This window comes from Thermobia domestica, chromosome 17, assembly GCF_964235325.1.
Source record: "Thermobia domestica chromosome 17, izTheDome1.hap1.1, whole genome shotgun sequence".
In the NCBI taxonomy this organism is placed as follows: domain Eukaryota; kingdom Metazoa; phylum Arthropoda; class Insecta; order Zygentoma; family Lepismatidae; genus Thermobia; species Thermobia domestica.
This window is the reverse complement of record NC_137470.1, coordinates 125,060,457-125,132,545: the sequence shown is the minus strand read 5'-3', so window position 1 is coordinate 125,132,545 and position 72,089 is coordinate 125,060,457. Positions and strand designations below refer to the sequence as shown.

Here is a 72,089-nt window from a genome sequence, read left to right as displayed (position 1 = left end):
AAACTATGTAATCTCATTTCTAAAAACAAATTGATATATGCACAGGAATTAAATTCTAAAACATAATGTGAGAGCACGACATCTCTAGGGTAGATAGAAAATGAAGTGATATGCAAAAATACTCGAAAATGACCAATATTAGTGTGGAATACATAGATTTCAAGGTTGTTGAGATGAATACTGATACTTGATGCCATCTAAGTCCAACATCAGCCCCAATCTGCGAGGGGTAGAGAGTGAGATGGGGTGAAAAATATAAAGAACATTTTGATTATTTTGTTTCATTCTTTGTACAGAGTATGTAATTTTACTATTAATAAGCATACTTCCAATAGTAAAATTCTCTTAACAATAGAAGACAAAAGACAAAACAACTGATCTGATTCTTATTTAGTGATTAATTCAACTTGTTTTTGGACAAAATTTGAATTCGTTTTTGGACAAAGCTTGGCCCCTGAATTTCAGAATCATCTCAAAAGAGAGTGAAGATATTGGAAACCTATATACTCACTTAATTCTGCACAGAACTGCGTTGAATATCCAAAGGAAGTAAAATTCTTTGAGTTGAGCAATCAAGCATGACTATTTCTAAGTGATACTAAATTTCCATGTGATAAATTGAATACCGTACTTTCAATCACCGTGAATGAGAGTCTACTTACAAGGGAAGTTCGGGAGAAAGCACTCACCTGCAGAAAAACTAAGCATGCCATTTGATGGACCAATTCATACTGATTAAAACAAGCTAATAAAATGCCTGTACGGTTGAGAACTGTTCTCGATATTCACCTTGGATATTTATATGAAACAATGAGTATCTTCGCATTCAAACGCGTTAAATACAACATTATTAGCAACGAATTTTGGCATACGAACTGAAATCTATAGGAGGTAACAGAAAGAACTGTTTTGCAATAACTAACGGGTTTATTAGTTAAAATTAGTCATTATACTGTTCACAATAATGATAGGTTAGAGACAGAAAAAGACAACTTTTGTTCTTCTGTTCTATGAAGAAATGACACAGGCAAGACTTCCTTGCACCATGAACATTGAATAACGGTAGGTCGCTAGGAGGTGCAATCGTTCATTTAATGTTAACTCTCTAGAAAAGTTCTGAACCATGCAGATATTTTATTACCTTGTTGTAATCAGCATGAATTGGTCTTTCAAAGAGTATGCTTGGTTTCTCTGTAGGGTAATGTTCTCTTCCGAACTTCCCTTGTTTAAGGTAATTTTTCCATACCTGAACACTTTCAATGAGGGTCTTGAAGATAATGATTTAAATAGTTTTGACGTTGGAGGCAAGCAGCAGTTATAAAAAAAAATCGACTATGAGCAAGCCGAAGGGTAGGTAAGACTCTCAACTTTCCAAAGATTCAATTCCTTTCTTGAGTCCCCAGATGTAAAATTGCCACAGTTTCAATTTGTTATCGTTAACTCGTTGAGTGCTCAAATGATACTCCTCCACTAATACATTCTGAAAATTTAACCCTCTACCGGCCACTGTGTATTTGAAGTCACAAACTACGTCATAACACTTGACGTGATGTTTTGGTGGATTTGCTGCGTTTCTTCGTGAATTCTTGAACGTACCAACTTCCTTTCAAGAGTCAGCATTTCTGCATTCATTTTTTTCCAAAATGATTATCTTTTTAGCTTCTAGAGACAAAATTATATCGTATAAACTCAAAAAGGAATTTTTTGGAAGCTGTTAAATAATTCGGCCAGTAAAGGGTTAAAGAAATGTAACCATTTGAGGGCATTGCAGTACAATTCGAAACCTTATCTAAGTAGAAAAATATGAACTTTTTGATATTACTTGTGGTTTTGTGCGAATGTATTTTTAGTGTGAGAAAATAGACGAAAAGTATAAACACACATAATGTAATTAATTTTAAAATAAAGATGACGTTTCTCGACTTATGATAATTATTGTCACTTAGTTTGGATAAATATTTAAATGAAGAATATGTTTTATTAACTTTAACGCTTGATTCGTGACTTCTAATAGACAAACGGAGTATATACAGGAACTGACAAGTATCAGTTGAGTGGCAGAACTAATTATGTGACGTAGAATGATATATCAATTTTACGTAGTTTTGTATATTGACAGATGTGAACTATTATGAACAGTTTTAGTTTTCTTTATTCTTTTTGATAAATTGTTCATTGAGAACAGATCAATTTGGCTTGTAAATAAAAAATGCTTGATATTGATCATTTGTGAAGTCAAAAGGGAATAGAGTAGGCCTAATAGGAAGTATGGAGTTTAAAGAGCATGATTCCTTCGAAAAAAATTGCATTAATGTTACTATCAATTAATTTGGATAATTCTTTACAATAGAAAGTGCTTTTCTTAACTTGTCCACCTGATTAATTCATCTTAGTAGAGAAGAGGCGTATATATACCAAGTGAGGAGCATAAGTTGAGTGGCAAAACTAATTATGTGACATTAACTTTCATCTTCATTTTGGCATTTGTGGACAGTTAAGAATGATTTATTTTTTTATGACTTTTATAAATTGCCTTTCCGAGAACAAATCAACCTTCGTTGTGTAAGTAAAATAATGCCTGATATTCACAATTTGTGAAACCAAGAAGAAATTGAACGATATGAAACACGAAATTGGAGTTTCATATGAGTATCATTTCCTTCAGATCACAATAACATTAATTCACATGCCAATTAATTTGGATAATGAAAAAAAAAATGTTTTTGATAACTTTTCCGCTCAAATTATTCTCACCAACATTAAAGGAGTGTATATATGAACTGAGGAGCATAAGTTCAATGGGAGAGGTAACCAGGTGGCATTAGCTGTTGTCTTCAGTTCAGGTAGGCCTAGTTCGTTTTTGACAGGTGTGAACTCTTATGAATGGTCTCAGTATTCTTTCTTCTTCTTCTTCTTCTTCTTCTTTTTTGTAACATTTATCGATATTTCACGTGTGTGTAAACGCGGTGGATCAGTGGTAGAGCGTTCACTTCTTGTGCATGGGGTCCCGGGTTCAAACCCTGCTCCCGCCAAGTGAACTTTGTGGTGGACAAACACTGTGTGCGTGGGTTTTCTCGGGGTTCTCCCGTTTCCTCCCACTTTCTTCATTCCACCATTTCCTTCATTTCTCATCATCACCGTCTCCTTTAGCCTAACCGGCATAATCGTGGAACGTAAAACTCACAGATTTCATTTCATTTTACTTTTCGTAAAAGAAAAGGAGTGTGAATTTAAGTAATTTCAGTCAGTGGATATCATATTGAAATATATTTTGAATGGTAAGGAACGTATTCTAAGTGTAACTATTTACTGAAGCGGAAGGTGGAAGAGTACAAGGGCGCGAAAAAGGTGGAAATAAACGGCTGGAATATTCTGTTCGTGTTAGCAATGGACGTTTGCGATGCATGTAATGCAATATACGATTCTATTACAAAGAATTGTGCGATAAAGAGCGTAATGTTATCGTGGTTTATGCATTAGCTCCTCATTTAGTGCATGCTGTGCAAGAAGAAACCGGAAAATGCAATAGATGTGTGACAATTTGGTAGAGCCGTCTGCTCGAGTAATGCCGTAAAAACTTGTCAGGATGGCCGGCCGATGTTCAATTAAAAACATTAAGTACGTTGAAAGTAAAAAGAAAGTGACCATCGGCAGGAAGAAGGTGACGGTTTTACTATAATAGTAATAAGTCAAGGGCTGTCAACCAGAGTTGGGCAAAATCAATTGAAATCAATTGCAATTGATCAATCAATTGAAAGTAATTGCTCTGAAAATTAATTGCAATTGATTTCAATTTGTAATTGACAATTAATTTCAATTGCAATTGAATTCAATCATAAAATTTGCAATTAAATTTTCGTCAATTGTTAATTGTTAATTGGTCACCAGGCAATTGAAACTTTTAATTGTTAATTGTCAATTGCAAAGGGTGCAATTGAAACATTTAATTGTTAATTGCAATTGACAATTGAAACTTGTAATTGTTAATTGTAATTGTTAATTGCAATTGAAATCAGCAATTAAAACTGAAGATAGCAAGATGTATGTATATTGTGTTGTCCACTTGTTACTGTTTTACATATTTCAAATAAGGTACTCATAAGAAATGCTCGATAACTACCATCTCTTCGCCCCCTGGGAAGAAACCCGTGAAACTAAGTATTTTTTAAATATATTATGTTTATGGTTCTATCCCCCTCGAAAGAACTCTATATGCCCGTCATGCATGCAATAGGGATGGGCACGAGCGAGTTCGAGCGAGTTTTCTTTAAAACTCGACTCGACTCGAAGCAGAAATCTTTGAGCTCGACTCGAGAACTCGGCTCGAAAAATTTCCCCCAACTCGACTCGTATTCGGATCGAGTTTCCAGTCGAGTCGAGCCAAAATGAGCCAATTCGAGCTAAATCCTTTGTGTAGTTCCAAGTACTACTCTCTTCAAGTATCCAACATACACAATATAATTATCAATGACACTACTACTACTACTATAACTAATTATTATTACAATACCGTGTATAAACATGAAATATAGGCGGTTTGTATCTGAATACTAAAAATTAGTTGACTGTCGATCTCGGTCGTCAAGAAATCTTCACGAGGCAAGGACATCAATCACGAGGTTCTAGGTTTGAGTTCAGAAGGATCAAGTATTCGGGCTCGAGCCAAAAATTGTTAAAAGTTATAGGACTCCAGCCAAACATGTTCAAAACTTCTCGACCCGGGTTTAGGGTTGTCAACGACTCAAGCGGTTCGCTAACAGCTCATTCACTTATCGAGCCGAACCGAACCGAGCTGATTGATTACTCCAACCGAGCCGGTTCGAGCCATCGGCTCAGTTGACTGGAACCCAGCCTATGGACTCGTTTCAACGCAGCTGGTTCGAGTCATTTGCTCCAATCGAGCCGAGTCGATGACTCATCCCTACCAAGCCGGCTCAAGCCATCGGCTCATTTGAGCCCAGTCGATGGGTCATCCGAACCAAGCCAGCTCAAGCTTTCGCTCAGTCAGAGTCGAGCCAATTGACATCACTATCACGGTTGGGCTTCTTATTTGGCTAAAAAATTGGACCGTGCAGTTCTCAGCCTTGATAGTAAGAACTACAATATATACTTATATTGGTGCTCACGGCGTCATTAACTTGTTCCGCCACCAACGAATTTCGAGGTACTTTGTTTCGCATCTTTTGTGCGTGTTTGTGTCGCTTTGTGCGCCTATTTCGAAGTTTTGTGCGTCACTGGAAGACGGTCAAAATGGGCCTCGAAGGTGGGACGAAAATGATCAACTGCTCCGCCACTACCGAATTTTGAGGTCGTTCCTTTCGCATCAACTAGTGAATGTTTCGTGCCGTTTCGTGCCCCTATTTCCACGGTTTGTGCTTCACCAGAAGTGTGTGAAAATGGGCCTCCAAAGTGTGACGAAAATGACCCACTGTTTCGCCACTATAGAATTTCTAGGTCGTTTCCTTCGCATGGTTTAGTACCCAATTTTTAAAAAGTTTTCTGTACCTACTTCCTCGTCTTGTGCGTCACCCGAGGTGAGTTAAACGGGCCTTTAAAGTGGGAGTTAAATGGCTCACTGTTCCGCCACTATCGAATTTCGTTGTCGTTTTTCTCGCATCGTTTAGTGCCTGTTTTGTACGTTTTGTGGGCCACCGGAAGTGGGTCAAAATGGACCTACGAATATAACGAAAGAAGTTAATGCTGTTCCGCCACCAACGAATTTGAAGGACGTTTCCTTCACATCGTTTAGTGTGTATTTTGTACCTTTCTGTTCGCTTACTTCCACGTTTTGAGCATCACCAGAAATGGGTCAAAATGGTCCATGAAGGTGTGAGGAAAAAGAGCATTGTTCCGCCACTATTGAATTTCGAGGTCGTTTCTTTCGCATCGTATAGTGCCTGGTTTGTACTGTTTTGTGCTCCTATTTCCACTTTAGCACGACAGCGACAATGGGCCAAAATGGCCTACAAGTATAGCGGAATAAGTTGTTCCGTCACCATCGAATGTCGAAGTCGTTTCCTTCACATTTTTATGCATGATTTGTGTCGCTTTGTGCATCAGTGGAAGTTGGTCAAAATGGGCCTTGAAAGTGGGATGAATGTCTGTTTCTGCCATATTTGTAGATCCTCTTTGACCCACTTTCGGTGGCGCACAAAACGTGAAAATATACGCAGAAACTGTACAAAATATGAACTAAACAATGTGAAAAAAGCGATCTCGAAATTCGATACTTGTGGGAGAGTGGGTCATTTTTCTTCCCAGATTGAATGCTCATTTTAACCCACTACCATTGATTCACAAAACGTGGAAATAGGCTTACAAAACGGTAGAGAACACGCACAAGACGATGTGAAGGAAACGACCTCGAAATCGTTCCTGACGGAACAGCATTAACTTGTTCCGGCATATTTGTGGGATAACATTGGCCCATTTCCGGTGACGCACAAAACGTGGAAATAGGCGCACAAAATGACACAGAAATGGAAATTTAGCTTAATTACATGTAAATCTTAAGTCTGTACGATACGCTTAATTATATGGAAAATTTTATACAGTTTTCCTTTACGTTGGTCTACTTTACGTTGATTTGGGACTTTCAAATTTTATTCTTTTTTCCACTGAAAAGTATCTATAATTCTACAAGGAAATAATTATCGATGATAATTATAATAATTACCTATATAATTGAATTCATTGTAATTTGGTCCATGACAAACACTTTACCATTTCCTACTAGATGTTATGCCCGTTCTTCGCACGGATCAGATAAAATATCAATGTAAACAAACTGAACAACGGGAGAACAATTAAGAAACATTTCTAAAATTGGATCCAACAATGTGTTTTCTTTGGGAAGGCCGATGGGGTATGAATTTGAACGTAAACACTATCGGGGGTGTCACTATACATCTGAGCAACCCTGATAAATATGGATTCGACACAAATATTGGTCATTTTCTACTACTACTACATGCCCCGGTGAACGCCCCCTCAGACCCCCTTGGTTCGAATTGTGAAAAAAAATCTCTAGCCCCCAGCCGATACCGCGAAAACTATGAATGTTACACTAATATCTGCCATTTTCTACTACTTTTTACATATCCCGGTAAAAGCCCCTATGATCCTCTGGTTCCAATTTTGGAAAAACACCATCTGTGGCCCGCAGCCGATGGGGGTTGTATATGGAAATCAACGCCTGTGGAAGTATCACCATTCATCTCAGCGATAGCGAAAACTATGCATTTGACACTAATATCGGTAATTTTCAATTATTTTTACATGTCTCGCAATTCCCCACCCCTGGTGACTCCCAGCCCCCATACAATGGTGGCTAAATTTGAAAATCATCGCTAATGAAAGTATCACCATTGATCTCAGCGACCGCGAAAACTACGGATTTGACTCTAATAGCGGTCATTTTGGATTATTTTTACGTCTCGTGATCCCCTTTGTAATGCCCCCGTTCCTTAGCCGATGGGAGCTAAATGTGAAAGTAAACGCGGTCTTGAGTTTTACCATTGAGCTCAGCGACCCCAAAAACTATGGATTTGACACTAATATCGGTCATTTTCGATTATTCTTACATGTCTTGGAATTCCCCCTTTGGGGTCCCAAGGCCCGCATACAACGGTGGATGAATTTGGAAGTCATCGCTAATGGTAGTGTCACCATTGATCTCAGCGACCACGAAAACTATGGATTTGACTTTTATATCGGTCATTTTTGATTACTTTTACGTTTCGGTGTTATCTCCCCCCCTCCGTTGATCCCCGACCCACAGCCGAATAGGGTGAATTTGAAAGTTAATGCAATCGGAGTTTCAGCATTGATCTCAGCGACCGCGAAAAATATGAAATCGACATTAATATCGGTAATTTGCTACCACTTTTACATGTCTCGGTAAACGCCCCCTGAAACTCCCTGGTTCGAATTTTGTCAAAAACGCATCGCATTGGTCTCGGACCTGGACCAAGGCACCCGTGACCAAAATTTGGTTACTCTCGGTCAACTTGTCTGGTCCCCAGGCCGGTCTCGGTAAACGTCCTACTGAGAGCCCCCTAGTTCGAAATTTAAAAAAAAAAATCTCTTCGTCTTGATCTGGGGCCTAGACCAAGCTACCGTGACCAAATTTTAAAACTTTCTGTCCACTCGTCTGGTCTTCAGGCCACACACAGATAGACAGACTGACACAAACAAACTCTTTATTTTATTTGTATTAGAAAGGTCAGATCCGCCGTTATAGTAATAGAGTGGTGCTTGAGCGATTGATCGTAGAAATTCAAACTCCGATGAGTGATAATTCCATAGGCTTGTTTTATTACAAGTTTAAACTCTTTAGTCAGTAGAGAAGAGGGCGTGAATCATTGGTCAGAGTTGACGACAATGGGTTTTGGGGGGTCTATGTGTCACAGTGGATGAGTGGTTCTGGTGGGTCAGAGTGGGTCACGGTGGGTCATGGGTCACGATGGGTGGTGAGTCAATTGGTCGTGGCTAAAGTTTTCATTGCCCCACGCCCTCTCTGAACTACAGTGTTGAAAATTAATCAGTGAAAATCAATTGCAATTGATCAATCAATTGAAAGTAATTGCTGTGGAAATCAATTGCAATTGAATCAATTGCCAATAAATTTCAATTGCAATTGAATGACTGAATTCAATTGCAATTATTTTCCACTGCAATTACTTTCAATCAATTGATCAATAGCAATTGATTCTCCATTATTAATGGCCAGTTACAATTAACAATTAATCATTACTTACTTCAATTGTTAATTGCAATTAACAATTAAATTTACAGATTAATTGTTAATTGTTAATTCAATTGAAATTTGCCCAACACTGCTGTCAACCGTACTATAATTATGGTACGCATACCAGTGGCGGCTGGTACTATATGTTGCATGGTTGTGCAACCGGATATTTTTTTAAATACTTGGCTCAGTGGTAGAGCGTTCACCTCTGGTGCTTGAGGTCCCGGGTTCGATCCCAGCCTCCGCCAAGTGAACTTTGTGGTGGACAAACACCGTGTGCGTGGGTTTTCTCGGGGTTCTCCCGTTTCCTCCCACTTTCTTCATTCCACCATTTCATTCATTACTCATCATCACCGTCTCCTTTAGCCTAATCGGCATAACCGTGGGACGTAAAACTCAAAGATTTCATTTCATTTTCATTTTTTAAATACTAAAAATATTTTTAAGTGTTAAAGTAGTGTATCAGTAAAAAATAAACCTTTGCTCTTGAGCGCAAAACAGTATTGGTGCATTTCTGAAAAAAGTCAATTAAAAAACGGAGAGAAAGAGAGAGATTTACCTTTCCAGTGGCAGCGAACGTTGCCACTGGAAGCAGTAACATTGAGCATATGGCAGCGAGCTCCTATCTCTTAACATGGGGAAGTGGATTTATTCTTGCAACGCTCCTATCTTCCCGTATTGGTCCCTTACGGTTGCATTTTTTCCGCAACTGGTCAGCTTCTGTAATAGTTACGAATTCCTCCGCTTAGCAGCGCTTGACTCAGTTGATAGGGTGAGGAAGGTACAGACGCGTGGAAGAAAGAAGTTATTCACAAAACATAAACTCGCAAAGAACAAATATAAGTCTGGTGGTAGCAGGGACGGATCCAGGCTGAAAGTTTGGGGGGCGGTCGTTCGAAGTCAATAAATTTTATTTAACATTCATAATACAAAGGTGAAAATTCTTGGGATAAGATTTATTTTTTAAAAAAAAAATCCTATTCTGGGGGGGAAGGGGGGTCAATCGAGTCTCCAAGAAGAAAATGTCTTACTACGGGTCTAATTCCTAGTTCTGTGTCCTTCGTGCACATGATTCCGTATTCGATTTCCGGCGGAGAGCATAAATTAAAATCAAATCATTCACTTCCAATACTCATCTGTCTTCTTTAGCCTAATTTGCTGGAATGCTAAACTTTTTTTTTTTTAATTTTCAAAGGAAAACATCTTAGATTTCATGCTTCTTTACAGACAAAAAAATATGTGGTTCCTGAAAATGGACTTTTTGTTCCGTATATTTATACAAAGAAATGCTAACAAAATGCGTATTGTCGGAGGAGAGAGGTGTTTCTGGACCCCAAAGAAAATAAAGCGGAAAATATTTGCGGTGGCGATGCTTTCTATTCAGAGAAACTTGGCGAGCAGCATTTCAGATTTCAATAAAGTCATAGAAAAATTTGAAGCCCGAAAGATCGAAGAAAGACCTTGCATTCTAAAATAATGCATAGTTTATATAATTAAATAATTTTGTTTAACTGCGTGCATGCAATTTTCTTGCTTTTTTTTCTTCTTTTCGGATTAACGCCATCATTCATGGCTTACAGCACATACTATATATTCGATTTATCTCGTGTCCAATAACATGAGTGTAGAGGTTTTGTATATAAATAGTGTATAAACGTACAATGATAGTGGTTGTTTGAAAAAAAGGAAATAGCTTATATATTAAGTTAATATTCGAGAAATAATTTAATCAATAATATGCAAATAGAGCTTAAAAGACTTTCCTCTTCATATTTCCTGAATATTTCTTGGATAGGACTCAAGAATGCTGGGGGAGGGGAACACTTGGCGTACCCACATACCTCATTACGCGAAAGTACCATAATCCACGAGATGCGACTGTCTTTTTGCTTGACTTCAATATTGGAAAATCGGACGAATATGGAATTTTTGTACTTTTTTCCACATAGAATATAAAGTTATAAATATGATCCTGGTTTCACTTCCTTTGTGTTCTCTGTCTCTACCATCTGAAGTACGGTACCATAAACATATACTATCCCTGAATGTTTTATTGCCCGTTTACCAAAAGGACAACTTTCTTCCACTTTAGAACGAAGTGACTGGAGTGGTTTTCGTTTCGGAAAACAGCTATTGGCAGAGAGGATTCTGTCTGTACTTTAATATTTGCCTCTGCGCCGCATCAGAAACTGAGAAGGGAAGAAAAATGCAATTGTAAGAGGACCACTGTATTGTGTTGGATTTTTAAAAAATAACTTTTCTCATGTATTAGAGACCTCTGTAGTGACACGGAGGAGTTTTCAGGAAACTTCTTTAGAATGTAATTTTTGTAGTGCAGGTTTATCTATGTAAATACAGATTTATTTATACATACAAGTTCTGATCATTACTGGCATCTAAGGCCTTAAGCCCATCGTGTATTAGAGATAACTAATCACGGCGATCACACTCTTCGGGTATGGGGAAGGAAGGAAGGGACCTGAGACATATATGTTACGTGCCATCCCGTCATTCGTGAGTTTGAATTAGGAGAAACCAGGAAAAGCCTCACTCAGGACAATTGTTACGCATTTTTTCGACCGAGTGTCCCAACCAGAAATCGAACGCAGACTGCTCGCACGAAAGGCGAAGACTTTAGCAATTATGGTACACGGGGCCATGTAGTGAATAGAGCCATTCCATTTTGGGCGTGTTAATGTTACCCAATCTTTTTTTTTTAAGTATAGTACGTGCTTGTTTCATTGGAGTTTCATTCCTTACAGCACAGAGAGATGTAATGTTGAATCTGAGCAAGGTTTGGGGCTATCCTGTCTCTAAAAGGTGTAGTGAAAGAGCTGTCTCGTCTAGAAAAAAAAAAGAATGCTGTTTATACTGGAAGAGTTCTGTTCATCTCGTAATTCATCACGAAGTTTCTGTCTTCCCTTGTCTCGTGGGAAATACTAGGTGCATAAATTTAATCGGGCCCGAACCACACGAAACCCATCGGAAATCGACCGAGGTTTCAAGCATCTAAGGTAGTAACAGAAATCCTCTGCATATATAGCCTATCACCGAACGAACGTAGGTAAATGATAAGCGTGGGCTTTGCAATCGGGAGATCCTGGGTTCAAATTGCGGGGCCGACTATTCTGACTGAGGTTTCCCATGGCTTCCTCACTCTCACCATGTGAATGCTAGAATGGTATCTTTAAATAGGACTATATAGGCCCTGGCCGACTTGCTTCCAAATTTTCCTTCCCTAGGAATTGATAGTATTTGAGTGTAAAATATCCCTTCAGTTGCTGCCTCTGAAACCTTGTTAATAAATAAATATTAAATGAAAGAACAATCCTAAATGAGAGAGGTTAGTTTGCCCAAAACGACTATGTTACTCTGTGCATGTAAAAAGAATTTGACGTGCTGAAATGCATTACAAATAAAATTGTACAACTTTTAAATTTAATGAGAAGTTAATGTTTCTGTGAAGCCACAAGACTTCTGTGTGCATTTTAGCGTTTTCGTTTTAGGTTGTTCATAATGTAGCATGATAAAACTGATAGTCTTGTATGTAATGAATATAGTGCTTCTTCCGTACAAGACGGTGTAACACTACATATGAAACATTAGCTACTAATTTTCTTCCTCGCATTTGAACCTTGAATAAAGTGATTTGAACTATATCTCGAGTTCTGGCAGTGAGTATTATAGTTATTCTAATTTTACTGCACAATGTAGTTTAGTGCATCATAAGCTTGAAACAATTTATTTCGTTCAGACGTTATTGTACCAATACGCAAGAGAAACGACGTTCATGCTATTGTCGATTAATAATAATAATAATAATAATAATAATAATAATAATAATAATAATAATAATAATAGAGCTTGAAATAAGTAGCTTTCCAGTTGACAAATTAACAAATGGGGGGTGCAATAATAATTACTGTATATCACGCTTGATTTTTGGAACGTTACCAGCTACTTAGTTGGCAGCCCTGCGGAAAATGCAATAGATGTGTGACAATTTGGTAGAGCCGTCTGCTCGAGTAATGCCGTAAACACTTGTCAGGATGACCGGCCGATGTTGAATTAAAAACATTAAGTACGTTGAAAGTAAAAAGAAAGTGACCATCGGCAGGAAGAAGGTGACGGTTTTACTAAAATAGTAATAAATCAAGCACTGAATCTTTGAACAATGGCTGGACGATGTACGTATAGGTATGTAGGCCTACAGTACATCATCAGATATAATATATGTACATATAGATAGGTAGTTATGTATTGTGCAATTTTGTGTGCACAGTCTTCCAGTTTGTGTGTAAAATTGTGTATTTTGGACGGAGGGTGTGTGTAATTTTGCTTGCCACATCTGGTAGCACTGGGTGATTGCAACGTCAGCTCTTTTTCCGTCGCTCAACTATTTGTTGTGAAAATAGTTGATGTTGTTAACATTGATGTAAATAACTTCACGTTAATAATGAAACCTTAATTTTTGTATGTTTAGTACAAATTTTATAGTAGAAACGTCGCTCGCATTGCTTTCAGCTTATCGATAATGTATTAATATATGAGTTGTTTCTTGAATATATTTTACAATGCGATGATCGTACCTTGAATGGTTTTTGTTAGCACTGGCAATTCCTTTCTGCTGATGTTAATGTCTCGATAACTTTGGCTCGGTTTGGCCTATTATAAGACGTCGCGGATTTGTAGGCTAACAAAATCTTCACGTGTCTGTCATTTACAGGTTAGTAATTCAGGTTTAGGAAATGACTTTTCGTTGAACTTTACAATTCCCGATCCCGTTGGTAGCCGTACACAGATACGAAAAATTGCATTCGATTAATATTAACATAATGAGTCAAAACATTTTTAACCCTAAGCTAACCCAACGTTAATTATTGATATCCTAGCCTACTCGATTTTTTTTAAGCTGTCAACTTATCGATGCGCAGTTCGACCCTGTATTCTAAAGTTTACTATAAACTTGCTAAACATTAGTTACCGATACAGAAGATATAAATATAGTTAGGTTACTCTATAAATACGTATAGGGCCTACTCAGTCCATGTTCTCCTCTCATAGAGTTCATTGCGATTACGCACAATTGTTAATGGTCTTTAAACGTTAGTAATTCACTCACATGCTCTGCGTCTATAAAAATTTGTTTTCTTAAATATTACGTTTGCTTTATATTCTCTCAATTTTAGAATATATAATTAACCTACCACTACACTCATGATCTCAATTTGTACCCGCAAGCGAGCAGATTGACATTATTGGTTATGCAGGAATACCATGTACGGAAGTTTAACTGCTTCTTTCGTTGCGTTTTATTGTATGTAATATTTATGTTTGCAATATTCGTATAGTTTTCTGTCTTTAGATATCTAATTTATTGTTTGCCTCGCACTGAGTGTTAATTACGGGACGTGAAAAGTTGCGTGAGGAAAGAGGTACGTTGTTTAGCTTCTCTTCGATTTCTCAAATCGAGGGTTGCTAGTGCTAAAAAGTTAGCATGAGTTATTACTTACTGGTAGGCATCACCATTACTATTCAGTAGAGATACAAAAGAGCCGGCTTTTTTGAATCGATGTTTTTTTTACATAAAAAGCCGGCTTTTTTTAAAACGAGAATTTTGGAAATTTTTGCTTTTTTCATTTTCATGATTTTTCTATCTAAATAGCTTTCTTATAGAATATTCTATAGTTAGATAAGAATTCCATGACCTAAATGCAATATTTCGCTCTAAAATTCACCATTAAGCTGGATGGAGCACATGTTTTAGGAATTAAAGCTAACAGGAAGAATGTAGTATTTGAGGGCAATTTTAGAGGCTATTTAACTTTTGATTTATCGGCATTTTTTTCTTCTCGGGATCATTTCAGTTTGTCATCCGCGTTTCATTTCTAAGGCCTTAGTACCCTAGCTTCTAGTGCAAAAGTTAAACTTAGGTTTTTCTATGTATCCGTCAAAGCGTACGTTTCTCAATATATCTGTCAAACCATACTTCCACATTTCTGCTATACTGTAGCTCTGCAACGATTTAGTACTTTGGGAGGGGTTTCTCTGATTGTTTCGTTTTCTAAAATGTCCTAAATTTATTTGGGAGGAGTTTGAAGTTTATGAGTACAGGCATAACTAATATTTCGTTTCGTTTATATATTTCGCGATAATCTTCAGGATACAACCTTGAAGATCATTTTATACTGAGAATAAGTGGAGGATTTAGAAAAGTATTTTGGGAGTTTTTTTTTTTCCTAATGTTTAGTTTTTCTAAACATTCGTAATTTTTATTTGACGGGAGCTTAAAGTTTATGAGTAAAGGCATGACTAATAAATATTTCGTTTGTTTTAGACATTCCGTAATTTTGGGGAACAGGCTTCAGTCCGAAAGACCGCCCCCCTAACCTTTGCAAAACCGTCATTGTTGGTAATTAGTAATAATAACGATTTATAAACAATAAGAAAGGAAGTCGGCCAATTCATAGTACACGCACTATTTCTAGTTCACAGATGGAATGAAGGAAAGCTTTGTCAGAATGCTCGAATGCTGAGTTGAATCCGGACTTCCCGGTAGAAGCGCAAAAGCTCCACTCAGTCATGTTTGTTGTGCAGTTGTATTTATATTAACTTAAATATATTCCGTAGTTTTTTTTTTTTTTTTTTTTTTTTTTTTTTTTTTTGGTGGTGAGAGTTCCATAATGATATGAAGGGTGTGAGCCAAGAACATGGTAACTAACAAATTTTCAATTGCTGAGTTATGCAGCACCAGATAGACAGCAACGCATGCCGCTTCGTTTAATCCTTCATGTATAGTCTTATGTGAAAAATCTGCTTTCCGACTTCCAAAAAGGATTGTGCAGCAGAAAATCTCTAATTTCTTAAAATAGTAAAATTGTGGGTTAGCATGTTCTTGCCTCACACTTTTCATATGTTGAATCCCTCCTGTTAAAAATTCAGAAAACTTGAGGACTGAGTAAACCGTGATGGTGCTTATATAAAACTGTAGAACTTCAAGAATATAGAAAACCAAAAGCTCTAGATATTCAGCCTTTAAGTGTATCATATAAATCTAAGTATTTTTCTTATGTTTTATTTTAATTTTATGTTGTTCCAAAATGAGGGGATGACTATTTTGAAAATTACTACATATAATTTTGCTAGTTATTTGTGGATTTTTTAAAGAAATACTTACTTTTAGGGTTGGCTGGTTTACACTAGCTGTTTTTTCTTTCTTTTTTTAAATAAACAACTAGTTTAAACCAAAAAAATAAAAAGAACGAAAAATGCGAATCGTGTGAACTTCATGCTAACGTTTCCCCACATCAACCTATCTGCATTAGTTTTATTTCCTTTTCACCTTTTAATCAAGGTGTCCCATGTTCAATTCTCGGTCGAACCACAACCCTTTTTTCATGCGTAAACAAAGTAGCGGTTCGGATATAACTTTAAGTGAAAGTCTTCTTCTTGATAACCTCGCTATTACGTAGGGATATTGAAGCTGAACATACGAAACGAAACCAAATTGTATATTTCTGCATGCCTGAATGCCCGTTGTTTTATAAAGAAGCAAGGTTGCTTAAATATATTGATAGAAATTGGCAAAATTTATCGATTGCCTACGTTGCTTCCAATATTAGCTTGGATTAGACTTTTAATTTAATTGAATGATATCTACATACTAAATTTGTAATTTAATACCTAAGGTTTAGCGTGCTGATTATGAAACGTTGACCTTTAAATTTTACATGCAAAGCAATAACAGGATTTTTCAGTTATTGTTTTACATTTAGAGTAATGACGGGATTTTCCCGATGGCTAGGGAGGGAGTTTCCCAATTTAAGAGATTTACTGACCGGACTTCTTTAAGCTTATGTGACCTCTTCCAGCATAACCCAGTTGTTGCATAATAACACCAAGGCGAAACAAACTTATTTCTGTCAATATGTAATATAAATACATAAAGCAATATATCTAAACCAAAAAAGAACTGGTTTAAACCAAAAAACCTGGTTTAAACAAAACAAAACAGAAAAAAGCTAGTTTAAACTCCCCCGCCCAAAAAAGACGGGTTTTTGGCAGTTTCAAAAACAACTATGGTTCTTGCCAAACCTGCTTACTTTTGTATGTAGGAGGTTAAAAAAATCTTATTATATACATTGGTGAATCCTTTGGAATTCATAATGTAAATATGTTGAGAAGTAAAACTTTGAAATATCTTTTCGGAATTCATGTTTTTTTTTCGAGGTTTTATATTATTATCGGCATCAACCACTAATTAAATGCCTTTTTGTATTGTAGAGAAGCGAAACAAAATCTGGTTTATCAATTAAAGCAGAATTTTGAAAAAAGCCCAAAATTTTCCAAGCAAAAAAGCGAAGCAGAGAAAACCGAGTTTTTTTTTTCGAGCCCTTGCATCTCTACTATTCAGATTATATTTTTCAAGTTTATTCCCGTTATTAGTATTTTTGTATGAGCTTTTATTACTATTCTTTAAGGTAAATTCATGGAATCTTACCTTAGACCTATGTCTTCATCGATTATATGTCCTTTCACATTGTTATTTTGCATGTTTACGTATTTTTATTTTCATAAGCAAGTTGCTCATAAAGCTCATCAAACACCACACAATCTCTCGTGAAACTCATTAAAATTGGCTTTTAACGATAAACTGTGAAAAGAAGGCAATTAAAATAGTACTTAATGTTAATTAGTGTTTCAAACTATGTGCCTCTTCCGTTCGATGAATATTGTAGGGATGGCCAATATATCCGTATAAGAAATTATCTGGTATCCGTATCTGAATAAATGGATAATAGAAATAACGGATAATATTCTGATGACGGATAATGGATAATATGGATAATAACCGGATAGTAGATAATATCCAGATAACGGATTACATCTTGATAAGGAATTATATCTAGATTACGAAAGCACATAATAGTCGAATAAGTTTCGAGAGGAGAATTAGATTTTAAAATTCGTGACGAGATGTGAACGTGATAATTCTTGTTTCGTTTTCGAGACGAGACGAGCAATTACTCGAGTCTTCTGGAATATGTTAGTTCATCTAAGTTTGAAATCCGAACACTGTTTCAGTGTTACATAACTCATAGTGTAAAAATATAAATTCATATTGTACGAAAAGTATGAGCATTTATCAAGGTTTAAAGATATGCAAGTTCTATGCAATCAATATACACGAAAAATAAATATGATTTAGTGGTTTTTACACTACCCTCTTCGAGAACCTTGCACAATACAGAAGAAATATTTTTACTTCTAGATGAGATGAATGAAATTTGGCATAAATTTACGAAACTAGTCGACAGGTGTGGAGACCGGAGGAGAAAAACTTTGTGAATCGAGACAAGACAAAAAATAGTTCTTCGAGATATGAGACATGACAAGGTCTAGAAAAAATCGGGACGAAACGAGAAAACTTATTTTTTCGTCTAGTCTTGTGTCTTGAACAACATTAGTTTTCATACATTTATTAATTCTTAATTATGTAATGGTAAAAACTATGTTATTCAAGGTGTTTGAGTATGTGTGAAAGAAGTGCCCTTGAAGTTTTAAGAGCTACAGCTCTTCTGTTTTTGACTTCAGCACTCACGAGGATTATGCTGTCAGCACTACTACCTCATGCCCTTGTAACTTCCGAGGATGTCATAGGCAAAGATGACCGAAGTCATAAGGTATACCTCACGTTCAACCAACCTCAATAATTGAGCGACACGTTTAGTGAGTGTGATGTCGAGATAATGTGAGTGTGAATCCGATTCACGTGAACCTATTCCTCGAAACACTTCAGAGATCAATTTCCAAAAATGATCCCATCAATGGAAGCAATCGAAAAATAAATTCTTTATTACTTTTGCAGACCACCTAATAAGCAATCGTAATGTAACTTCGACCAGCAAACTAAGATATATGAAAACAACAGATTACGATTGCTAACCAAACGATCTACAACACTCAACAAGAATTTACTCTTCAATTGCTATGAATAATGGAAGTATCCTTGAGAACTGACACTAAGCTATGCCGAGAAATGAATTCAGGTGAAACTGTGACTTACCAATTTTGAAATCTAAATGAGGCTACTGCCTCCAACCCCCCGCTCAAGAACAAGTAAAAACAACATCCAAGACAATAATATAAACACTACTATAAACCTAACATAAGAAGGAAAAAATACAAAAAAAAGAAAAGAAAAACACCTACCACTAATTATAAATCAATATTGCATGACGAAGAAAAATAAAATGCATTTCACCAATGGAACAACCAACTACAAACCCTCTCTTCCATAAATAATATAAGCAAAATGAAGCATTAAATTATCGGACCGATAAGTTAAATTTCTCTTTAAATGAAACCACACATTCTCGATAGACCCCGTATGTGCACCACTCTCGGGATCAACAAAGTTATGCGAATGATTCACAGTTACATGAATCCACTGTCCCCTATCCAAAACCACGTATCCTTCCAACAATCAGTGATAATAAAGGAGTCAGGACGTAAATGCTTATAAATAATTTCTAAAAAGGAATCAGCACTGCGAGAGTTCTCGCTACACTCACTCAAAAATATTTCATTAGTTTCACGGCAAATACCACCGACTATCCACTTCTGAGTACGGCGCATTCGGCCGACATTAAATTTGCGTCTGCCAAACAAACTGTCGTCCACCTTAACTGTTACTACAATTCTCAATATTAATCGGTCCACACAACATCGCGAAGCGATAGGAATTCACTTCAGTATCACAAAGATATTTGAAGCAAAAATATAAATTAATATCCGAACACCAAAACTAACTTGACAATATCAGAAGAACGGAACGACATCTAAACTGACTTAACTGCACACTTGATCAATGCAACACACATGTTCAACGTACACCATTTGAACACACAGCATGATCAATCAGGAATACATAACAACTAATCGGCAACTTCAACACAACCGACCGACCACAGAACAGGAGACAACATCAGTGCCACCAACCGCTAAAACTCTAAAACAACATTCTCAACAGGAGGAACAAAAACACCGATTCCGTACCTGTTACAAATAACAGTGATTCTATTCCTCCAATGCCACAACCAGTAACAAAATCGCTTGTTCGCCATAAAGTGCACTCTAGCCTTATTTTGTAATCGTGAGGTTGGTTGACCCCCTGTATGCACAAATTACTCTGATATTGGATTGATATTCCATTCGAAATGTTAAGTTACTGAAAAATCGAATTAATAATCAGTTATGAGGTTGACTAAACACAATGTCAGAATAGTAAGACAAGCATGAGGCTAGTAGTGTTGAAACGAGATAAGAAATAATGTTTTCTCTTCTCGCCTTATAAAAGTGTCGTCTGTAGAATTGTTGTCTCTTCTTGATTCTTAAAGAATTCTTTCTCCTGTTGTCTCGATTCTCGAAATCCTTTTATTGTCTTGTCTCGTTCTGTAAATTTATGTAAACTTTATTCCAAGAAGGATGACTATTGTTTATGACCGTTTTAAGCAGGAAACTTTCTAAGTCTGAATTGTAGTATCTTTGGAACCTTAAACCAAAGAGCACCCAACCCAATGTTCGCAATCGGGAAAAAATTTGCAGATGCGTTTTTCTTGTTTTAAGTGGAATGAGTCATGGTAAAATGTTATTAAGTTTTAAAAGAAACAAGGTAAAATTCATAGACATACGTAATGATACATTATTTCGAAACTGTATACATCTGAGCATATATCAGGCTTGTTAGAGTTCTGTACATAAAAAATCATTTCCAACGAAAATAAAGAAAGCGAATGTACTTCTAGTATTCATAGTATTATGAAAGAGACAAAGGCGAAAATGAAATAAGAGCGTTTGCAATGATCTGATTGTAATTTTCTTGGAAATTCAGGTGTATTTCTTTTGAAGTATTTTAGCAGAGCTGTTCATCTTATCTCAATTGTAAAGCGCTAATAGTAAGATCGTTGAATTCTCTTCCCATTTGGGATAAACTTTTGTTATGTAATGATATATTCCTCAGTACATAAATAATTATTTATAACTATTTTGTCATGTCTTGTTTCCATATTGTAAACTAAATACAACAACACGCTGAACAAAGGTATGCGATAATACATATAGAACATACAATCACGTAACAGTTGTTGTATTAAAACTGTTACATGATTGCGTGTTTTGTATATATATATATATATTATCACATAGCCTTCCTCCATGTGTGGATATGTTGAGTTTGCTAATTATTTGAAATAATTACATTAACCAGTTGCCTATATTTGCACCCAATCATTTCAAGATATACGTAATTTTTATGTGGGAAATATAAAATTTGAGAAGTGATGGATTTTGACAGAATGCCGGTATATTACATGTGAATGTTAAATATAAGTTAAGAAAATGTGTAATCTCAATATATATATATATATATATATATATATATATATATATATATATATATATATATATATTATATATATATGTTGTGCATTTGTCGGCAGCTGTTTGTCATATGTGAGTGACTTTTCAATATTCTCATTACCCCACTGAGTTTACGTTCTTAAAGATAATATTATAACCGCTAAATATAAGGCATTTTCATCATGCGTTTATTTAGTTCACTGCTAATATTGGGTTTTGTTTTATATACACTTTATTCGTTTAATATATGATCATAATTATGTGAAGTAAAATCCACTATTTATTGTATAATTTGAGTAAAGCGGTTTGTTTTACTGTTTTGAAATCTGAATTTATTACTCCTCTGTACACTTTAGGTGGCAGACTGAAACATACGTAATTACATTTTGTTAACAGCTGCCAACATGAGGGTTTGTGACGTATCTTGTGTAAGAAACCATCGTTCCGAAGATCTGTAGAAATATTTCCTTTTCATCAGGGCTGTTCCCTCAAACATTAGAGTTAGCACGAATTAAGCCAATTCATTAAAAAGATGATAGGTATAAGGGAGAAAACTATAGATCCATTGCCTTACTTTCGCTTTTCTCGAAAATCATCGAATCAACTATGCAAAAACGTATCGTAAGCTTCTTGGAAAAATATAATATAATAGACATTGCTCAAAATAGTTTCCAACGCAAAAATGTCAAGTGAGACGGCAATATTTAATTGTCTCGATTATATGCTGGATGCAATAGACGACAGGAAAAAATGTACTGGCATCTTTCTAGACTTAGCTAAGGCATTCAACCTTGTTTCGTATCAAATGCACTTCAAAAAAATCGAACAATATCAGTGTAAGAGGAGTTGTAAATAAATGGTTCCAAAGCTATTTAGAAGATAGAAATCAAGCCGTAGTAATTGACTACACGGATCAGCGGGGTACAAGTTCCAAATATACCTCTGACATGAAGTCAATTAAATGCGGGGTGCCACAAGGCTCGATTTTAGGTCCTACTCTCTTTATATTTTTTATCAATGATCTTCCAGCTTATATAAATACAGCCAAACAAACCATATTTGCTGACGATACAAGTCTAGCCATTACTGAATACACTGACAGTAAAATGAAAGTTAGTATCAAACAAACAATAGAATAATCAAACTCATGGCTTGAAAGTAATAAATTAAATTTAATTACCGATAAAACTACAGTAATAAACTTTCATCACTCTCGAAATACGAATGTAAATAATCCTATCATATCTATTAAAAATAAATTTATAGATAACGTTAAAGCAACGAAATTTCTAGAACTCTACGTAAGTGATAGACTAACGTGGGATAGGCACGCATCTGTACTCCAAAAGAAACTTTGTAAAGTGCACTATGCCTTAAAAAGTGTGAAAACATCATTCAATATATAAGCAATAGAAGTAATTTATCAGTCAGTTTGAGAGTCTACTTACGTATGAAATAGTACATTGGGGAAACGCAGCAGAAAATAGGACTATTTTTAAGATTAAAAAAAGTGTACTGAGAACAATGAAAGGTACAAAATCAAGAGTATCATGCAAAAGAATATTCCGTGAGCTTAAAATTCTCCCACTGCCTTGCCTTTATATGTTACGAACGGCAATCATTATAAGAAAATACCTGAAACCGTCTCTTAAATGCAACAGTGACATTTGTACATACAATACCAGAAACAAAAGCGATCTTGCAATTCCCATTCATAATACAGCACTGTACCAAAGAGGTCCAAAATATGCAGGAATACAAATTTATAACAGCTTATCCATCAACATAAGAAACTCAAAATCTGATCACCTTTTTAAACAAAAACTAACAAAGTACCTACAAGAGCACTGCTTTTATACTGTCACGGAATTTTACAAACATGCTCAAGCTAGAAACTTGCAGTTGTGTGGATCAATAGGAGGGTATTTATTTTAATATTACATGAGTAGTCATACAATTATATATTATTATAATCAAATATCTTCAACACGTGTTTCCTAAATACTAAATGAAGATAACATAGTGTAAAGAAAAAAAACTACTGATTCTCGCACTATGAATAAAACCAGGTAGATGAATAGATAATGTGTGTATGTATATATATGTATTATGTTGTAAGACTAATGTGATGTATAAGGAACTATAGTAGTTTACTGTATAGACAATAATAGGATGTGAAATGTTCTATACCGCATGTACAAATGTACAATACTGTGGTCTCTTGAACGCAAAATAAATAAATAAAATAAATATAAGAAAAAAAACTGGATTCACGGTTACCAAATGGCTCCGGTCAAAAAGGACCACCACCTGGGAGTGTGAAATGTCACTGCGCGTACTAAATAACCAGAAAGGTTTCCTATATAGTATTGTCAACTGTGATTAAAAATGGATCAGGTAGTACAAAATTTAAATCGATTGAAAGTCCGATTTTACATCTCATAATAAAACATCCTCTGTAATGTAACTAGTGGTCACACTTATTATGTCGCAAAATTTGTACATGTTTAGAAAATGGGATAAGATGCCAGTCAGAAAGCTGACACTATATTATTGGATAGCTATTGCGCAAGTTTTGTTCTTGCTGCACACCATAAATTGTCCATGACTGAACACGTTTTCACCTTACTTCTCTCCCACTGATTGCCCCATATTTCAGCATTTCGACCACTTCGTGTCATGAAGATGTTCGCTGATGACGTGATGGTGCAACGTACGCTTTACTGGTTCGCATCGCACACTCCAGAATTGTTGGTTGAAATATGACTAGAATGCGTAGTCCTAGCTGAAACTCCTATCTTAATATTGTAGTTCAGTTTCTCGCCTTAGAAAATGACACATGTCAGCTGCCCATTTTAGTCTCGCCTTGAATATTTTGATTATGTATCTTGGTACCACTGATTTTTGTTTGTTTGACTAATTTGGTTTTCACACTGTCTTTTCTTACACTTATGAAATATCTAAACCTCAGCACTAAATCAGGAATGATCCATTTCTAACCATAAATCGAACTAGGATCCAGCTGCTTTAGAGACGTGGCCACAAGAAGCTGCACGGAATTTTTCGTTTCGATTTGATTATTAGTAGTGTAAATACGCGTAAACTTAAATGATATATTTTATTAAAACTACACAGCGACACATTAGTTGATAATCAATAACCAAAGAAATATAATGAAATATTGTTAATGTGTTTGTCACCCTAGAAAAGAAAGGGTGACTGCTGCTTTTCGTTCTTGTCTTTTAATCTCAGTATTTTACTCTTTTATCTGTTTTAGAATTGTATGGATTCATACGTACAATATATATATATATATATTTCAAAATAATCGTATTTCACGTATTTCAACTTAAAGAATTTATTTTTTTAAAGTTCTCTGTAGCCAAACTTGTGGGCGTGATCGGATTCCTAGCTTAGTATCCTATCACAAAGAAAACATGTTTTTAACATGTTGAATAGTTCAATAGCTCTGCTACAATAATTTGCTATAAGCTTTTTTAATAACAACAACGTTTCCTATTTCATTCCTGGTAGTAGACTGGAACATGTATGTACCGTTTGATTTCTATCTGCCTGCTGTACAACGAAGGGAAAGAAAGAGGAGCAAGTATGTAACTGCTATTACCGTTAGCACTCTACTATTCAGTTGATATGAAGATTAAAGGAAAACTTTTAATAAGTTACTTTCTAGTTACGGTGTTTCAGTTTCTATGATCGTGAAAATTTTAGAGGTATTTTTCTATTTCAAAATAAATGCAAAAAAAAAAAAAAAAAATGATCCGGTATCAAAACGCTTGGCGAGTTTGTAGTATGTCACTGCACGCACTCCTCCACGAGGATTACATTGAATGAACTTTCTAGTTTATACCATACTTTGCTTGATTGAACATTTCTAGCCGTCTCTTCCAGCCTGAAGAAAAGGAGTTTTTTTTTCTTTCTATATTTGCTTACGAAATCTTGGTTACAGAATATGGCAAACACTCTAGAGACTAGGATTAAACACATAGTTTCAACATTTTACTCTCCTTACCCAGCTGATTGTTCCTCGTAAGCATAATGAACATTTCCGGTGATTCTTTTATTGCTCTCAAAAGCTTAAGAGCTAGCTGATTACGGAGAATACTTCCTTTTGCTTATGCGATAATTCTAGCTAGTCGAAATCTGCGATTGAATTCCGGTTTGCTACTCGTGCGCTTAAAACAATGATCACCATGTTTGTACGTCATGGGAAACTGTCTGCGCTGCTCACAAGTAAACCTTACGTTTGGGTGAATCGAGTTGCTGACTGAGACACATATGAGAAAGTAGTACTAAATGTGGTCAGTATTTCAGTGAAGTTTTAGGTGCGAAGCTTCAGGGGTTTAGGAGATACAGCTACCAGAACATCACATGGAAGTACAGAATAGTCTTCATACAGTTGGAGGTAAAAGCTCTGTAAGACCTCTTGTAACGACAAAAGGTGAATAACAAATATATGGGTACATATTAGGACTAGGGAGAAGTCATATAGTAAGGATATACCTGACGGCGGCCATCTTGAAATCCGCCATTTTGAATTAAGGTTAAGTTTTTAAAATAGGAATAGGGTCATGTGATACATGATTTAAGGCGCAAATTCAATCAGAAGAACAATGGTGACGTTAATTTTGATTTACGCACAATTGGTAAAAAGTTACAGGGAAATTAAATATTATTGCAGCATATGTATTAGTCCTTTACCCCACCTTGTAAATTTTGTGTTAATGATAATAATTAAATAAAAAGCAGGTGAATAAATATTAGGTGTATGGTAAGAGTTGCCTTGATGGCGACCATATTCAAATCCGCCATTTTGAATCAGACAACAGTTTTAAACAACCGCATAACAGTGACACCTTATTAATAGCAAATTTTTACCATAACTCCAACGGTATAACCATTTTTGCTTTATCATTAACCAGCACAAAATTAAATGGATCTCTCCTTACGACTACTGCTTTGACGAAATTGTTAACGACAAATGTGTCAAGTGTAACTCGATTGCCTTTGTCAGGTGTGCTTACTGTGAGCAGAGCATTTGTGCAAGTCATGCACTCTTTTCTGAACTACATACTGATTGTACTAATTGAGGACTTTCTGGAAGAAAGACCCAAGTTCAATTATGACTCAATTCCACTTTGGTCATTTTCCCTTAAATTAGCAACTTGTTTATGCGATAACAAATGCTGGTTAATGATAAAGCAAAAATGGTTATACCGTTGGAGTTATGGTAAAATTTGCTATTAATAAGGTGTCACTGTTATGCGTTTTGTTTAAAACTTTTGTCTGATTCAAAATGGCGGATTTGAATATGGCCGCCATCAAGGCAACTTTTACCATAGACCTAATATTTATCCACCTGCTTTTTATTTAATTATTATCATTAACACAAAATTTACAAGGTGGGGTAAAGGATTAATACATATACTGCAATAATATTTAATTTCCCTGTAACTTTTTACCAATTGCGCGTAAATCAAAATTAACGTCACCATTGTTCTTCTGAATGAATTTGCGCCTTAAATCATGTATCACATGACCCTATTTTTATTTTAAAAACTTAACCTTAATTCAAAATGGCGGATTTCAAGATGGCCGCCGTCAGGTATACCCTTACTATATGACTTCCCCCAAATCCCAATATGTACCCATATATTTGTTATTCACCTTTTGTCGTTACAAGAGGTCTTACAGTGCTTTTACCTCCAACTGTATGAAGACTATTCTGTACTTCCATGTGATGTTCTGGTAGCTGTATCTCCTAAACCCCTGGAGCTTCGCACCTAAAACTTCACTGAAATACTGACCACATTTAGTACTACTTTCCCATATGTGTCTCAGTCAGCAACTCGATTCACCCAAACGTAAGGTTTACTTGTCAGTAGGGAAACTGCTTAGCGAAAATTACGAACAAAGGTTTTTTTAATGTGTACGACGTTACTAATAACAAAATGAATAAGAAAAGTAACAAAATTTAAGGCTTCTCTAAAAAGAAAGGTATTTGTCTATTTAGTATTAGTTATTTGAATATAGTTGAATCCCTCAGCACAAAGTTGTAGTGTACTAATTTGCAATATTGCTTACATTGTTTATAGTCTAAGGTAATAAACTAATTAATGTTCTCATGTTTGGGATCACCGACCGACCTTACGAAGCGAATTTTATTCATTCTTAAGAAAAAATCAACAATTTGAAAGCACAGTGAATTGATTCTAGAGTGTTAATTTCTTTTCTACAAGTTCGTCGTGGATTCGTAGTTATGCGTTCAGAAGACGTCTGAGGAAATTAACACATAAAAGAACATTTCCCAAGTACAAATAACATAATTCTTTACTAACAAGGAAAGGACATGAACCTGTCAACGAGACTTCCTAATCAAATCTAGTCCGTTTGATAAACATAACAAAGATATGTTCATACACCAAAAAAAAAATATATACCCCATGAACAACGGAGTAAGTCCCTGGAGCCCATTGGTTCTGTTAGTATAAAGAAAATCCTAGACTCGCAGTGAAATAGCTATTGCATCAACACTGTTCATTGGGAAATCATGGTTTATAGTTCTTTCTCTTCAGCATGAAACAAGCTTTTCAGAAGTGCTATGTATTGGGGTCCCTAACGTAGTTGAATAGGCAAAACTGGAAGAATGTCGGAAAACTTCCCTCCAGAAATCCTTCCCATCAACTTTGTACCCCTCTGGAGTGGCGCCGGGTAAAAGTGCACCATCCAAATGCATTTCGGAAAATACTATAGGTTATAAGAAATGTGTGTTCTAAGTTTTGTATTGCTAGACAGAATAGGTATGAGGGGAGAACGTGTATTGGTGTACAAACTTTTCCCTCATATATATTCCGTCTATCAATACAAAACTTAGTACAGTCATTTCTTATACCCTATACTATTTTTGAGATACATTTGAATTGTGTGTTTTTACCCGGGGCTTCTCCAGAGGGGTCCAAACTTGAGGGGAGGGTTTTTTTCCCTGACATTCTCCCAGTTTTGCCTGTTCAAGTACGTAGGGCCCCCAATACATATCACTCTGGAAAGCTTGTTTCATGCTGAGGAGAATAAACTACAAAACGTGAGTTTCCAATGAACAGTGTTCATGCAATAGCTATTTCTCTGCGAGTCTACGATTTTCTTTATACTGATAGGGTCAACGGGCCCCAGGGACTTACTCCGTTGTCCATAGCACCTATTTTTTTCTGCATGAGCATATCTTTGTTACGTTTATCGAATGGTCTAGGTTTGATTAGGAAGTCTCGTTGACAGGTTAATGTCCTTTCCTTGTAAGTTGAGCACAATGACGAACAAACTTAAGATAATAATCATGCCCAGAGCCTTGTGAGAATTACTCAGTGCTATTAATGAACCACTTTACGCATTAACAATATTATTTCATCATAATATCTTCGCGCTTGCTGTCGTTTTCTTTAGCCCATGCAACATACTTGTAAATTGTTTATACTAGTCCATGTAAACATTTATAAATCGACTGAGGTGTTGTGGACAAATGAGTTACCATTTAATCCAACAACAGATATGGTAGCAAAGTAATGATGACAAACTGGTTACAATTTGCTTATTACTGAATAAAATCAAATGAAATCTCTACTTTTCCACGAATATGTCCTATAGGGAAAGGGAGACGGATGATTAATGCAGGTGAATGATATAAAAAAAAATCATTGAAATAGTCATGTGGGACGAAATGTCAGAATCGCGAGTAAATCCACGGACACGATGTTGTCCACCACAAACTCATATGGATTAGGTTTTAAACAGGGACCCCTTACACTAGGGGTGAGCGCTCAACTCGTTTCTCCACCGTGTTCTTTGATGATCAATATTTGTGATATATCATGACTTGTAATAAACACAACATTCTGTTCCAGAGAGTGATGTAATATAAGAGAAATCTGTCTACACGGACGAAACTTAACAAAAGGCAAGATTCTTAAATTGTTTGCTTTTATGATCTTTTTTTTTTTCGTTGCTGATCTCGGAAAACAGAAAACGCAATACTTCCATGATATAATCTTTTGAAATTTATCACCATATACCATACATTAATCACCTCAGAGCTGACGAGAAAAAGAGTATAAGTAAAATCCGTGTTCGTACTTAGAGCACTATTTCGTATGAAGTTATTGAAAAGAAATGTTAAAGTTTCAAAGTAACAACGCATGTAATACATAATGAATTTCTGTCAATGTTCCTGTTATTCATTCTCGAAAAATCCCGAACGGTAGGCAGTCAAAGCGATTGGAAATACGAGTATAGCTCTTAAATAATTTAAATGCAAAACAAAATTACTTAGGCCCATGTATGAAATCGTATTATTATGATGCCTAGGTTTGAGAACCGGCACCTAGGTCACAAGAAAAAAAAATTGATCACATTTCCTGTAAATACTAACAATATTATATTATAAACTTATGATGCTATTTCGACAGCTTAACCATCTGTCTCCCTCTATTCGCTACAGCTTTCTTCAGTTTCAAACCACGGCGATGACAACGAAAGCATTTCCTATAAATAAATGTTGTAAAAATAAACCTTTATATAATACGGTTCTTATGACATTAAAATAAGAGAAGTTGTAGCAATACTTTTGGATGAAGGAAAATGTGCGGATACGGTAACTTTCTAAGGGGTTGAGAGCTCTTTGGTGTAGAAAGTGCTTATTTATAGCCGTAGTATAATAGCATGGAGATTCACGAAAAAAAATTCAAAAATAGAGAAAAGCTACAATGTAGTGGCCTAGATATTCTCAATTTGAACTGCTATAGTTACTTAGATTCCTAATGCTATTGGTGTAATACAACAATAAAGTAGCCCTGCATAAGTGTACAAGCATCGAAAATATTTGTTGTAGAACATTAAAAATGACCTTTATTGTATTTTAAACTAAGAAAATATGTCTTATTAAATTTTATTCTTCTATACAGTATTTCTTATTTTGCCACTTTTCCATTCACTATTTCAGTAAATGTATTTGTAGTTTACAGGAAGAAACTGCAATATGAAAAGATCCCTGGAGCTTTCAATGCGTGTCACAGAGACATACTGATCTGTGACATCAGGCCAAAACCTCTCTTTTTGTTGCCCTGACGTAATCAGCTCATTTTTGCATGTTTTAAAGCGTTGTATCTTCTTAACAAAGAAATATTTATCTGATATTTTTGTTCTGTGGTATATTGAAGACTAGTTCTACGCCACGATATCTTTAAATTACAACTTTTGGTCAAAAAGGAAATGTCCATTGGCAGGATAGGCTTCTTCGAGCTTAATTTTGTTTATTTGCTTATCATCTTGTTATCTTTTACTATGTTTTGCGAACATTTTTGTATATGGAACACTTCCTATCATTTGCAATTACAATCACTCAATTTAAACCTAACACGGAAGGAAAAATTTAATAAATATGAAAAAGCTTAAACTGCACCATATGTATAAGATTTAATTAGCATAGGTGCAGATACACAACTCCTATAATGCCATGCTAATGCCTTAGATCTATGCTTCCCTCCCAAAATTTACTAGTAGACTAAGATTATTGTTATTATTAAGTATTCTGCCTGTTGGCAAGTCCTGGGACTAATCATTTTCTCTTTCTTAGGTTCGGTCCTGGAAATGTTTCTTTGATGTTTCTCGATCTTCCTGTTTTAACTCCCAATATTTTCTTCTATTTTCAAATTATCTATCACTTGTGTGGTTCTTACTTTTCACTTCCCTTCCATCTTTCCCTCTATGACGGTATGAGCAAGACAATTTCCTCGCAAGATGTGTCCAACCCAATTCTCTTTCCTACAACGATTGTTGGTTAAAGGTGTCCTCCAAGATACCCCTTCCAAAATCAAGAAGACTTTGACCTCGGTAACGTCATAGCAACGAGTGAACGAGCGAGGCTAGCTATTTTACTATGTTACAAGTGAAATACCCATAGTCGTAAAAAGTCGTTCTTCATTAGTATGTTTTGTGTCTAAGATTGACTTTTACTCGCTATTTAAACTAGTAATTAAGCTTTTCTTACATCTAACAATTTAGAAAATTAAAAGTTATAACTCGGGAACTTAAAAACTGCACAACCTAATATTTCACGCATTAACAAATATATTAAGGTATACTATCATTCAAATTTAATCCAGATCTTGAGGGTTTTTTTTTTTTTTTTTTTTGAAATTGAGAAACTGCTTTGCATTCTTTTAGTTCTTGCTTGGTTGGATATAATTTCATCTTTAATTAATTTTACTATGTTTGCTACTCCTTTCAGAATTGACTAACGAAATGGCTTTTAGTTGTTTGAACTATGACTGCACTGAAATTGAAGTGGAGGTAAAAAATGAGTCTTTCGAAGAATGCAATTATAAACTTTGTAATAGCAGTCCTAGCGAGTTTGAATGCAAAGATCCTCTTGCAACATCTGTATTAAATTTGGAAGGTGGTGAGGAAGAAAGTGGAACGGAGAGTGATAATGACGTTACACTGTTCATGTTAAGAGAAACTTCAATACCTAGTTCAGAAGGTACTGAGCATGAAACAGTAAGAGATTGGAAATTAACGTCAGAAGCAGTATGTTTGGTCAAGCGTTTACCAGTGTCTGATATAATTGCGAAAGGATTTCACAGTAACAGGAAACAAAAAATCACCAATTCTACAGACACTTTGGAAGAATCAAGCAGCGACATATCTGGCACCAATGAAGGCCAGAGCGAAGAGAATATTGACCAAAATGATTGTCTAGAAGTAGGTAGCGGTGCTGAGAAACTCAGGTATGATCAAATGTGTTATTTTCTTTAGAGTATGCATACATATATATTATAAACACTTTGAATACTTTAGAGCAAACTAAGAGAAGATACAATGTATTGCCTAATCTTTTAAAGGTTGGACAGTTCGAGTGACCTTACCTGAAATGAATTTTGATTTAAGTTACTAAGATTCACTTCTTTGCTTCAAGCCTTGAATGATAGCAGTGGCCACCAACATGCTGTAGGCTAGTGTGACAGGAAACGCTTCCTACAACCATGCGGTAGCTAAGTGGAACGATCATTTAACAGTAACATAATATAAAATACTGTAGAATATTACTAGTTTTAATACGGATACTCTTAAATTATTGTAGAAAGTATATTTATTTTATTAAGGGAAAATTCACTAATACATGTTGTAATAAACTGGCAAAATGCTACATTGTCTCAGTTGTACACTTTTCCTCTAATTCACAAAATATTTTATAGCCCAAAGTACTCCCATGCGCAAAAAATATTGCGCGTATACTGTAACTCACAATTTTTCGCAATTATTCCATTTTCCATATGTTTATTGGTAAAATTCAGTTATTAGTACGTGGAGATAATAGAAAGCAATCCATCTAAGGAGATATTTCCAAAAAATATAATAAAATAATAAAAATATAAGCAAAAAACAAAATTATGTTCGGTTTTGTGTATACTGGCAATAATGTTTTCGAGGGAATTTTTGGAGTAGCACAGCACGATTGCAGAGGGAATAACAAGATTAGTAGGAGAACAGCTGAATCAAGGAACTGGAAATTGGAGCAACATATTGCATTTATTGGCTTAAATCTAGGGTGTAAATTGTCTGCCAAATATAAATTAGCTTCTGTAAGCAAGATGTTATACGGAAAATATAAACAAAGAGAAAAACTGTTGTCTTAAGTTTGGAAGTGACATGCTCTATAGCCATGAGCATTTATTTCTTAAGAAAAAAACAAGCAACAAAAGAAAATTTGTGTGGTCAAGTGGGTAGAGTAACGGACTAGTAATTCTTATACTGTTTTGACACCAGATCGAATCCCATCCGGTCCTGTTCAATTTTTTTTTCTTTACAAAACATTGTAGAAAGTGTATAATTTTTATGTTAATAAAACTGAAACAATACAACTAGGAAATAACTTTTTGTTTCCTCTGATGACGTATTTATTTAGAATTAGTGTACTATTAGTAATATCGATTGCTTTCAGTTTATGGTGTTGTATAGCTTCCTTTATCATCCTCTTTTCTTGAAAAAAAAAATCTCCAATAAAGTATGAAAAATATATATCTTAGTATCAAACATGATTTATCGTGATGAAATAAACAAGTTTCCCGTTATTAAAAAATAAAACTATAGATAATCATTGAATTTGGTCTTTAGGTTTTTATTATGCTATATATATTCTTTATAAGACTATACTTTATAAGGCAAGATGAGCGATCATACCCTCAAATTTAGCTAGTGAGTGAAAGATGTTTTCGGCACAAATATTTTACAGGTTTAGGTGCATGGAACACCAATACGCCATGGTCTTGACCTTCGTTTATTTCACATTATTATCCGACATATCATAGCAGGTAAAAAGCAGCATCAATCGGCAAGAAGAACTGCAAGTTGTGGTCTTAGTCTGTTTCTGATGCTCCGGACTCGATCGCCTAGCACGCTCGTCTATACCTGGACTCATACGTCTATCATTCAGTGCAGGCACATATCCAGCTTTTCTTTTCGGAGGGGACCCGACACGAATCCTCGTAAGCACGTAATTCTAATGTTTCCAAAATATCAATAATAATAATAATAATAATAATAATAATAATAATAATAATAATAATAATAATAATAATAATAATAATAATAATAATAATAATGCAACAGTTCTGTATTTCTCTTAAACGTTTCTTACTTGTCATTTATGAACCGGTCAAACTTAATTCTAACTCACACGAAATCAAAAAATATTTTCTAGAGACATGTAAGGAAAACTGTTTGCTACGTATATCACATAAAAAAAATAGCAAATGGCAATGAGTGTATCGTTCTAATACAGTAATGTTATAAACAGACCGGAAACGAAATTGTAATCCCATTTAAAAGTGTTCTTTAATTCCACCTGGTATCAATGGCATTACGGTATATTCTTACAAGTAACACTTCCCAAGTGTAACACTCCGATTTTGATAAAATTTGACAGGCAGATACTACACATAAAATAAACGAATACATGTTTTTTTTATTTTCTGCGGAAAAACTGTTTTACGGGGGCAAAAGCACTCACCCAAAATTTTGAAAGTTGACGCCCGAAAGACAAAAACAAGTGGACCAAAGTGTACGAAATTGTGCACAGATATGGCAGACGTAAAATGAAGGAATACGTGTTTTGTATTTTCCTGGAAAAAACGGTTAGGTGGGACGCAGACCCCTCCAAACCTTTGATCATGAAATATCAAAAGTGCTAGTAACAATATGTCTGATGTGTGTAAAGGACGAAGAATTCCGATGACACATTGTGTATGGACAATACGCAAAAACTAAACGAATGCCTGTTTTAAGGGACAAAATCCCCCATCCAAAATGATGAAAGTTGACGCCCGAAAGGCAAGAAGAAGTGAACCGAAATGAATGAAATTGTGCACAGATATTGTTGACGAAAAATGAGGAAATATGGGTTCCGTATTTTCCTGAAAAAAAAAAAAAAAAAAAAACGTTTCGGTGGGACACAGACCCCTCCAAAACTTTTATCGTGAAATATCAAAAGTGCTAATAACAGTATGTAAGAAGTGCTTAAAGGACATGAAGAATTGGAACGACACATTGCGTAGGGACAATACGCAAAAAAAAAAAAAAAAAAAAAAAAAGAATACGGGTTTATTTTCTGCGAAAAATTGGTTTTAGGGGGCAGAATTCCCCACCCAAAATTTTGAAATCGTGCACAGATATTCTAGACGTAAATTGAGGTAATTGTGTTTCGTATTTTCCTGAAAAAAAGCGATTGAGTGGGGCACGGACCTTCTAAGCTGTTGATTAGGAAATATCAAAAGTGCAAATAAGTATGTATACGTCAGAAGTTCCTAAAGAGTATGGAGAATTGCAACGAAACTTCGTATAGGGACAATTTGCAAAACAATAAATGGAATGCATTTTAATTTGTATGAAAAAACAGTGTTGGGGCCTAGAGCCCCTCCAAAAAAAGTTAATATTACCGTAAAAGTGCAGGAAGGAGTGGACCGAAGCAAATGAAATTGTGTGTAGATATTGTATAGACTGTATGTAAAATAAGGACTTTCGTGTTTTAATGATGTCCCTATCAATTTTGGCACATCAACAGCAAACAGGAAATTAATCGGCACGTGTGTTTGTTTATGCGGAAAAACATTGTAAGGGTTAAAGTTGCCTCGTAAAATACTACAAAATACGCTATACTGTTTGTGCTTGTTGTTGATCTGCCAAATTTGAAGAAATCTGATGGAGACACTTGTGAAACACGAGAGGCTTTATTTTTCATATCCAATATCTACAGACAATTTCATTCGCTTCGGTCCAGTCCTTCCGACACTCAACGCCTCGGTCCACTCAAAAGGTTTTTTTTCTCTTTTCAGGAAAATACGAAGCACGTATTTCCTCATCTTACCTCTACAACATTTGTGAACAATTTCATTCAGTTCGGTACATTTTTTCTTCCCTTTCTTGCGTCAAATTTCAAAATTCATGCGGGGGACCTTTTGTCCTCTAAAACCGTTTTTTCGCAGGAAATAAAAAAGCCGAATTTGTTTATTTTTTGCATATTGTCCTAACACAAAGTTTTGTTCCAATTCTTCATGTAAATTTAGGCACTTCTGACATACTGTTATTAGCACTTTTGATATTTCATGATCAAAGGTTTGGAGGGATCTGTGCCCCACCTAACCATTTTTTCCAGGAAAATACAAAACACGTATTCTCTAATTTTATGTCCGCAATATCTGTTCACGATTTCGTTCACTTTGGTCCACTTGTTTTTGCCTTTCGAGCGTCAACTTTCAAATTTTGGGTGAGGGCTTTTGCCCCCTAAAACCCTTTTTTCAGCAAAAAAAAAATAAAAAAGCACTTATTTGTTTATTTTATGTATAGTATCTACCTGCCAAATTTTATCCAAATCGGAGTGTTACACTTGGGAAGTGTTACTTGTTAGAATTATAACAACAACGCATTGTCCACAGTTTGGACACTGACTCAAAGTAATCTGACATAAATAAAAAAAAAAAAAAAACTCAAAAGGGAAAAAGTAGGTTTATTAAAAAGTGCTTGAGGTTTGGTAAGGGACAGCTTCCAGGACCTCACGCTGGATACGTCACTGAGTCAATGCATTATATTTGTTTCTTGCAAAGATGATAATTAGATGCGTAATGTGTAAAATTATATCATAGTTTGACTTTTTATAGGTCTTTCCTTAACACATCCATATTATCCGGCGTTCTGCCTGCCTGTTTTATGTCGGATAAGCGAAACTCTACTGTATTTTCAGATAGCATATACACAGGAGCTAGAGGTCTGCACGGGCCGGAATTTTTAGAACGGACCCGGCCCGTCCCCTTTAATTTATAATCTATAGGCATTAGCGGATTAAGGGCGGAGCCAATGGAGCCCAGGGCCCCCAGCTCAGGGTGCCCTTTAAAATCCCTCTGTTTAATACTTACGCTCGCGGTATCGCTAGATTTAAGTCTTTGCATCAGCAGCATTTACCTGTTAATAATGAATGAAATTATTTAATTGTTAATAATGAATTTAACTAAACTAATTATTGTAAACTTGAAGCACATTCAAATATTACAGCATAGTTCTCGGTAGTTCCATAAGTAATTTCAGAGACCACGGTGTTTCAGTGGTAGAGCGTTCACCTTTGGTGCATGGAGTCTTTGGTTCGATCTATGCTCGCGCCAAGTGAACCTTGTGCTGGACAAACACTGTGTGTGTGGGTTTTCTCGAGGTTCTCCCGTTTTATCCCACTTTTTTCATTCCACCATTTCATTCATTTCTTATCACCACTGTCTCCTTTAGCCTATCCGGCATAATCGTGGGACGTAAAACTTAAAAATTTCATTTCAAATCATTTCAATCAAAAAACAGTTGCAGGAAGTATGTAATTTCGAATAAAACAAACTACTATATACAATTCTGAGTATATTATTCTTTTATGAAATTCTCGCGAACCTTATTTCTAAATTGAAGGGTAAGAAGACTAAATGCATTCTCTTATTATTATAGACCCATTTCAATTGAAGCAGTTGGAATAGTTAAAAAAAAAAAAAAAAAACATACCCTATATTCCAGTGTGCCACAATCGGTATAACGCGCCACACTGGTGTGTCCAGCAAAGTGAACAGTGTGACGCAAACTTTTTCCTATTATTTGCAAGAATATTTGTCGAGTTCCTGTTATTTATTATTATTATTATTATTATTATTATTATTATTATTATTATTATTATTATTATTATTATTATTATTATTATTATTATTATTATTAACGATTTTTCAATGGATCAGCTGTCTGTATACGGTTAAGCAACCACAAGTATCACATTGAAGGAATGAGTGTAATTATTTACTTTAATAGTAATACAAAAGTCTATTTGCTTGTATATTCTACCGGTAATAACTGCATCCGTCTAGAAAGCTAGGACTAACAACAAAGGGATACCAAGTTGTGACCACACACCGCCCCAAATCGTGGGTGCCACAAGTTCTCTTCTACGCCTTAGAACAATAAGGGCTGTAGCGTTCAGGGAGAGAGGAAAACAACTTAATTCCATTGCAGTTATATGCTTATTAAATGTTAACTTATATTTATAAATTATGTAAGTGATCGTATCGTTTTCTGTTTATTATTATTATTATTATTATTATTATTATTATTAATAATAATAATAATAATAATAATAATAATAATAATAATAATAATAATTCTTATTATTATACATTTCTTAATACGTTGATTGCCATGTGTATGGAATTCCATACACACGGCTGTCCTGTACAGTAGAGCGTGATTATTTTCCATACGCAAACAATGTAGATATTCCAAGTTTGTTGTGTTCGTTCTATAGGTGTGTATGTAATTAGATACATATGGCGTAGAAATCAAAATTTAATGTCCATGCCACGTATATGAAAAACCATACACAAAGACATTTATGAATAAAGACATTGAGTTTGAGTTTAACGTCTCGTTCAGCAACGAAGCTATATGAGACGTCGGCCTACTGATTAACGTGGACTCCGAACCACGTGAGCTCTCGCCGGGAATCGAAGCCGGGTCTTCCACACCAAATGCGCGTACGCTAACCACTAAGGAGCTTATGAACAGAGACATTTATGAGCTAAAACAAAGGCGAAAACAAAGATGTGTGATGCGATTTTGAGTTTATCGTCCCTTTCAGCAGCAAGGCTATATGAGACGTGGACCTACTGATTAACGTGAAATCCGAACCACATGAGCTCCCGCCGGACGAAAACAAAGACCTTTGGAATTGACAATTGTTTGGGCATTCCAGTCGAACCTACCTAATATTAACAACGTTTCTACGATAATTTCGTAACATTGTATTATTTCTTTTGTTGATTAGCTTGGTTAGGCTTATTTAAACACTTTCTTCTTTGCACCGACGTGTCACATCTCTTGGATGAAGAAACACTAGCTCTCACTGGAAATCTAATCCAGAACCAATGCACTTGAACCATTTGACCACAACAAGGCACATTTAAAAAGAAGTTTCGATTTTGTTCGGAAAATTGTGATTAGGTGTAACATTTAAAAATATATTTAAGAAAGGGTACGGAGTAAACGCACTGTACTTTCTCGCTCGAATATTTTACACTGGCTTATGTTAGGCTGCAACTGTTATTGATACATTTATTTGGGAAATTGCGAATACAATAATGTTTTGGAAAACTTTGCTAGAAGAAACTTCAGGCCCAAAAGTAAAGTACCCATTGGTCATATTTCCGTTAGAAATAACTTGATCCATATATTAGAATTATAAAGGATATAATTGTATGTGAACTATAAGCAAAAGCGTCTGAGTAATTTCTGAGAAAATTATGCAAAAAGTCACCCCCAAGAATAAATTATCCCTTGTGGATCTTTTCAGTATAAACGAGCTATGCTATATTGTTAGTGTTTTCATAAAACATTTATTTATGAAATACGAACACAATCACCTGAGTCGTTCTTGAGAAAATCGCAGGGTAAAACTTACTGTCAAAAGTAATATACCATTTCTAGATTTTCCGGGTGAGGGAATTATACCATATAGCTAGGTTATTTATGTAATACGTATTTATAAAATATGAACAACAAACATCTCCTGAGTTGTTTTTAGGAAGGTCATCGGGAAAAGCTTACCCCCAAAGGTAAACTCTTCTATCTGTAATTTTGACAGTATATCAAGTAATTTTTAAGCAAATCGTCGGGAAAAATTTCACTATCAAAGTAAACTATCTCTTTTGGATTTTTCTTTTCGGAACAAGCGAGTTATACCATATTGTAAGATTATTACAGAAAATATTTTTACTGAAATTAGAACAAATTTCAGTAAAAATACAAATTTCAGTAATAACTGAGACAATTGTCCAAAAAAATCAACCCTTGAGAAAACCACTTCTTCTGTATGTTATCGGAATAAACTATTTATGCTCTATGTTAATTTATTAATGAAATATTTTTTTACGAAATATGAACAAAATTGCCTGAGGCGTTAATGGGAAAACCATCGGGGGAAAGCTCACCCTAAGATTAAGCTACTCCTTCCAACGAGTTCACATATTGTTAGGTAATTAATGATACGTTTATTTATGAAATGTGGTTGAGAAAATTGTGCAAAAAGAACGCATACCATACAGTAAATTACACCATATATATTTTTTCAGAAAAATTATTCATATGTGGTGGAGATTTGTTAATAAAATATATATTTATCAAAAGTAAATAAAATCGTCACAGCTTTTTTTTATTTCAGAAAATAGAATTATTTTAAATTTTAATCCTTCAGTAAATTACCCTTCCTTTTAAGTGTCGAAGGACATAAAATTCGAAAGATATTATGTTACTAAAACGTTATGTCTAGAATTCGGTGCAGATACGTTGAACAGTATGGCCTCTATTTGAGTGCGTGTAAAAGCGTGACGAACCGAGAGACAAATAGATGGACAGACATCGAAAAATCATTTTTTTCGCTATGTAGGAGCCATGTAACTTGAATTTATTGAAATCTGGTATTCGGTTTTTATAACTATCACTTTCTTTTTTCGTCGCTCGAATGTGAAAACGAATAGGCCTACACCGACACGTAATGTGATAATTCGTAATCCCAAAAATTTAATTTGTTATGTTTAATGTGTGGTTACTCTAAAAAAAAAAAAAAGCTTATGCATGTTACATAATTTTATTATCAGTTTTTCACGCTACTGTATAATTCGGTACGATTATAGGTAATATTCATGGCATCTTTTGGAAGCATTCGCGTTCCTCACAAAGAGAGCTGTAAAATTTAGTTTTGTTTAAAGAAAGCACTCTTGATTATTTTTTTTCACACAGACTTGCATTTCTTGCACTTGTGGATATGAAACAAAAGGAGAGAGAGACAGAGTCAATACTTTAAAAAGAAACACACACACAGAAACACTAGAACAGTTTTTTTCTTCATGACAACGAGCTATCGCTGTGACTGTGTTCCTCACGCTGTGTGTAAAGCTGCAGGTTGCTCTTGTTTTGTTTTTTCCTGTTCCTGACTCACAGACACTCGCAGTGAGTTGAAGCTGTGTAAAAACGGAGAGGGAACGGTTAAGCATACCATACCATAAACTAAAAACAATCGCTATTAGTAATAAATAGTAAACTAATTCTGAATAAATACGTCATCAGGAAAACAAAAAGTTATTTCATTATTATATTATTTCGTTTCTTATTAACTTAAAAATTATACACTTTCTACAATGTTTTGTAAAGAAAAAAAAATTGAACAGGACCGGATGGGATTCGATCTGGTGTCAAAACAGTATAAAAATTACTAGTCCGTCACTCTACCCACTTGACCACACAAATTTTCTTTTGTTGTTTATCTTTTTCTTAAGAAATAAATGCTCATGGCTATAGAGCATGTCACTTCCAAACTTAAGACAACAGTTTTTCTCTTTGTTTATATTTTCCGTATAACATCTTGCTTACAGAAGCTAATTTATATTTGGCAGACAATTTACACCCTCGATTTAAGCCAATAAATGCAATATGTTGCTCCAACTTCCAGTTCCTTGATTCAGCTGTTCTCCTACTAATCTTGTTATTCCCTCTGCAATCGTGCTGTGCTACTCCAAAAATTCCCTCGAAAACATTATTGCCAGTATACACAAAACCGAACATAATTTTGTTTTTTGCTTATATTTTTATTATTTTATTATATTTTTTGGAAATATCTCCTTAGATGGATTGCTTTCTATTATCTCCACGTACTAATAATTGAATTTTATCAATGAACATATGGAAAATGGAATAATTGCGAAAAATTGTGAGTTACAGTATACGCGCAATATTTTTTGCGCATGGGAGTACATATGTTAGTGTTATATTATTGCGTAGTTGTAAAACTGAGATCATCTTATATACAGGTGCCTCTTTAAGAATGCAGTTTCCGAATCACACAAACAAATTATCATAAAATTTCTTAAGTGTTGAAAATTACGGAACTCTTTCACCGCGTAATTCACTTAGGGTAATTGTTCAAACATTCTTCTATATAGTATCACTAACAATTTCTATTTGGTCTTTTAACTCCGAATAGAATAACGTTCAAGTTTAGTAAATAAATGTAATAATCAAAATGTTAAACTAATATATATATCAATCGCTAATACGCTTAGTTTTTTTTTCCGTTGTTACTTTTTTATGAAATATATTGTTTTAAAATACATTTTGCACTTATAAGTTTTATATAGTACATTTTCAGGCAAATAATCTATTTAAGTAAAATATCAATTCAATAAGGAAATATGTCTAAAAAATTTAATTACATGTTATGATGTTGTTATTGTATTATTACGTATACTAGATTATCGCGTCTAATCAAACTGCCTTAGAGAAAAGGAATATATCAAAGGAAGTTCAAATGTTAAATTCAGATGATTCCAGGGTTCGAAATCATATTTTGGATTTATAAATGGTTATTTATTGAATTAAGTTGTGCAATATTATTAAAATATGATGTACATACTTCAGTCTGAGACAATTACACAAATAAATATATATACAGGGTGCGTTCACAAGGTTTCAAGACTGGTCTCAGAATAACGAATGTATTACATATTTTTGTACAAAGAACTAAAAGTCTTCGAAATATAACCCTTGGGCACCAACACACCGCTGTCAGCATGTTTTCCATTGTTCATAGGCTCCGTGAAAGACTTTGCGCGCAAGGCTTTGAAGGGGCTTCATCGAAGCCGCTTGGACCGCTGGAAGCGTGTCGAATCGTTTCCCTTTCAGGTCTTGGCAAGACTGAAATATCCACCCTGTAACCCTGAAGTTGCTCCTAGCGACTTTATTTTGTTTCTCCGAATCAAGAAAATCCTGAAAGGAAGCGATTCGACATGATTCCAGCAGTCCAGGTGGCTTTGACGAGGCCCCTTCACTTCCTTGAGCGCGAAGACTTTCAGGAAGCCTATCATGAATGGAAAACACTTCGGCAGCGGTGTGTTGATGCCGAAGGGTCATATTTCGAGCACTTTTAGTTTGCTGTACAAAACTATATAATATATTTGTTATTCTGAGACCCGTCTTCAAACTTTGTGAAGACACCCTGTAGACTAGGAAAGTTAGGTCAAAAAATAACTGAACCGGGAACAAATTGCAATACAATTTCTGTTAATTACTTCTTATGGAAAAAAATGGAGGAAAACGATGGTGAAGAGTCTACCAGTCCCAGAAGTGGGTTAAGGAATATATGGAGAATTTTCCAACATGGCTGCCATGCGCTACTACTATTCGCCTTGTTTTACTTACGTGCCTCCTACGCCCCTCCTAATTAAGATAGAGCAATGAGTAATACATCTTTGTAAAGCTTATAGAATGAAGATTGCAACGATGTAACATTGTTTCCCATTTTGCTTACCAACTAGAAGCAGAAGAAATTTAAGATATTACAAAAAGCTCGATTATTTCTGAAAATATTTAATCTCTGGCAACACTGTGTCTACAGTAGCGCAACAAAAAAATTCGTTACTACATCTTACACATTTGTGTGTAAAACGTACAAAAGCCACTGAGATCTGGGCCGATGAATGTGTCCCAATATGTATAACATTTATGGGGCGTATCACCGATTTCAATGGAGGAAATGAACATTATATGAGAACTCCCTGCGACCACCCTCACTAACACAGTATCACACATCGTTGTAAAGATTATATAACGCTGATTTCAACTATGTAGCATTGATCCCTATTTCACCCACCGGATTGAAGAAGAAAGTTGAAAAATTACAAAGAAGTTATTGATAGATTGATTGATTTATTATTGAAAAATTTTAATTGCTGTATACGCATGCTGTATCCGGATTTTACTGCAGGAATTATACCATTGTATGACAACTCTGCAACGTTATAGCTTTCTTCATTTGTTGCAACTGGAAAATTGGCTAATAGAAGTGAAACATGGCTCTTAACAGCTTTACAAATTTATGTAGAAAAAGCACTGAGCCGCGATCATATTGAATTTTACAATTTAGTGTTGATTTTTTTTTCATAAAAATACCTTAGAGAAACAGTGTTGAAAAGCCTGCCGCTCTCCGAGAGTGCATGTGTCCGCTATGGTGAATTTTCCAGTATGGGCGCCACATTTCCTAGTACTTGGTATCATTATACGCTGAGGATTGTTCGATATTTGCAACCTTATTCTTTATACCAATGGAAAGCAAACTCTTTAAAAAGTTTTTTTAAATATCCTTTAATAATCTTTTTACATGGTGCACTACAGTATTGTATCCATACAGTGTTCAAGAGTGTCAATGTGTTAGAAGATACTTACTTTAAAGTAAATATATGCTACACAACTTAACCTATATGCAAAATGTTGAAAGTAATAATTACATGTACGAATGTATACTGCTGTGTTGAGTTTTGCTATATGGAACTGCAAATGAACTAAGCAATGTTTCACACAAGTAAATTTAAATTTTCAAACTTAATTAACATACTTGTGAATGTGTCATAAACAGCTATGGCAGATATATATACCTTCACTTATAATATCACTTTTATCTCAATCATAATCCATGTCCATTTTCACAGAATTACAACAACTTGTACATCTACCACGAGTACATTTATTTGTACGCATCGTTCCTTGCCTTCTACGTACGCACTGTAGAGTAACGCTTTGTGTTATGCTGCATTTCACAATTTTTAATAAATAATTGGGTGCTGGTGATTGAGCCATTTTTAATGGTGTGAGCTGTTCGTAGCAAAGTTCCCACCCCCAGCTACATAGATCACTTCAGTACGATCCGCTGTTGAACCTGGTGATACACTCGTTGAATATGAAATGTGCATCCATCTGCTGACTGAGGCAGTCCTTCCGGTTTCTCCTGAACTGTTGATTTTGTCGCTCTTGATATGAAGATTCCAAAGTGCATTTTGTGAAGTGTATCTCCTTAATTTCCATCGTAAAGGTAGACCATAGTTTCGTGACCAGCAATGTGATCTTTTGATTTTTCAGCTGTCTTAAAAATAGCAGCATGTTTCTTAAACATTTTATTCGTCTTTAACATTTTGACAGGGTCACATTTTCCTAGGCCGTATGGTTTTGATGTTCTATAACACCCTCTCATAGTGATGGAAGTAACGTACGATAATGAAGTGAACCCGGATATGACAGAAGAAGTCTGAAAAGTAATTATCGATAAGATGACTCATAGAACAGTTACTGAGTATACTTTCAAGAAAAGTAAACTTATGAAGTCTATGAAGTACGTTCAAGGTGTTAAATGTGAAACTGAAACTTTCGTAATTGAGCCTGACTACTATTCCGCCACCAGGTACTCTGTGCTCGAACAACTGGTTTTGATTTGAAAGAAGTGTTTTCTTAAGAGCTCTGCACGTATCCTCCTTCATAATTTGATAGAAGCGGGCGTGTAAGAGATTCTGGAAAGTCTCAACTTGCTGAAGTCATACGTGAACAAATAAATATCGAAGTTAGTCTGGCTGATGTTGTGCAGTATATCATTGATGACGCAATGAAGCAAAGCAGACTACAGAAAGAAAACTGTCTCTGACAGTGACAAAATTAAGCAAGAACTTGGTGAAGAAGTTTGCTCTCACATTCTTTCCGCGAATGTTATGTTAGAGTGCGATACAACATCAAAGCCGTACGACCTAGGGAAATGTGACCGTATCAAAATTTTAAAAAGGAATGAGATGTTTAAGAAACATGTTGTAGTTTCCAAGACAGGTGGTAAATCAAAAGAAGTTCACATTGCTGCTCAACTAACTATGATCTGCTTTTAAGGCCGTGTCTAACGTTTTCAGTTGAGATCATTAATCTCTATGTAATAACATAGCGAAATTCTTTCCAAAGTATTATGAAAACTATTTGTCTTCTGCAGTTCGAAATTTCTTGAGATGTTATCACATCCTATTACTACATGTTAACATTTTTATTTTTAATCTCTCTCTTATACTTAATTAATATTACTTTTAACAAATAAATATGACAGCGTTGGAAAGCACATAAGCAGGATTTATTTTCCTGCTCATACAGGTGCACATACAAGCTCTCCTGATCCATTCACACCATTCTTTCTCACTGATCTTCAAAAACTTTGTAGGGGAGGGAAACAAGTTAGGAAATGAGATAAGATCGTTCATCTAAAAATGCGGAGAATGCATATCTTTGAAGTTATGTTAGTTGACAACCTGATCATATGGTCGGAAGATGAAATGGTTACGGGAGGCAAAACTAGCTGCTGTCAGAAATGAGACAACCTTATATACCTACACATCTTATTCTTTGTGTGTTACAACAAAACTTCTTCTCAAATAGGATCACTGGCGGATCCAAGGGGGGGGCGGAGGGGGCGACCGCCCCCCCCAAAGGTCTGGATTTTACTTCCAGCATTTATCGTTGAAAAATACAAATATGGTCTTTTCCCGACCGATTCAATCTGTGTGACACGCCTAGCAAAGTAATCAAAATGTGTGGTACTTAGTAGTACTTAATACAGACAAATTTGAAGTGGGAATACTTATGTCCCTAGTTCCTTGAGGCGGTCACTATAAGCCCCAAAGGAGTGAGAATATGATTCATTCGTTGGACCTGCAGCTGTAGGAAGGAGGGTAAGACGCCTCACTCTTTGAACTAAAAAGATATATTTTAAAATTGTGTCCTAGAAAAAGGATATGGAAATGGAATTCGTATCCCGAAACTTCAAGTACCTGTACCTTGAATAAAGAGAAATGTAGAATCTTACCTAAAAGCACTCTGAATCTGAGACTTTTCGGTTGGTTGATTGATTGATATGTATTTACTTCGTTTGTTGAAAGCGATGCTTTACAGAATGAGAACTAGAGTTTAAAGTTGGATCTGAACCACCATAGTGAGTTCTATGCTCATTCACCGAGAATCAAATCACAGAACCTCATGCATCAAAGATACGTTCGCTAGCTACTAGATCAACGAAGAGAGCTGTGACTTTTGGGGTTCAAACACGGAAACATTAGGAAGGGACCAGGGATTTATTGTGACTTTTAATGGCATTTCATCTCTTCTTGGGAAATAACACAAGCTGTTATATAAAGAAGTCCTGAGTGAGTAACTGATCGCACAGGCCAAACCGCTCAAGCTAGAAATTTGGAATTCGGACTGTAGATAAGATTTCTGGCGTAGGGTATCACTAAGGAAGGATTTATTGGAAATTCGAAGGGAAGGGGTGGCCATGGATTTCTCATTTTAAATAATTTGACACGCGTTTCAGCGTTTTTTGATACTTTAGTAAAATGTGGAAAAAAGGCAGGGGAAGAAAAGGGGGCGTGGTTTGCAATTATAAAAATTAGTTATCAATATCTAAGAATCTTCGAAGGTTAGAAACATGAAATTTGGTGTATGGACTTCTCATTCGAAATAATACAATATGTATTTCAGCGTTTTTGATATTTTACCTAGAAGGAAAGAAAAGGGACGGTTATTATTATTATTATTAATAATATTATTATAATTGATATTATTATTATTACTATTATTATTATTATTATTATTATTATTATTATTATTATTATTATTATTATTATTATTATTATTATTATTATTATTATTATTATTATAGGATGCTCATATCTCGGGATCCCTTACGGTTAAAGGCATGAAAGTTGGTAGTTTAATTTTTCATTTAAAATAATTAAACATATTTGAGCGTTTTTTGCCACTTAACGTAGAAGAGAAGGAAAAGAGGTGAGGGTGGTTCACTAAAATGCCTTACGAGGTGTTTGAATTTCGAGACAGAGATTTAGCTTAATGCAATGCTATATGAGAGAGATACGTAGAAGGAAGAACGCGAAAATTGTGCCACGGTAAAACGTAGGAGCATTTACTATACTGTGTGAGGCCGTATGCAGAGCAAATTGGGAGTCTGGGGGCGAAGCCCTACCTAGGTGAAGGCTAGTATAATATAAATTTATTGTTGTAAGCATAGCTATAATTATATTATGTTTCTAACAACTACATTTAAGAAATTACCTAATAGAGCCAATTTCCAACCCCGTATTCCTAGTCTCGTATAATGCTTTTCTTTCTTTACATATTTAATTATATCGCTGCAAAAGAGGGGGTATATTCGTACAAAATACCCTATACAAAGCATCAACCGAAAGATCATTTCAACACTAAAGAGGTTGAAGACATGGCTACGGTTCTGGATGGGTGCAGATCGACTTAGCGACCTGGCAATACTATATACGCACCAAGACAAACGTAGATTACGCTCGTGTCATCGGCAGATTTGCCAGGAATAAGATAGGGCGTAGATTTGAGTTTGTGCTGTAACTTTCCCAGAGGTGGACTGCAAGGTGACTAAGGCTGTTGTTTGGTTTTCGCCCGTCGTGGTGTTTGGTCGTAATTATTTTCAACTCGTGGGTACTCAACAAAAATCATGAGCCTGAGTATAAGTTGAACTCCTTGGATGTATCTGAATCGCAAACGAACTCGAAAAATTTTCTGAAATTGCTTTGTTAAAATCTTTAACTGAAACAAAAGAGCACAACCACAATCGTAAAAGATGTGTACCGGTATATAGGCTATATTATATTTTTAATAAACAGTTATATATTATACATATGATATTTGTTTGTGTAACATCCCACGTGTGTGCCAGAACGGCTAAAGGAAACGTGGACCTACTGATTATAGTGGAATCCGAACCACTTTTTCGTTCAACTGTATCCCCACCGGGAATCGAATCCGGGATCACGCGCACGAAAGGCAAGCGTGTTAGCCTTTAGACCAAACGGGGTCCATATTATATCTGAGATGAAAGAAAAACAAGTTATACGTACATTATCTCTATTGGTAATTTTGTTTAAAGGTGATAATTTTTTTTTCAAAATTAAATTTTAATTTGCATTTTAAAAAAATATGTGATATTGTCAAATAATATCGCCAGTCGGTATGTTTTAGGAAATATAGTGTGTGCTATAATGAACGAAAACCACTTTGGTTTTACATTTCTGATCTTCTTTCGTTCATTTTGTTGTAGACTTTGCTAATCTTTCAGAGTTTTTTTTTTAACTAGTTATACATTATAATAGCTTATATTGTAATTCTATATAATTTTAATTTGTGTAAAATTTATACACATTTCGTGCTAGATCCGACAAAATTTCTGTTGAGTTTGCGCAAGAGAAAGTTTAGTATTGATATTTTTATTATTACATTATTTGCAGTATTTTACTGAATAAATTGTGCGTTTACCTTCGTAATGATTTATATGGTTAAGGAGTACCGCAATATATTATATTTATGTAGGATTTATCTTCACAATTCATTTCTTTGTATGTTAATGCTGTAGGTTAACTTCAAATCGTCGCTCTGGATTCCTGTTAGTAGTACAGTACAATGCTTAAATGCAGCTATGATTAGTATTATGTATTAGAAAGTGTATCCATTTCATTCTCCTGTACTTGATCTGTGCCCTTGAAAGCGCGGGCCATAGTTCTTTTAAGGCAAAAACCATAACATCCTTATTTCAGGGGAAAGCCACGAAATTCAAGTTCGGACAATCACTAGATACTACGAGGAATAATCACGGAGCCACTAAACATCCTTGGAGTTCAGTTTGAATATTATATTTCTTCTTTTTCAATTTTCGATTTGCTGAATTATATCTGATATAAACAGAAATGAAAGCAATATGTAAAGATTGCTCCCCTATATTTTGGCCCATTTGAACGCTGTGTACCATATACTATTAAACATTAATTATTAATTTTAAACTTTAATGTATTTTTTAAGCTACCAAGAAACGTATACAGAAATATCATAATGTATTTTGTTATTTGTTAACATTTTGTATTATTCTTTATGCATGCATTATTCTTTATACATTTGATATTGATTTTTGCGTACACCGAATCTGTCGTTTTTTTTTCAACTGCTGTTCCGCAATTGTTATTCAAAATATAAACAATTAGAGCAAATTGTACATTTTTCCGCTAAAATGAATGCCATAGTCAATACAGTATTTTCTTTTGTGCAAGTATTGTGCAAGACAGCGCATCTGATATATTGCGTTGACTAGTAAATCATGACGCCGCCATGTCTCCAAAATGAAAGTGCGTATTTAATTTAAATCTTCAGAATACTTTCATTAAGAAAGAAAAAAAAACTTACAAATTCGGGTCTCAAAATGGAATCAGGGAATCAGATTTAGCTAAATCAGGTTTAGATACCCCCCCCCCTCAAGTCCCGCATTCATATGCGTCCGATTTTTTCAAAGTAAAATTCTGGTCACCTTGAGGCTACGCTCATCTTCCAGGGAGCGAACCGCCCCCCCCAAACGATCCTTCTGGATCCGCTAGTGAATAGGATGTACTTTCCCTATTTTCCCATTTCAACAATTTTTGCTCATAAATCTTGATTCTTGCGCGATGGAAAAAGGACACATGTCAGAGGAAACGCAAAACTAAATGCATTATCATCAATATTTTGCTTTCCAAAATAAGGAATGTAACTTTAAAAAATAAAACTTTAAAAGAAATATCTGGGAAGATGATAGAAAAAAAGGTAGCATTTCATGCGTATGCGTAACAGTAATATACAAAATAAATAAATAAATATATATTACAATATTTCTGAGGATCAAGATCATTTGGACCCAATATTGGCATTCCAAGGGAATTGACTAACTATATATATATATATATATATATATATATATATATATATATATATATATATATATATATATATATATATGTGTGTGTGTGTGTGTGTGTGTGTGTGTGTGTGGGTCTGTGTGTGTTATATAGGTTTTGACTGAGTTTCCTGACCAACGTTACTTTGCACCTTGGGAATCGACAATTACGTCACTTTTGAACAAAGAGATGTTTATTCTTGTTTCCCCTACGTAGTTCATAACAGTTCATAGTTTTAGGGGAAAATATCTGGCAACGTCCGGATGAAATTAAGGAAGAAAATAGGGCATTTCTTTTACATAAATTATCAAAACGGAATAATAACATTTCGAGATAAGAGCGAAAGAAGTCTTCGAGGGTCGAGACGACCCGAGACCTATTAAATCTAGGAGACGAGACGAGAAAACCTTACTTCTCGTCTCGTCTCATTGGGAACAACATCTGGACAAAATAGATATCATTCTTGCTTGTAGTGACTACTTAGCAGATGTTCCTGCATTTCTTGCACGAACAATCAATGTTATAGCACATCAATCTGCAAGCGTATCATCAATCTGTACGTTATTATTAGAGCATTAGCCAAGAAGAGAACACCATAGAATGCATTACGTTATTATTTGGAAATGAAATGAAATCTTTGTGTATGACGTCCCACTGTTATGTCGGCTAGGCTAAAGGAAACGATGATGATGAGAATGAATGAAATGGTGGAATCAAGAAAGTGAGAGGAAGCGGGAGAGTCCCAAGAAAACACAAGCACATTGTGTTTATCTACCACAAAACCCACACTTGATGCGATCTGGGATCGAACCGAAGACCCCACACACCAGAGATGGACACTCTACCACTGAGCCACCGCGGTCTCCGTTATTCTTTAGGGCATAATAACTTATGTAAAAGAATTCTTGAGATCCCCATATTCTTAATCTGCACGAAAGTAGATTTGATGAATAACATTTCCTCTACCTGGGTTTATTAAATTTCCAAACTATTCAATGCATAAGTATCAGAAGTGTAATAGAACGGCTATATCCCTCTGTCTGTTAACATGTATCAAACCAAAAGCAGCAAGAGATATCGAGAAATGTCCGTCAATCTTCTATATAAATCGGATGTGATAGAGATCTACCATTTACGGGCCATAAATAAAAAACTACAATAGCTAGCGGCAAGCGCTTTTAGGGAATTGATTCAATGTCTCCAGTAAATATACCATCTCCATTCCTATATTTCTATTGAAAACCAGAATTGGTAGAAATTTACTACTATTTCCGGTTTCAATATTGATTTTCATACAACATAAACGATACGATATATCGAAAAGCAGCTCTCGGTCGTTTTCTTCTTACACATATATTAACTATTTTGCAGTTCGCTATACATCACAACAGGGTAAATCCTCTTTTAACTCTATGTAAACGTTTGTCAATTGATGCGACAAATAAGCGAGCTCACTCTACACTATACAGTTTGAAACTACTTTTATAAGATGAACACTTTCTTCACTTGAAAGCAACATAGACAGATTTTCTGAAACTTTCGTACGTCGTTAACTTCAATATGTCTCTACAGGTAGCTATTCACGGAGATGTTTACGTAGAATCAATGAAATCTTTAAGATCTATGAAGAGAAAGAAAACAGACTTTGCTCTTATCTGCTGTCAATCTACATTCCATCTGTTTCTTTATCTCTGGTACAACCGAAAGTTTGCACACGTGACCTCGCGGGGGAAGAGAATGAAATAAACCTACGGGGTTAGCGTCCTGTCTGCTGTTCTGCGTTGTTGCAACATATAGGGCCATGTGTTAAACAGCTTTTAAATGGAAGAAAATTAATTTTTAATTTACGCACTCTAATACGTATTATCGTAACAACAAAAAGTAAAACTGAACATGCAATATTAATATTAACAAACATTTGGACGAATTTTGAAATGTATAAAATAAATATTTTTCATAATATTTTGGAAATAAAGATGCCATGTTATTATATAGGGAAGTCCCAACGCATTTCAAGTGTTGAACACAGCCTTAAGGTGAAAATTCAGAAGATACTCTACACGAAATGCGGTTTCAAATTTTCACATCAAGGACAACATAACCAGGAGTTCAACTGAAACCGGAAGGACTGCCTCCCTCATTAAATGTATCCAAATTTCATAGTCAACGAATGTATCACCAGTGAACGAATGTATCATTTTCAACAATGAATGGGTAATGAAGTGGATCCATGTAGCTGGGGATTTGAATTGCGTCACGAGTATTTGACACCAGTGAAAAAGTCTCAATCACCAGCACCCAATTATTTATTAAAATTTGTAAAATGCAGATGCAGAATAACACAGTGTTCTACCCTACAGTGCGTATGCACAAGGTAAGGAATGATGTGTACAAATTCGAAATATCGAACAATCCTCAACATATAATGGTATCAAATGCGAGGAAACGTGGCGTCCATATTGGAAAATTGCCCATAGCGGACTTACGCACTCGCGGAGAGTTGTAGGCTCTTCAACAGTGTTTCTCTAACGTAAGGTTTTTTTATATATAAAAAGAAGTCAACGCTAAAATATACATTACAATAAGATCGTGGTTCAGTGTTATCGTTTTCTACCTACAGTGCCTGTGACACATCCATAAGGTGTCTGGGCTACAACAACCGATTTTGATGAAACTTGGCACACTAATAGAGCACCTTGAAAAACTAATGTAACTAGCAGGATTTGTCGAAAAAGCTGTAGTTTCTGAGATACAGTCGATTCATTAAATATGACATTTGTCGTGATATCTCGGGAATAGGGATGGTACCGAGACCGAGACGGACCTTTACATACCGAGACCTCAATAAATCGAGACGAGACCGAGACGAGACCATGGCCAGTCTCGAAAGTCTCGGTCTCGTCTCGAATATTGATAGTTATTTTGCCTTAACTCAAAATTTGTTTCGTTGCTGTATGATATAATATGGGAACGGTTGACTGATGTACATTGCCGTATTTAGGGGTAGGTATCGGGCTCAAACCCCTCCGGAAATAAATTTGTAATCATTTTTTCGCATTGCACGTACAACACAAATGTTTGTTACCCGTTCCTCAAGATTCTTCCGAAACAAAATCCACTGCTGTTGTATATATTCTTCTCTCTCTTTCTCTCTCATATATACAGGGTGGCCATATTTTAATTTTTCCACGGAAATATCTCGAAAACGTTTGAACATAAATGAACTGAACAAAAACTAAAATAAGAAATTCCATGGGGCAGATCGAATGGCGATGTCATGGTGCCCCTCAGAGCCGCTTTCCAAGGGGGGCCGGGGCCCAACCTTAAAATCTTAAATGGTAACGTATGTCGAGTGGCACCTCGTTCGATAGGTCTTTAAAAACTAAAAAGCGATGTGACAGACGATTTTTCATATCGGTCACCGTATTCAAAATAGCCCGCAAGATATGTTATCTGCATCAGATGAACGTCCAGTAGCACTAATATGAAAACGGTTGAACATAAATGATCCAAACAAAAATTCAAATATTAAATCCACAGGGTAAATCGAATGATGATGTCGCGGTGCCCCCAGGGCCGGCTTTCATGCGGGCCCAGGCCCAACTTAGAAATTTTAAACGAAAATATGGGTCAAGTGATACCTCGTTCGATAGATCTTCATACACTAAAGAGCGTTGTGGCAACTGATTGTTCATATGGGTCACCGTTTTCAAAATAGCCGCCAATACATGGTGCCTGTATCAGATAAAATGTCCAGTACCACTAATATGAAAACATTTGAAGATGATAACGGATGAACAGAATAGAACTCCTATAGGAAATCACAGAGGGTATTTGTCATTCCAGGATTCGAAAATGTTGCAACAGAGGGGAAGATGCTTAGAGTAAAAGTGCCATAATGCAAAGGAGGAAATCTAATTCCTTGAAAATCATCGTTCCAACGTCCTCCGTAAGTGGGTGAAGCGGGACGGGAAGAAACTGTGAAATTGCAAATGAGAACCTTAGTTTTTACAAATTGTATCTAGACAACAAAATTATCTGAAATGCGATTTTATAACAGATAGGTGTCTGTAATAGAAAAAAGTAGGTAAAATTCTTGTTAAGTATTACTTTCCATTTTGATTACAGGAAATGATTTGTGCAAAATTGAATCACCTGTAATGCGAAACCAATTTGTCGAACAATGCGATTTTTGGAACAACGTGTACAAATGTTGGTTTTGCTCAAAAGTGGTCTGCAAAATATTGGTTCATTACAGTACCAGCCACTTGTACAACTAAGTGTTTCAGACAAACCATACCTATTGCAAGTAAAAGTGGGGTTCTCATTTGAGATTTTACCATTCAGTTCCGCTTCACCCACTTACGAAGGGAGATCGGAAAAATAATTTTCTAGAATTAGATTTCCTCTTTAGCATTATCTCACTTGTACTTTAATAACCTTTTTCTCCGTTGGATTATTCTCGAGGCGTGGATGATAAATACCTTCAGTGATTTCCTATATGAGTTTTATCCTGTTCATTTATCTCCAACCGTTTTCATATTAGTGGTACTGAACGTTTTATCTAATACAGGCACCATGTTTTGGCGCCCATTTTGAATACGGTAGCCGATATGAAAAATCTTTTACCACAACACTTTTTTAGTTTCTAAAGATCTATCGAACGAGATATCACTTGACCTATATTTTTTCTATTGACAATTTTGAAGTTGGGCCCTGGGCCCCCATGAAAGGCCGCCCAGGGGTCACCGCGACATCATACGACGTGCTTTATGTCAGTTTCCTGTTTCATTTTTTGTTTTGTGCGTTGTCACAACACTGTTTAGTGTTTGAAGGTCTATCGAACGAGGTATCACTTGCTCCATGTTTCCATTTAAAATTTTAAAGTTGGGCCCTGGGCCCCCATGAAGGGCGGCCCTTAGGGACACCGCGACAACACCATTCGATGTGCCCCATGGCTTTCCTATTTGAGCTTCTGTTTGGTTCATTTATGTTCAACCGTTTTCATATTAGTGTTACTGGACAATTAACTGATACAGGTAACATAACTATCTTGGCTGCCACTTTGAAAACGGTGACCGATAAAAAAAAAAAAAAATCTTTTGCCACATTTCTTTCCGTTTTTAAAGATCTATCGAACGAGGTAGTGTAAAGCAGGATTGAAGCTCATTTTATTCACTGCATACCTGAGCGTTAAGGGAGGATATAACCCCTATAGCCCTTCCCTTGGATCCGCGCCTATATATAAACAAGCAGTGTTACCAACGCAAAATAGAGTTGTATTTTCTCAAATTGCACTATGTAAGGTATTACCTATTTCTAATCTAGATATTAAATAAAACTACAATACTACATACATTATTCAGTGTAACAAAGAACAATACAGTATCACCAACATCAACATTTTGGAGATGTCTAATAAATCAAATAGCATAGACGGTGCAATGCGCATCATTTGTATCTTAGCGTCAAATACTATGATCATGGTATAATGTATTTCGAATGAAGGAAGGAACAAAGTTACAAGAAATGAAAAATTTAACTTTTTCTAAAGACTTTACTTCGAAAAGTTGCTGATATATCACGTCTCATCATGTAGATGCTTCCAAAACACTTAAGTGAACATTATGTCATTTACAAGAATTGGTATTTCAAACCGGTCAGAGATACCGAACACATGGATAGTGATTATTTTATTGCTAAAAATAACGCATTTGTGTTAAATTTTTATAGTGATAGTTGTTTTAGTTTGTTTCTATAACATAACAACAACAACAATAGTTTTTGGTTGTTTTAATTACAAGTTGCAGTTCCATTATTTTAAGCAGTGTTGCCAATTTAAATAAATTGCTAAATATTATTCTAAATATAGTGCAAACAACGTAACTAAGCTGCAAAATATAACTCGTAACTTGCTTTATGGTGCAAGAATGGTTTCAAAAGACGATGTTTTTCATAGTCTTTGGGCTATTTACAATGTTAATGTCAAAGTTTTCGTTCCAGCAATATATGTAAATGCAAATTGTAACTGAAATTAAATGTAACTCATAACTTTTCAGTACCACTAGTTGTTTCCCTAAGCCTTAGGTCTGATGTACACAAAACCATGCTTAATTAAAAGTTCTAAATACACCCTAGTTACATTTCACTTGTTTTGGTTTGACCACCGACCATCTCAAACTCGATCCATACCATATAGCTATATGCAATTATTCAAGGACTTACAGTTAGTAATACACATTGTGTTGATTTTTGGTTTGGTTTGGTTTAGTTTAACGTCCCATGATTATGCTTGGGCGTCTAAAGGAGACGTGGAGCTAATTATTATAATGGAATCCGAACCACTTCGGTCGTTCAACTGTACACTAACCGGAAATCGAATTCGGGACCACGCAAACCGAAGTCAACCGTGCTAGCCGCTAGACCAAATGAATGTCCTCACATTGAATTGATTTAAATCATTGAGTCAGTGTTGCCAGATTCGAAGATCAAAAAGTAGCGTGTCTGTGCTCCAAAAGTAGCGGATTTGAACTATTTGTAGGCCAAATATATACAGTAGAAATGAATTATTTGGCAACTAATGACTAGCACTAATTGAATAACTTTTAACATGGGTTGGAAAATGTGCTGGTCATATTGCAAGAAATTATGATCGATGAACAAAAACAATTCTAGACAGGATACCACGCGATAAAAACAGCCTAGAAAACGTCCTTATACAAGAAGGTTTGACGAAATCAAGAACAATTGGGGAATAACCTAAAAAAGAATTGCTCAAGATATATAATTGTGGAGAAGACTTGGAAAGACCTTCATCCAGCAGTGGATTCACAATGGTTGATTATGATTATGGTTATGATTTTATTATATCTGGACCTCAGAGGTAAACTAAACCAAGATCATAATTCCGTAATTTTACAAGAGAAGCGAAATACCAGTTCCTTAATTAAGACCTATAGTACTGTTTTCAAACTATACTAAGTAGTTACAAAGTAATAGGAGGCTTTTAGACTTACATGGTTACACCACTAGAAAGAACATAGTCTATTAAAAAAGTATTCTTAACTCAATTTCGACCAAAAAATGACTTAGCATAGTCTACATCTAAAGTGCATGTATATATATAACTTTTACTAGGTAAGGTAGGGTAAAAACAGATCCAAAATTTAATGAAATTCATACAGCGAAAAACAAATTTGATCCTTCATATTGCAGCAAAACTACGAAAATTAATTCAAAAGAAAACTAGAAAGTTAAGAATAACTTGTTTTGCCGGGACAGAGAAAATGATACATTAGTTCGAATTACCTATATACTTACATAATATGTATGTCCATGTTTCGCAAGTAATTTTCAATCAATATAAAATTTCAGCGTAATGAACGGATGATTAGTTTTCTCGAATAAAGATCATATGCACCGCCGAGAAAAATAAAATGAAATCTTTGAGTTTTACGTCCCACGGTTATGCCGGTTAGGTTAAAGGAGATGGTGATGATGAGTAATGAATGAAATGGTAGAATGAAGAAAGTGGGAGGAAACGGGATAACCCCGAGAAAACCCACGCACGCGGTGTTTGTCCACCACAAAGTTCACTTGGCGGGGATTGGGATCGAACCCGCGACCCCAGCACCAAAGGTGAACGCTCTACCACTGAGCCACCGCGGCCCCATGCACCGTTGAGAACTCAGGAATAAGCTTAATCTATGTTACAGCACTGGATATATGCTTATATAATACATTACGAACTTATAAACTTGTATAAGAAACAATACTTGTATAAGAAACAGAATGTACTTAAAGTGAGACGCGAACTATACGAAACATAAGATATTGAATCTAACTTGTTTGGTGATCCAACCCGGAACCACAGATAGCAAAGATGAGTGCCGTAGCTCCCACCATAAGTTTAAGAAAGTGCCTGTTTTAAAGTGTCAATTAAACACTGAGATGTGAAGTGGTAATAAAGCAGTTGATCAATTTGAAACAAATTATATGGTAGTAATAATTTACTCTATTTGTTAAGATAATGAACGTTATATTGTTTTTAAAATGACAATCAAAGCAGAGTGTTTTGGATAACCACTGAGAAATTGTAAAATTTCAATTTCGGTACGATTAAATGCATTCGTGCTGCTATGTGTTTCGTTATCCGTTAGGAGGTATTGAACAATTCTGACTCAAAGGAAGTAAATAAACTACTGTATAGTACAGGAATTAATTTAATAGTTTCATTGTATAGGCAGTACTGAGGTTATTTGAGACAAAGTCTACTGCTGAAAGTGAAATATGGGTTACTATTAGGGTTTTATCCCAGCTATGTTATACCAACTGATGATTGAACCCGGAACACACGCATGGAAAGCATTAGCGCTAGCAAATTAGCTACGAAGAAGTACATCATACCATAATTCTGTCAAGAATGAAGGCAAAAAGTAAGAACAGGAAACGACAGACTGTACGATAATAATACTTTCACAATTTTAATTTCATACTATTTATTTCGAGACTTTCGAGACGAGACCGAGACTTTTCCTTCGAGACCGAGACCGAGATCGAGACAAGCATCTGTTAACCGAGACGGCGATTTTTGACTCGAGACGAGATCGAGACCGCTACTTATCAACTGAGACGAGACCGAGACTGTACAAAGTCTCGTCTCGTCTCGTATCGATACCATCCCTACTCGGGAACGGCTCCACCGAGATCAAGCAAACTTTGCAAGCCATGGAAGATACCATACATGATATTTTTAAAACGAATTATCTGCACCTGCGCATAATGCGCAAATAATTGTGTGCATGCGCATATCTCGAAAACGTGAAGACTGCGATGTATTTTTTCTCTTGCTTAGTTTGAACTACATGACGAGTATAACATAATGCAAAGAAAACAAAAAAAAAAAAAAAACTAGAGTCAAAGGTGAACGTTTTCAAGCTACTGAGGTGAGAAGTTGTTGGGGGTGATCTGTCCCCGAATACCCCTTCTAGTTACGGCACTCTGTCTGGCTTCTCAGTCATACATTTCAATTATACCTCTGTAAAAGTCATATAGTTAACGTTAATAGTCGCCATATTCGGGTCGTAGTGATATCAATTACTGTAAGCCATCAATGTTGCACAACAGTAACATAGTATTAAGAGAGCGTAAGGATAAACTATCAGGCCTATGGTCGGGGTCTACTGGAACACATCAGTGTGATGCAGACATTTATGCTTCAAAGAAACTTTTAAAATCATAAGCCATAGGCTTACCTATATATAGTTAGTGTTGTCATGGGACGAGACCTTTGGGGTTGTCTCATCTCGTCGCGTGAAACAGTCTCGTATCAAAAAGTATAGCCTACTTCCAATTAGGGATGGGCAAAACCGTTTAAAAAAAAACTGGAAAGCGGTATCTCGAAAAACCGAAATTTGTTTTCTCAAAAAACGGTCCGCTTTTTCATCTAAACCGGTTTTGTTTTCTCCAAAGCCGGTTCGTTTTCCACCGAAATCGGGTTTGTTTTCTCCAAAACAGGTTCGTTTTCTTCACCGAAACAAGTTTTGGTTTTCTCCAAAATCCGGTTCGGTTCTTCACCAAAACTGGTTTCTGTTAAAACTTTCGGAAAACATAAAACTATTTCTTTAAAAACTGGGATCGATTTCCACAGAACAACGGAACACTATTCTGGTCAGAAATAGACCCAATTAAATAAAGACGGAACCGGGTTTGAAAACCGGATCCGGTGAAAAAACGAATCTGCTTTGAAGAAAACGGATAACCAGTTTCGGTGAAAACCGAACCGAAGTCGGTTATACCGGTTTCGGTAAAAAATCGTTTTTTTGAAACATTTCAAAACGCGGTTTCGGTTTTCCTAAACACCGAAAAACCGTTTTTTTTTGCCTATCACTAGTTCCAATAGATCACGACTACGGGCCTCATAGTTTATCCTTACGCTCTGTCTTAATACTGTGCTACTGTTCTGCAACATTGATGACTTATAGTACTTGATATCACTACGACCCGAATATTGCGACTATTAACGTTAACTATATGACTTTTATAGAGGTGTAATTGAAATGTATGACTGAGAAGCCAGACAGAGTGTCGTAACTAGAAGGGGTATTATGGGGCAAGCAACCCCCAACATCTCACCTCAGTTGCTTGAAAACGCTCACCTTTGACTCTAGTTTTTTTTTTTTTTTGTTTTGTTTTCTTTGCATTATGTTATACTCGCTATTTAGTTCAAACTAAGCAAGAGAAAAATACATCGCAGTCTTCACGTTTTCGAGATATGCGCATGCACACAATTATTTGCGCAGCTCTGCGCAAGTGCAGATAATTCGTTTTAATTTCGTTTTAAAGCCACCTTGTATCTACCATGGCTTGCAAAGTTTGCTTGATCTCGGTGGAGCCGTTCCCGAGATATCGCGACAAATGTCATATTTAATAAATCGACTGTATCTCAGAAATTACAGCTTTTCGACAAATTCTTGCTAGTTACATTAGTTTTTCAAGGTGTCCTATTAGTCTGCCAAGTTTCATCAAAATCGGTTGTTGTGGCCCAGACACCTTATGGATGTGTCACAAGCCCTTTGTTAAACTGTTAAGGGCCATGTTCCAATTCTATTAGTCAATTTTCTAGTTGCATCATATGAGGAAAACTATTCCATTGCAGAGTGTTCTTATACATTGGCATACTTCCCGCAGTAAAATTCGGATACAGCTTGCGATACAGCAATTATAATTTTTCAATAATAAATCAATCAATAAATAACTCCTTGGTAATTTTTCATCTTTTTCTACCCGGTGGGTGAAATAGGGATCAATGCTACATAGTTGAAATCTGCGTTCTGTAATCTTTATAACGATGTGTGATACTGTGTTAATTAGGATGGTCTCAAGGCGTTCTCATATAGTGGTGTATTTCCTCCATTGAAATCGTTGGTATACCCCATAAATTTTTTCCCTATTGGGACACATTTCTCGGCCCACATCTTATTAGCTGTTGTTCATCTTTGCATAATGTATACATTGTATGTTCATTCCAGAAATGCGTAGTGTTCTTCCTGTTTTGTAGACTTTAGATTTCTTTGTGTGATCCTAATAACTGTCCAGAGTGACTGAGTTTCCCTTAATTTTTCGACAGTTCTTTTAGGTAATAGTTAACACGGCTAACCTTTCATATCGATTAAGATCTTTTGCTTATACGTTTCTTACTTTTTTATTTTTACAGAAAAAAAATTAAAGAATTTTCAGTTGCTAAACTGTTTTGCTAACAAAAGCAAATAGAAATATAATATATTAAGGAATGAGGGTTATTGTGGAAAATGTATATGTGAATTATTACATAATATGCGAATGCTACGGTATATGCGAATTACTTCTAGCAGATGACTGTACATTCACACGACACACGAGAAAGGCACATATACACATTTTACCAAAACTATACATGTGCCCAGAAAAGTTTCTTATATCTGTTAAACTATATAATAAGCTACCGACTTACTTTAAAGTTGTTGAAACCACGCCAAAATTAAGTAGAAAAAATTCTATTATTTAAATAACAGTATGTAAACTCATCACATATACTCAAACACAGTCGTATTAGTGTTAATATTAAATCGTATGTACTGGTCTTTGACCGATTATTTACAAAATTGTATGAATAAATATTGTTTTGTGCCCATCAATTAACGTTATGTTACCCACTTGCATTTATGAAGATCGTATCTTTTGTCTCTTCTACAACAACACGCCACATTTTCATGGCATATTGTAACACACACACGCATATATATATATATATATATATATATATATATATATATATATATATAATTGCTATAAATGGGACTTGACTGATTTTTCAATATTTATTTCTGTTTTCTCAAACACTCAGTATAATATGTATAATTATAATAGCGACTATGTAATTTGCTTTCCAGCTTAGAGAAATCAAATTATAGTGGACTCCGTTGAGTTTCTGGCTTCTTATTTCTACATATTTTATATAATAACACATTAATTTCTGGTTTTATCAAAATACACAGCGTGTAAGTGATCCCTTCTGCATTGCGTTAATGATTATCATAAGTCAAGACCACGTTTTTCATGTTGACCTGTATTGCAGTTTATACTGTTCGATTGTATTTCAATTTGAATTATTTTACAGTTTCCACAAAGTTATTACTTTCGGACGCCGGACCTCACATATTTCACCGAAGGAAATATTTTCTCACTCTGATGAAAATGATCGTAGTTCCGAGGTGTGTAACAAGGAATATACTGAAACATCAGATTTCACTACCCAAGTTGTAACACATACAGATACGGAACGTGTTACGTGTCAGGAGTGTGGGAAGAATTTCAAGTCAAAATCATATTTGAGAAAGCATTTGTTAACTCATACAGGTAAAATGTCTCATAAGAAACGTGTTACATGTGACGTATGTGGGAAGGGTTTTATGTATAAATCACGTTTGAGAAAACATTTCTTAACTCATACAGGTGAGCGATCTCATATATGCGTGGAATGTGGAAAGGCATTTACTCAAAGATCAAGTTTGAAAACCCATATGTTAATACATACAGGCGAGAAACCTCACGTGTGTAAGGAGTGTGGAAGGAGGTTTAGTGTTAAATCAGCTTTGAAAGAACACTTGATACAAAAGCATTCTGTGGAAAAATCTCATATCTGCTAGAAATGTGGGAAAGTATTTAGTTTGAAAAATTACCTGAGAATTCACAAGTTTACTCATACGAATGACAAACCTTATACTTGTGAGGAATGTGGCAAGGGATTTAATCAAAAATCAGGTTTGAGAAACCATATAGCAAAACATACAGGTGAGAAACGTTATATGTGTAAGTGTTGTGGAAAGAGATTTATGCAAAGAGCAGGTTTCAATAACCATGTGTTAACACATACTGGTCAAAAGCCTCATACCTGCCAGATATGTGGCAAGGGATTTACTCAAAGAAATGCGTTGTCAAGCCATATGTTAACACATACAGGTGAGAAAGCTCATATGTGTCAGAAATGCGGCTTACGATTTAGGCTAATATCACATTTGACAACTCATATGATTAAACATAGTACTGTGAAACATCAGATGTGTCACCAATGCGGGAGAATGTTTGGTCTCAAAGCCCACTTGCGAACCCATATGTTGACACATACAGGTGAGAAATTTTTTACGTGCCAGGAATGCGGAAAGAGATTTAGTCGAATATCAATCTTGAGAAACCATATGTTATCACATAAAGGTGAATAACTTCGTACGTAGGAGTATAACCATGTATTTTTTTTTCAAATTTACATTCGTAGAATCCCAAACACATGAGCATCTTTATCCGTCCAAACATAATGAGAAATTATTTTCTTACTCACAGGCTATTTGCGTACCTTCACGTTAACACATACAGAAAAATAACTATATATACTTATATGTGCTAATTGTGTTGAATGTATACAGGCAAATATCAAATTTTGGATTTCAGTTCTAAGATTATATACGTATACTTATTACGGTATAGGATTCCTGCTCCTGTGAGGGGCTTACCCATTCTATTACGCTACAGCTTCGTGCTGCCCGGCATGCCCCATCATATAGCTTTGCACTATTATTACTAGTAGGTTCAGAAGGCTCGTCCTTCCGTTAATCGTCCAATGATTCAGGAAGGCTCAGGATACCCTACCGTAATGGTCCAGATTCGGACGGATTCACCTGTGTGAAAACCTAAGATGTGATTAAGAAAATAGGTGAGAGCATCACCCACTTTCACAGATCAATTACACGAAATTTCACAGTTTCGTTTTACTTTAGTGACGCTGCCTGGAAAAGGAACGAACAAACATAAATACTTTCAGTGCCATTTATTATTAATAATTAAACGTACCTGTAACACTGTATAGATTTACAGAATTACCTTGCCCCCATGTTAAAGTTATTTCGTATAAATACTTCGATGTTTCTTGCAAGAATAAAATCTTAGTCTTTCGGAGCACGCGAACGTTCGTGATCACGAGGTGAGAATTCTTTAATTTCTAAAACTGATGAATCTTCTTGCGATAATTATCCTTTATGTCACTTCTGACGATTTATGAAGCGATTCTTCCCAAGAAACATGTTAACTGTAGTATTCCACAATTCAGTCGTAGGAATTTTAATACTTAGTGATTTTTACGATCATTAATTACGATGATTAATGTATCATACACTTGTTCATCTCACAGTTTGTCCGCCGAAACTTTGTTCATCTCAAAGTAGCTCGTCCTCCACCACTTTTTGTTTCGAAGTACATTGTGGTAAAGATTTACTTCAGTAATAGCTTATAAGACACTTGCAAAAAGCACTAATATTTTTATCACCACCTTTATAAATTGTTTATAAAATTTCGAATATAACTATAGCTTTTTAAAGATATTGCGTAGTTCACATTTTGAATGAATTTTGGTATCAAGACATCGGCACGTTCAGCAAAAACTTGCTGATTGATTGTACGCACTAGCACAAAACTTCAGTTTATTCAACTAGAACTCTCTCAGCTTTCGTCTTCCTTTCCTTCTACTACTCTTTCTTTCAGTACTACCAGATGGCAGCACAATTAACGAAAAGCATACACAATACGAATCGTACAAATCCAAGTGAACGTCACAAAGTACACTAACGCAGAATTTGCGTTAAATCGAAAAATTATATCAAGCGTAAATTTGGAGCAGTTATATTGGCGGTCGAAAGGACTGTACGTGCACCATTGAACAATGGTAAACGTTCAAGAACCCTGTACTGTAATCTTACTTAAGTAGTAATCACTGTTCCATTGTTACTAAGGACACTAGTTCACTGGGAATTTTATAAGAACTTTCGCTGGGCGATTACTTCATTAGATGAAAATGTCTCATTTTAACGCAGAAAAATAACGAATTCGTGGGGCACTTATACACATACATAAAAATTTATGGGGCTTTTGTATGTAAAGTTTTTTTTTTTTTGGCACTGATACTAATGTAAACAATTACATGTGCATGACTCATATTTGACATACAAATAAATCTCATGATATGCTTGTAATATTTCACTTACAATATTGCTATATGCGCTCTTATTATCAGTAATAACACAAACATTATACAAAATTGTGACATTATTTAAACATAAAGTATCCACATTACTTATTTTACAATATAATGCAAAAACTAGAAAACGTGAACAAATAGACAGTATGAATCACTGGGTTTATCAGACAAACAGATAAAATAAACATTAATAAGAACTATATATTTCAACATTCCACAAGAGGAAATAAACGAACTTACTCTACACATATTATACTTAAAATTGCATAAATCACGAAACATCCTAGAACTTCTTACATCATTCTAAGAAAGGAGTTACAGAAAACAAAATTGTTACACACAAATACAAGGATATTGCTTGGATGCATCATTTAAATATAACAACTACATGAAATAAGTTTATTACCACTGTTTCGTATTGTTACGATAAGAGTGAGGCCGGATAGAAGTAAGTCTGCCACACTTTTACGCAAATCAGCGCCTATCCACTTAAATTTATAAGTCTCCCTTCCCCATCATACATTCATAGTTTCTTCCCACCCCTTTGGAATGGCAACAAGACCTTCTAGTGAGGTAGGAGTATAAAAGCAACATAGAAAATGGACCTTAAGGTTAAAAATAAAATGAGGGGGGAGTTGCCATTCATAATTCAATACTCGTGTTACAGTATTCCACTGACACACAAAAGCTTACTTTCACTCTAATAAAATTAGAGTATATCATCGTTTACATTAATAATAGTACATAAACGCTAGGCGATTCACCTCATACAGTGGGTGGTTTAAGGTCTTACTACTAGTTGTCCTTACTAGTAGTCACAAAACATCAATGAGATAATATGGCAACTCATGTAAACGAGGGTTTTCAGCTCATATTTCTTTTATGTAATAATATTATTGAACAATACTTTCATACACATTAATGTGTAAAGTACAATCATATCCGTGACTTTTTTTTGTTACACGTCACGTCTATTTAGCTCCGGATTCCACAAATGATTTAAAGCCAATAAGAGTACGTTGTCGACAATCTAGTTTATCATTTAAATACTTCAAATACGTGTCACATTTTAATAACTCTTTCAACAACAACTGAACATTGAACTTATTATTTTCACTCGTGTTGAAAACAAACTAACTAACTTTCGTCACATTTAAGAAATTCACATTTACCAAAGTTTGAGGTTCACAAGAATCAAATTTTTCGCTGCTTTCTTTTTCATTAATATGTTTCTTAGCTAATTCTAACTAGATGTTCCTAGTTTTCTGAGTGGGTCTCCACACTCTCATACGATCAATAGAATGTACATCACAAGATTCTCCGGTTAAAGGATATACAAGTTCGAATACTTTGTCCGAAATCTTATTTTTACAAAACAGGGGACCTTTATAGAGCATAAAGAATTTACGAATCTTTTTGTCTACAGCTGAACTCAAATGTGATTGCAACATAAATACAAAATCATTTTCTTTTATTTTATATTTTCCTTCCTGGGATGCATTATATTTCTCATTTCTTTTTCTAGCTTTTTCATTCCTGTGATAGTCAGCCATTATGAGTTTATTTTCCCAATTTACAGGTTCACTTTCGTCATAACTTTCCTTTGTTACAATACCAAAATGCTTCAACACAGAGTAATTTGCTTTTACGTTTAAATAAAGACTAGCAGGGCTGACGTCTAAACTACTACATACAGAATAATTCAACAGAATGACAATTTCAGGTATGTATCTTTAAACGATGACGATTACAAAAATAACTAAAATTTCGACAATTCCAGTATCATTGCAAATATCATATATTCCAAATAAACAATTCGGCGGAAGGTAATAATCTATTTAACCTACGCCTATTTTCGGTTTCTTTAACTCAGGAGTAATTTTGTATGGCTTCATTTGCCAAAAGATCATGTCCGTGAAATCACAAGTGATTAAGTGGTTTCTAATCATAGCTTTACTTTTAGAACACACCCCCAGACAGCAATTTAAGCTTGCTGCAAGTTGCCACAAACTTGCTGTTGCAAGGCAAATTAGCTTGCTGCAAGCCATACTATGCAAGCCAAATAGCTTGCTGCAAGCTTATGGCAAGCTAGTTAGTTACAGCTGGGCAAGGCTTGCGGCAAGCTTGTTTTCACAAGTTAAACTATCTCAAACGCAATCCAAGTATAAACGTATTCTCATCAATGGCAAGCTTTATTAAGCTTATTGCAAGCGAAAACACGCCAAACAAGTTATATTGAAGCTTGCAGTAAGCGAATTTAGATAAAACAGTATGAAATCAGTATAATTTAACCGTCTGACAAAATCTATTTTACAATATATTTTCCCCTCGCCTTCCCAATTATTGAAGCAATTGCAGAACCGTGAAAACACCCAAGTCTCCGATCCGCTTTTACAAAACATCAAAATAAGCATAATTGTTACGTTTTAATTGTGTCAAGCAACGCGCCGTTGCTTCTTACAAATATCTAATACGTTGTTATATTAGCCGCGAGTATTTGAAATTTCTACCTTTTTATATAAAAACGCAGAAAAATGTTTATACTTTAAACACAACGTTCAGATAAAGTTTATACTGTAAGTTAAACTTGAAGTTTATATTAAAATATCTGCAACAGTTCTGTATTCTTTCGCGAAATAAGTAGGCTCAAATCTGCTGCCATCTATGTTCACATTTATGCTTTATACATAAATACTATAATTCGTTATGCCTCATGGTTACCGAAATATGAGGAAATAAAGAGCGACATTATAGGTATGTGGGACTAGAGTACTAGAGTACTAGACGGCACAATTAAAATAAAATAATTAAGTTTGTCCTTTATTCAAGCTGAATGTTAACAAGACGCTAACAACGCGAACACTACCTTGTCGCCGAAAGTTAAGAGGACAGCGTCACGTGGTTTTTGAGAACAACTGAAAATCGAACGCGCGCTGGCTTTTTATTTCAATCTAAAGAAAAGCGTATCGCAAGTGAAGCATGGGTTGCCCGCACTACAGCTTGCGCTAAGCAGAAATAAGCTTTTGTGTATAAGCCAAAGCGAAATAAAATCAAATAAAAGCGACAGGCAAGCTTGCGGTAAGCAAACATGCTGTCTGGGCCATATTTATATATGCACTTTGTTTTTCAACACTGCAGATGGCAACATTGCACAAAATATTGCTCTTTCTTTTGCATTTTAATACACTGTATTGCTTGGCTTTCATTTTATTAGCATTAAATTTTGCATTTTTTAATTTCTCATTCATTATGGCAACACTGTGTCTGGCCTTGGATCGCTTACCAAGTTTCGAATTAGAACACTGATTTATATTAGAAGGTAGAATCACTAACTTTTGAACTATACCACAATCTTCACAATTTCTTCCTTTGTTTCGAAAACTTTTAGCACGCTTTACTAGCATTTTTCGAAATTTTAATCGATCACTAATTTGACTTTTTATTGTAAATTGGTTTTTTGATGCACCTGTATGTTTGGATTTTCTCGTTGTAATGACGCAATTAACATACGGTTTTTCATTAACAAACATCTTTGACCTACATTTTGTTTTGCATTTATATTTACTTTTGGTTCTTACCAGTGCGTGCGATTTACTCAACAACCTGACGGATGTCTTCTGAAAAATTTTACAATTCTCACCATTTACAAATGATCCGCGGTCTGCACCTAATGCAACAGCTGATTCAATACTTAATGATCTACTATGATCGCTAGATTTAAAGTTGCTGTCATTCGTGCAAGAACTTTCGGAAGACAATTCAGAGACATAAGCAGAATTATTTTTGGGTGTACCATACTCTATCATTACACTACGACGGTATTCAAATTTACTCTTAAGATTGTAACGCAAAACCTTGTTTGAGAATTTATGAAAGTTATGCAATAGACGGAACAATTTCTTCCCTTTCGTACGGACTTTATGCAACCTTCGTTTATTTTTCTTATTCTTTTTGCTGTAAGCTAGTAAATGAATGCGCTTTTTGACAAGTTTACTACACATATGCTTTACGCTACTGAAAATTTCACGAGAAACCAGACTCTTTTCTTTCCAGGAGACAAAGTTATCACTATAATTGGGAAGCTTACTGAATTCAAAACTATTATCTTCGATTTTTGAACGTACAGACATCGTGCATACGAGTACAAAGAAAGTTATTTGTTTGATCTGCTTAACTTGTACTTGACTGACTGCTAACTCACAATAGTGCAGATTACTTTCAACATTACCTAGTTTGACAGTTGTTACATTAACAAAGTAAAAGCAACTAGTGCGGATGAGGATAAATTCTAACTCGTTAAGCGGTACAGTACCTAGAACACTTTCAAGTTTTTGCTATAACAAGCTACTAACGCGCATTGAGGTCTTATTTCTGCCTCCAATTTCATTACAATAAATGACGACATTAGTGCTGTTTTTCGCTAAACGGTATGCACACAGCTTGTGAATGTTATTCAACCCTTCACACAACACACAATTTTCTTTTACCTGTCGCTTATCAACTATTTTCAGACTAGGTGTGTCTGCTACAGCAATTTGACAAGAACTTTCATCAATAACTGGACTAGAAGTGTTCGCATATTCTTTATTTGTACAAGTACTAGTAACTACAACACATTACTTTCTTTCTTTTGTGACTCAAACTTATCATCTAACTGCACCAAAAATCGTTTAACACTATCTGAACCTGCACGATTAATTTTGTCTACACTTTTTTCTAAGCTCCTTTTCAATTTAATAAAAGATTCCTGTAACGTCGATACTCGAATTGTAACACCGTCAAAACATCTTTCTAACCGTTGTCTAGTTTCGTTGTTATATTTTTCAACTTGTTGATGGGTTTTACTGTTTGACTCATTAATAACATCATTGAGTTGTTTGATATCATTATAAGCACCATTAAGTGATTGCATTTGTTGTTTGGTATCATTGACAGCAGCATTAATTTTAACAATAGTTTCAAGCAAAGTTTGCAAGCTCAAATTCTCACTTTCTGCCATGACTATACGTTATAAATACACAAACACAATAAATACCAGTGATGCTTTCAATTTAGCGCATATAGCATATCATGAGAAATGAAACCTGTCAATTATTATAACACCTATGTACTCTCCCAGATGTTACATCCGTTACAAATCAGTTAATAACAATATAAATTATTATTAATTGATCCGCCCCTGGATGGAACGCCATTCTATTACGGTATAGGATTCCTGCTCCTATGAGGGTCTTAGCCATTCTATTACGGTATCAGGGTTCGATCCTTGCAATCCTTGTTCAGGATAATACTATTACGGTACAGCTTCGCGCTGCCCGTCATACCCCATCATTAGACGGTTCCCGCAAACAACGCACAATTCTTTACCTCCAAGTAATACAGCTTTGCACTATATTACTAGTAGGTTCAGAAGGCTCGTCTCTCCGTCAATCGTCCAATGATTCAGGAAGACACAGTTTACCCTACCTTAATGGTCCAGATTCGGACGGATTCACCTGTGAGAAAACCTAAGATGTGATTAAGAAAATAGGTGAGAGCATCACCCACTTTCACAGACCAATTACACGAAATTTCACAGTTTCGTTTTACTTTAGTGATGCTGCCTGGAAAAGGAACGAACAAACATAAATACTTTCAGTGCCATTTATTATTAATAATTAAACATACCTGCAAAACTATAGATTTAAAAAATTACCTTGCCCCAATGTTAAAGTTAGTTCGTAGAAATACTTCGAAGTTTCTTGCAAGAATAAAATCTTAGTCCGTTGGAGCACGCGAACGTTCGTGATCACGAGGTGAGAGTCCTTTCATTTCTAAATCTGATGAATCTTCTTGAGATAATTGTCCTTTATGTCACTTCTGACGATTTATGAAGCTATTCCTCCTAAGAAACATGTTAACTGTAGTATTCCACAATTCAGTCGTAGAAATTTGAATAACTTAGTGATTTTTACGATGATTAATGCATCATACACTTGTTCATCTTACAGTTTGTCCGCCGAAATTTTGTTCATCTCAAACTAGCTCGTCCTCCACCACTTTTTGTTACGAAGTACATTGTGGTAAAGATTTACTTCAGTAATAACTTATAAGACACTTGCAAAAAGCACTAATATTTTTATCACCACCTTTATAAATTGTTTATAAAATTTCGAATATAACTATAGCTTTTCAAAGATATTGCGTAGTTCACATTTCGAATGAATTTTGGTATCAAGACATCGGCACGTTCAGCAAAAACTTGCTGATTCATTGTACGCACTAACACATATATAAAAATTTCAGTTTATTCACCTAGAATTCTCTCAGCTTTCGTCTTCCTTTCCTTCTACTCCTCTTTCTTTCAGTACTACCAGATGGTAGCACAATTAACGAAAAACATACACAATACGAATCGTACGAATCCAAATGAACGTCACAAAGTACACTAACGCAGAATTTGCGTTAAAGCGAAAAAGATATATCAAGAGTAAGTTTGAAAGAGTTACATGCTTTGAAACTTTTAAGGGGAAAAGGAGCTGGATAGTAGAGTAAAACTAAAGTTTTCAGAGTGGAGAGCCAAGATGTGTTAGTAGCAAATGACGAGGGAAGTTCGGGAAAAGCACCCGCCTGGGTAAAAACTATGCATGCCCTT

The 72,089-nt window shown here is 35.3% G+C and overlaps 1 protein-coding gene across 2 annotated transcripts; it reads left to right on the top strand.

Annotated features, from left to right (window-relative positions):
- Positions 1–12,751: 12,751 nt before the first annotated feature.
- LOC145674320 (uncharacterized) lies at positions 12,752–67,415 on the top strand. 2 transcript variants are annotated; one of them, XM_081744222.1, is made up of 3 exons: positions 12,752–12,946; positions 31,464–31,962; positions 62,549–67,415. In XM_081744222.1, the coding sequence occupies exons 2-3, from the start codon at positions 31,478–31,480 to the stop codon at positions 63,075–63,077; spliced, it is 1,014 nt and encodes a 337-aa protein (XP_081600348.1). In that variant the 5' UTR covers positions 12,752–12,946; positions 31,464–31,477; the 3' UTR covers positions 63,078–67,415. The 2 variants fall into 2 exon arrangements, with proteins under 2 accessions (XP_081600348.1, XP_081600347.1); XM_081744221.1 differs by lacking the exon at positions 12,752–12,946 and adding an exon at positions 13,163–13,475.
- Positions 67,416–72,089: the final 4,674 nt, after the last annotated feature.

Coding starts and splice junctions, on each gene's coding strand:
- LOC145674320 (XM_081744222.1), top strand. CDS start 31,478: ATGGCTTTTAGTTGTTTGAACTATGACTGCACTGAAATTGAAGTGGAG. Junction 31,963..62,548: donor AGCGGTGCTGAGAAACTCAG/GTATGATCAAAT, acceptor ATTATTTTACAG/TTTCCACAAAGTTATTACTT.